Here is a 65,310-nt window from a genome sequence, read left to right as displayed (position 1 = left end):
ATTGCAGGATATTTGAAGGGCTTCTCATGTCACAATAGACTTGCTTAACAACAGAAATGTTGGGCTCAATTGTGATCGTAATCCGAGGACTATCTGGATAAGGCCCCAACCACCAACCGAACCCGTGAAATATTAGCCTCGGCGTGTAGAACGTAAATCCTGTTTTAAGAAATGCATTTGTAGGGATTTACTATTGTTTGGGAAAGGCAGATGTAGACGTCAAAGCCAGCTCTTAAATTGACAATATTTTTTTTTTTTTAATCCACTGGGAAATGGGAGGCGGATTTCAGCCTTCGGAGATATATTGCCCTGTTTTTATAATACACCCGGAAGACAGGAAATTTAGCCTCAGGTGAAGTTGACGTACGCTTTGAGTTTCGTAACTTTTGTGGGAAAACAACATCTGGGTTAAAAAAGTGCTGTTCTCCTTGGCGTGCCTCGAGGGATTAATTTTATTGCCATCTCTCTCTCTCTCTCTCTCTAGAAGTCTTTTGCAATTTTGGCTGCTTTGACATGGGAGGATTTCAACTCACAGGATCACCCAGCTGGGATACTTTAAGACAGTGTTTCTCAACCTTGGCAACTTGAAGATGTCTGGACTTCAACTCCCAGAATTCCCCAGCCAGCATTCGCTGGCTGGGGAATTCTAGGAGTTGAAGTCCGGGCATCTTCAAGTTGCCAAGGTTGAGAAACACTGCTTTAAGAGGAATGTACTTCAATTCCCAGAATGCTGCAGCTAGCCTGCTTTAAGACAGGTGGACTTCAAGTCCCAGAATCCCCCAGCCAGCAAGCTTTAAGATGGGTGTTAGGGTTAGATAGGGGTGGAATAAAGGGGCAGAACAAGCCGCTTCCCAGAACTGTTTATTTACACACTGGAAAATAGTGAGTACAAATTGCCTGAAATGTGTTAAAAGACCATCTTTTAAGGGAGTTGTGTGGCACATTCAGCCACTGACAGCTCTCCAATTTCCTGCTGGGAAATTGGACCAATCACGGTGGCTTTAGATGTTCCCCATTATTTACATATGCAAGAGAGAGAGAGTGTGTGAGAAAGAGAGAGAGAGGAAGAGAGAGAGAGAGAGAGGGGGGGAGAGAAAAAGAGACAGACAGACAGAGAGACAGAGGGAGAGAAAAAGAGAGAGAGAAAGAGAGAAAGAAAGACAGAGAGAGAGGGAGAGAGAAAGAGAGAGAGAAAGAGAGAGAAAGAGAGAGGAGAAAAAGAGAGAGACAGATGGGAGAGAGAGAGGAGAGAAAGAGAGAGAGGAGAAAGAGAGGAAGAGAAAGAGACGGGGGAGAGAGAGAAAGAGAGACAGAGAGACAGAGGGAGAGAAAAAAAGAGAGAGAAAGAGACAGACAGACAGAGGGAGAGAAAAAGAGAGAGAGAAAGAGAGAAAGTAAGACAGAGAGACAGAGGGAGAGAAAAAGAGAGAGAAAGAGAAAGACAGAGAGACAGAGGGAGACAGAAAGAGAGAGAAAGAGAGAGAGGGGGGAGAGAAGGAGAGAGAGAGAAAGAGAGAGAGAGGTGAGACAGAAGAAGGGAAAAAAGAGAGAGAAAGAGACAGACAGAGGGACAGAGAAAGAGAGAGAGAAAAAGGAAGAGAAAGAGAGAGAGAAAAAGAGAGAGAAAAAGAGAGAGAGGAGAAAGAGAGGAAGAGAAAGAGAGAGAAAGAGAGACAGGGGGAGGGAAAAAGAGAGAGAGAGATAGGAAGAGAAAGAGAGAGAGAAAGAGAGAGAGAAAAAGAGAGAGAAAGAGAGAGAGAGAGAGGAGAAAGAGAGGAAGAGAAAGAGAAAGAAAGAGAGAGACAGGGGGAGGGAAAAAGAGAGAGAGAAAGAGAGAGAGAGTTTGGAGTGATTCCCCCAACTCTCCGTGTTCACCACCATCCTATCGGTTGAGCCGGGGGTCTTGGGAAGCTTCCGGTCTCAGGTGCATTTCAACCTTCCCCGAGAGACCTTTGCAGGAACCCCAAAATCCTGTAGTAGTGCGCGTGCATGTGCGTGTGTGTGTGTGCGCGCGCGCCTTTCCCACGCACCGCTTGCTGACTCTGAGCGGGGACTCCGCGGGCCTCGCTCCCCTTCTGCTGGTGAGCCTTTCGCACCTGCGTCCGTCCCGCATCCCCGCGTCTGTCTCGCCGAGAGACCCTCCGCTGCGTCCCGCTCGGCTTCACACGACCTTCTGACCAAGGCAGGGATTCCCATCCTTGACAACCTGAAGCGGCGGCGGAGTTCAACTCCCGGAATCCCCGCAGCCCTGGGAGCTGGAAGCCCCCTCCCCTCCCTTAAAGCTGCTTAAGGTTTAAGCCTCTTCTAAGCCAAGCGGCTGCGTTCCCACGACCTGCAGACCCTCCGGCCCAATCCGGGTTCCAGCTGACCCGAAGGACGCGAACTTCTCCAGGGAATCCGTTTCAGCACCAGCACCGCTTTGGCTGCAGCCCACCCCAGGGGCTTCTGGCTTGCAGAGCCCCCCGAACCCGGGGCGAAGCGAGCGAGGGGCGCCCTGCACGTGCCCAGAGGCGCCCCCCTCGCCCCTCGCCCGGGCTGCAACGTCGCTCCGATCGACCCACCCGAGCCCACGACGGCCGCCGCACTCACCTCTGCCCCCCGCGACGCCCTCCGGATGCCACGGCTCGCCCGGCTTGCCCACTCGCCGCTGCCCAAGCCCCGTTTGCGGGCGCCGCCTCGGAGCGCAGGGCGTGGGGCGAGGCTCCGGCAAGCCTTCCTCCCGCCCGGGGGTAAAGGTGCGTGTGCCAGGGACGGTGGGAGCCCGCGGGCGCCAGGGGCAATGGCCGGGTAACGAGCGGCGGGAGCAGGTTGCAGAGCGTGCAGCCGGCTGGCCGTTCCGCGGTTGGTGGCGAGGCTCCGAGGCTCCCGCGCACGCCAACCCTTCAAGGTAGGTCAGGCAGCTTAAAAGACCTGGCTTTTAAAAAAAAAAAAAAAAAGATCTTAAAGTATTTTTTTTCTTTAATATACCTAAGTGCTTAATGAACAGTGTATTGTGTGAACTCACAGTGTATTGTGTGAGTACAAAATATTAATACGGAGGGGGAGGAGGAGGAAGAGGAAGAAGTAGAGAAGAAGAGGAGGAAAAATAGGAAGTAGAAGAGGAGGAGGAAGAAGAAGAAAGGAGAAGAAAGGAGAAGAGGAGGAGGAAAAAGAGGACGAAGGAGAAGAAGAGGAGGAAAAAGAGGAAGTAGAAGAGGAGGAGGAAGAAGAAAGGAGAAGAAAGGAGAAGAGGAGGAGGAAAAAGAGGACAAAGGAGAAGAAGAGGAGGAAAAATAGGAAGTAGAAGAGGAGGAAGAAGAAGAAAGGAGAAGAAAGGAGAAGGAGGAGGAAAAAGAGGACGAAGGAGAAGGAGGAAAAATAGGAAGAGGAAGAGGAGGCAGGAGGAAGAAGAGGAAGAAAGGAGGAGGAGGAAAAGAAGGAGAAGAGGAGGAAGAGGAGGAGGAGAAACTTGGTTGATTCCTAGGATGCTGGCAGCAATCCATATCAACCATCACCACCAGTCAATTATGTTTGTGATACATTTTTAAATGTTCAGTTGACTTGAGTTTCATGTTTAATTAATAAATAAAATATGTAATAATAATGTTTACTTAAATGGTTAGAGTAATCTTTCACCATTTACCTTCTAATTTCTACCTCTTTTAGCTAACCACTGGTAAAACAAATCCCAGGTTAAAAAAAATATTCCGATCCTCCCTTGTCTTTTATTTTTAATGTCAATCTATCCATCTCTGCAGAGTCTGGTATTTTTCCAATTATATTTCCATCCGTGGGAACCTGGCTCTTTTTAAAGTTTGCGGCTCCAAAGTAAAGTTTTCTCGTTGGGGGCTGTGTGTGTGTGTGGATAAGATTCATATCTGATCCCCCTCCTCATTCTACAGGCAGTCCCCGACTTACAACAGTTCATTTAGTGACCATTCTAACGGCCCTGAAATAAAAGGGACTTGTGACCGTTTTCCACCCATACAACCGTTGACACATTCCTCAGGGCCACAGGATAAAAATCCAGACATCGGGCGACAGACTCACATTTACGACGGTCACAGTGTCACACGGTCACGTGACCCCCCCCCTTTTTGCGACCTTCCGGCAATGGGGAAGCCAGATTCACTTAACAACCGTGTCACTAATTTAACCACTGCAGGGATTCACTTAATAACGGTGGCGAGAGAGAGGTTGTGAAAATGTCCCAAACCTCACCGAACGTACGTCTCACTTAGCAACATAAATTTGGGGCTTGAGTTGTAAGTCGAGGAGTACCTGCACTCCCCCCCTCCCCATCTTATAACTAAGTTGTAATTGTGTTTTGTGTTTTTGTAGTATTTTATCGATATCATTTTTATCTCTTGATATTGCAAGCAGCTTGTGTAAGTTTAATAAATAAAATTGGTCAGCAGGGGGCGCTTTCAAGGCTGAAAGGGGGCTTAAAGCCAGGAATTGCAAGCCCCCCCCCCCCCCCAAGGTTGGATGGGCACATTCACACACCCCAACTCACATCTGCAGCTCTTGGGAGCCCCCCCCCCCAAGACTTGGAGATCTCTTGGAAGCAGCCTTTCCAAAGACGGAGCATTGGATTGCAAAGTCCATCCTCCCCAGCCCACACTGCAGGAGGGGAGCTGAAGACCAGCCAACCCCTTGGCACGGTGGCTGACGATGAAGACAGACAAGAGTTTGGTCCACGGCCCTAGTAGGACTACCATTCCAACGATGCTGATCCTCGGCAACCCTGGGTGGGGAGCATGGCCGTTGTAGTCCACCCTCGCTGGGAATGCGGGCAGAAACAAACATTAAGGCAGCAAGGGGATCATGCATTTTTAAGACCCCCCCCCTCTCTATTCCTCGGCCTGGGAACTCAATAAAGGCTGGACTACAGCTCCCATCAGCCCCAGCTGACTGCCCTCCTGACTTTTTTTGACCCCCACACTGCAGCACATTAACGGAGAGGATCAATAAATGTACTTAAAATAAATAAATACTTCTCTTGAATGTATAAATCTTTAGTGAAACACATTTTATGTTGAATGGATGTTTAATAAAAAAATGTTTTTATGTTGAATTAATTTAAGGTGTTGCAATAAATAAATGTTTGTGTTAAATGGATAAGTATAAATAAATGTTTATGTTAAACGGATAAGTATCAATAAACGTTTATGTTAAACGGATAAGTATAAATAAATGTTTATATTAAATGGATAACTATAAATAAATGTTTATGTTAAATGGATAACTATAAATGAATGTTTATATTAAATGGATAACTATAAATAAATGTTTATGTTAAATGGATAACTATAAATGAATGTTTATATTAAATGGATAACTATAAATAAATGTTTATGTTAAACGGATAACTATAAATAAATGTTTATGTTAAACGGATAACTATAAATGAATGTTTATGTTAAATGGATAAGTATAAAAATGTTTATGTTAAATGGATAAGTATAAATGTTTATGTCAAATGGATAACTATAAATGAATGTTTATATTAAATGGATAACTATAAATAAATGTTTATGTTAAATGGATAAGTATAAATAAATGTTTATGTTAAATGGATAACTATAAATAAATGTTTATGTTAAATGGATAAGTATAAAAATGTTTATGTTAAATGGATAAGTATAAATGTTTATATTAAATGGATAACTATAAATAAATGTTTATGTTAAATGGATAACTATAAATGAATGTTTATATTAAATGGATAACTATAAATGAATGTTTATATTAAATGGATAACTATAAATAAATGTTTATGTTAAACGGATAACTATAAATGAATGTTTATGTTAAATGGATAACTATAAATGAATGTTTATGTTAAATGGATAACTATAAATGAATGTTTATATTAAATGGATAACTATAAATAAATGTTTATGTTAAATGGATAAGTATAAAAATGTTTATGTTAAATGGATAAGTATAAATGTTTATGTCAAATGGATAACTATAAATGAATGTTTATATTAAATGGATAACTATAAATAAATGTTTATGTTAAATGGATAAGTATAAATAAATGTTTATGTTAAATGGATAACTATAAATAAATGTTTATGTTAAATGGATAAGTATAAAAATGTTTATGTTAAATGGATAAGTATAAATGTTTATATTAAATGGATAACTATAAATAAATGTTTATGTTAAATGGATAACTATAAATGAATGTTTATATTAAATGGATAACTATAAATAAATGTTTATGTTAAATGGATAACTATAAATAAATGTTTATGTTAAATGGATAACTATAAATAAATGTTTATGTTAAACGGATAACTATAAATGAATGTTTATGTTAAATGGATAACTATAAATGAATGTTTATGTTAAATGGATAACTATAAATGAATGTTTATATTAAATGGATAACTATAAATAAATGTTTATGTTAAATGGATAACTATAAATGAATGTTTATGTTAAATGGATAAGTATAAAAATGTTTATGTTAAATGGATAAGTATAAATGTTTATATTAAATGGATAAGTATAAATAAATGTTTATGTTAAATGGATAACTATAAATGAATGTTTATGTTAAATGGATAACTATAAATAAATGTTTATGTTAAATGGATAAGTATAAATAAATGTTTATGTTAAATGGATAACTATAAATGAATGTTTATGTTAAATGGATAACTATAAATAAATGTTTATGTTAAATGGATAACTATAAATAAATGTTTATGTTAAATGGATAACTATTTGATAAAGAAATCATTGCGTTATACCTGCCATGTTTAGGATTTTCCGTTGCGGGTTTTAAACATGGTTTTCAGCTACTTGGGGCTGTTCCTTGAGTTGGGGAGCTGTATAAATTTGTTTTCATAAAATAATTTGCGTTTCATACGTTTTTCTCTCCTTTGAACGCTGCTGAATTAAACCATAATTAATCTACCATTCTGAGTAATGCCGCTTGCTTCCCCATAGCTAACAGATCCAGGTTTAGAACTGGCCAACATTGATACTTAGTTGAGGCATAGCAGAAAAGAATTGGGGCAAAAATTTGATTTTAAGTCCAAATGTGGGTCTTGGAATTCCAAAAAAATGGGTTTTAATGAGTTCAGTCATAAAAAAAAATCTCACAACAGCAGGAGAAATGCAACTTTTTGGTTAACAAGGCACTGATTAAATGTGTTTTATTTGCATATCTATTTGGCAGCAAAACTATTTCTCCCCCACAACTGGTGGAAAGAAGCAAAATAGCTATCCCAGGTAGCCCTCGACTTACAAGAGTTCATTTAGTGACCGTCCAAAGCTACAACGGCAATGAAAGTGGATTTATGACCATTTCTCACATTTACCACCGTTGCAACATCCCTATGGCCAAGTGCTCAAAATTTGGACGCTTGGCAACTAACTCGTATTTACGACGGTCGCAATGTGTCCCAGGGGTGTGATCCCCTTCTGCGACCTTCACACAAGCAAAGGCAATGGAGAGCCGGATTCACTTAACGACTGCAGCAATTTGTTTAACAACGGTGGCCAAAAGGTTGCAAAATGAGGCAAAACCCCACTTAACCGTCTTGTTTAGTAGTGGACATTTGGGGACTCAACTGTGGTCGTAGGTCGAGGACTACTGGCCTCCAGATTTCCTTCCACCTCCGATCCTTTTGCTAAGCAGCCACATCCCTGCATCCGTCGTTGAGTGAGGACCGCGTGTGCTTCACCCGTAGACCTCAACTTACAAACCACAATTGAGCCCAAAATCTCTTTCGCTAACTGAGACAGTTACATTCTGTCCCATTTTACAACCATGCTTGCCACTGCCATTAAGTGAATTCAGGCAGTTGTTAAGTTAGTGACATGGTTGTTAAGTGAATCCGGCTTCCTCCATTACCTCTGCTTGTGGGAAGGTCGCAAAAGGGGGATCCCATGACCCCGGGACACCGCGACCGTCATAAGTATGAACCAAGCATTCTGAATTTTGATGACATCATTGTGGGCGTGCTGCAAAGGTCGTAAGTGTGAAAAATGTTCGTAAGTCATTTTTTTCACTGCCATCGTAATTTTGGTCACTAAGTGAAAGTTTGTAAATTGAGGACCAAGGGGCAGCCTCTCCCCCTCAATGGAAATTAGATAAACTGAATGGATGGATAGATAAATGATAGATAGATGATAGATGATAGATGATAGATAGATAGATAGATAGATAGATGATAAGAGATAGATATAGAGAGATAGATATAGATCGAGAGAGATAAAGATGGATAGAAAGAAAGATAGAGAGATAGATAGATAGATAGATAGATAGATATGAGAGATAGATAGATGATAAGAGATAGAGAGATAGATATAGATCAAGAGAGATAAAGATGGATAGAAAGATAGATAGATAGATAGATAGATAGATAGATAGATAGATAGATAGATAGATAAGAGATAGATATAGAAAGATAGATATAGATCGAGAGATAAAGATGGATAGAAAGAAAGATAGATAGATGGTAGATAGATAGATAGATAGATAGATAGATAGATAGATAGATAGATAGATAGATAGATAGATAGATATGAGAGATAGATGATAAGAGATAGAGAGATAGATATAGATCAAGAGAGATAAAGATGGATAGATAGAAAGATAGATAGATAGATAGATAGATGGATAGATAGATAGGAGATAGATATAGAGAGAGATATAGATCGAGAGAGAGAGATAAAGATAGATAGATAGATAGATCAGAGAGAGAAAAATATAAAGATGAAAGAGATAGAATAACTATTGTCAATTTAAATGTACACTAATCAACATATATTAAAATGAAATGATAATGGATGGACAGGCGGATGGATGGAGGGATAAGATAGATTGATAAAGGTGGGGAAGCCAGATTCGCTTAACGACCATGTTACTAACTTAGCGTCTTGTGATAATTCAGTTAACAAAGGTGGCGAAAAAAGTCATAAAATAGGGCAAAACTCACTTAACTAATGTCTCACTTAGCAACAGAAATTTCGGGCTCCATTGTGGTCGTGAGTTGAGGACTACCTGTGTCAGAGGTCCAGGTCCTTGCATTGCGTTGATACGCTCCGTCCACCCAGGAATAAAACCTGCCAGCCGGAAAAACTCCCATCCTTTTAATATTTCCCGAAGAGACAATCCAGGATTTTGCAACCCAATCGGCCTCTTCAGTCCATCATTCCTCCAAAGCGGCTGCCTCCTCCTCGCTTAAACGACAGTTAAAGACTTCTTGGAACACTTCCAGGAAGGGCTGCGTGGCTTCTTCAACCGAGACGGGTCTCTGGAGCTCCTGGCTAAGGGAGGTCACCCCCAGCCCCTCCAGGCCACACGGGACGATGTGGTCGAACCAGGACAGGTCGGTGCAACAGTTCAGGGCCAATCCGTGCGTGGTGATGTGTCTCCCGCAATGGACACCTGGGTGGGGGGAGAGCAGGAGGACAACATCAATGCGATACGGCAGAATGCAAGAATGGTAATGAATGAATGGGGGATACAATACGGTGCAATACAATAATAATGAATGAATAAATGAATGGTTACAATATTGTACAATGGTTCCACCACAAAACCGCAGAGGACAAAATCGCGGTCGACGAAAGCGCGCATTTGACGTCATCACAGCGCGACGAAAACAACGCGCTGTGATCGAAAAATGTAAAAATAAAGCGAAAACCTTACCCTAACCCCCCCAAACCTAACCCTAAACCTAACCCTAACCCTTAACCTAACCCTTACCTTTATGTGAATCGGCTTGCTTTAATTTTATTTTTATTTCAATTTTTAATTTTTTTCGTCGCGCTGTGATGACGTCAAATGCGCGCTTTCGTCGATCGTGCTTTTGTGGACCGCGGTTTTGACGGGTCACGTTGTACAATATCAATACATTCTTCAATGTAATACAACAACAATAACAATAATAATAATTAATTGCAATGTCCCGCTCCTATCACTGATTCTGGAGCCCCAGGCTAGGCAAGATCCATGGGTTCCTTAGTCCACTCTCCATTTGAAGCCTGCCATCTGAGCTGGCTGGGCAGTATGGGCCTGGCAATCCCTCTTCTATCGCAGCACTGGGGAGCCCCAAGACGGGGCCCAGGAACCCAGGTTGGCTGAGGATCATGGGCGGGGTAGTCTCCTCCCCATTAAGAGCCCTGACAAGCTGGGTACCATGAGCCTGGCGGTCCCTCTCCTCTGCATGGACTGGGGACCCCCAAGAGTGGGCCCAGGAATACATGGGTATGTTAATCCCCTCTGCGGCCCTGGCCGGCCGGGCACCATGGGCCTGGCAGTCCCCCCTCCTATTGCTGATTCAGGAGGCCCAGGGTAGGCAAAATGCATGGGTATTGTAGTCCACTCTCCATTTACAGCCCGCAGCCTGAGCTGGCCGGGCACCATGGGCCTGGCAGTCCCCACCACCTATCACTTTATTCTGCAAACCCAGGGTGGGCAAGATGCATGGGTCCGGTAGTCCGGGCACCATGGGCCTGGCAGTCCCCCCACCTATCACTTTATTCTGCAGCCCCAGGGTGAGCAAGACGTACTGCGGCCCTGGCCGGCCGGGCACCATGGGCCTGGCAGTCCCCCCTCCTATTGCTGATTCAGGAGGCTCAGGATAGGCAAAATGCATGGGTATGTTAGTCCACTCTCCATTTACGCTGGCCGGGCACCATGGGCCTGGCAGTCCCCCCCACCCCATCCTCGATCGGGAGGCCCCAGGGCGGGGCAAGGCGCATGGGTGCGGTGGTCCCCCTGCGGGCCTCTCACCGATGGCGCAGAGCTTGCGGTCCCCGAGCCAGACGCCGGTGCGGGGCGGCGGGAGGGCGCGGGCGCGCGGGAGGCCGAGGCGGCGGCAGACGTCCCGGGCCAGGCGCTCCAGGGCGGCCACGTAGGCGCGGAGGGCGAGGCGGCGGCGGCGGAGGTCCAGCACCGGATAGGCCACCAGCTGGCCCGGGCCGTGGAAGGTCAGACGCCCGCCGCGGCCCACGTGCGCCACCTCCGCCCCCAGCGCCCGCAGCCGCCCCGCCAGCTCGCCCGCCTCCAGCCCCGGCTCCCCGCGCAGCCCCGCCGTGTAGACCGGGCCCCGCGGCTCCCACAGCACCAGCCGCTCCGGCTCCTCCGCCGAGCCCCGCTGCAGCGCCGCCGCCGCCGCCGCCTGCGCCCCCAGCGACGCCCCCAGCGAGGCCCGGCCCAGCCGCACCAGCCGCACCGGCCACCCGGGCGCCCCCATGGCTGCTGGCCGCAGGGCGCCCGCGGGCCACACGCCCCGCCCCCTGGACACGCCCCGGACACGCCCTCCCCTCCCACGCACGTGTCTGCGGTCACGGAGAGGGAGGCCGTTCCTTACTTTCGCTTTCCTGTTCTCTTCTCCCTCTGCCTTCCCGTTCTTTCTCCTTCACTTTATCTCCTTCCTTCCTCTCTCCCTCTCTGCTTCCCTTCTTTCCACTTCCGTTTCACTTTCTTCCCCTCCCCCTCCTTCCTTTCCTTCTTTCCACTTTCATCTTCCCTTTCCTTCCTTTCCTCCCTCCCTCCTTCTTCCTCCCTCCCTCCTTTCCTTCTCCTTTCTCATTCCTTTCTCTCTTCCTTCCCATTTTTCTCCTTTCTTTTCTCCTTCTTTCCTTCCATCCATCTCCCTCCCTCTCTGCTTCCCTTCTTTCCACTTCCATTTCACTTTCTTCCCCTCCCCCTCCTTCCTTTCCTTCTTTCCATTTTCATCTTCCCTTTCCTTCCCTTTCCCTTTTCCACTTTCACTTCACTTTCCTTCCTTTCCTCCCTTCCTCCTTTCCATTCTCATTTTCTCCTTTCTTTTCTCCTTCTTTCCTTCCACCCATCTCCCTCCCTCTCTGCTTCCCTTTTTTCCACTTCCATTTCACTTTCTTCCCCTTTCCCTCCTTTCCTCCTTCCCTTCCTTCTTTCCACTTTCATCTTCCCTTTCCCTCCCTCCCTCCTTCCCTTTTCCACTTTCACTTCACTTTCTTTCCTTTCCTCCTTTCCATCCTCATTCCCTTCTCTCTCTATTCTCTCTTCCTTCCCATTTTTCTCCTTTCTTTTATCTCCTTTCCTTCCATCCATCTCCCTCCCTCTCTGCTTCCCTTCTTTCCACTTTCATTTCACTTTCTTTCCCTCCTTTCCTCCTTCCTTTCCTTCTTTCCACTTTTATCTTCCCTTTCCCTTTTCCACTTTCACTTCCCTTTCCTTCCTTTCCTCCCTCCCTCCTTTCCAGTCTCATTCCCTTCTCTCTCTATTCTCTCTTCCTTCCCATTTTTCTCCTTTTATCTCCTTCTTTCCTTCCATCCATCCCCCTCCCTCTCTGCTTCCCTTCTTTCCACTTCCATTTCACTTTCTTCCCCTTTCCCTCCTTCCTTTCCTTCTTTCCACTTTCATCTTCCCTTTCCCTTTTCCACTTTCACTTCACTTTCTTTCCTTTCCTCCTTTCCATTCTCATTCCCTTCTCTCTCTATTCTCTCTTCCTTCCCATTTTTTCTCCTTTCTATTATCTCCTTCTTTCCTTCCACCCATCTCCCTCCCTCTCTGCTTCCCTTCTTTCCGCTTCCCTTTAATTTCCCTTTCTCTCTCCCTCTTCCTTCCTTCTTTCTTTCCTTCCTCCCTTTCCCTCCCTCCCTCCCTCTGCAAAATGCAGCCCAGGTGATCACAATTTTTTCCCTTCTCTTTAAAGAGTCAAGTGATCTTCCCTGATTGTGTGTGAACAATCTCCGGTCAACCCTGTAGAAACAATGCAATGACCTACTTGTGTTTTACAACAATGCGATAAAACAATATAATAGCAATAGCAATATAGCAATAGCAGTAGACTTATATACCGCTTCATAGGCCTTTCAGGCCTCTCTAAGCGGTTTACAGAGAGTCAGCATATTGCCCCCAACAATCTGGGTCCTCATTTTACCCACCTCGGAAGGATGGAAGGCTGAGTCAACCCTGAGCCGGTGAGATTTGAACCGCTGACCTGCTGATCTAGCAGTAGCCTGCAGTGCTGCTTTTAACCACTGCGCCACCTTGGCTCTTATATAAAGGAGGGGAAGAATAAAAGACTTTTTTGCACGAAGGGCAAACCTCTGAGCTGCCTACTCTGGGACCAGAGTCCAAAAGAGGTTGTCCTCAGAGGCTGAGGAGCAGCAAATGTGTTGACTTTCTCACTTGTTAAAACCTTGGAGAAAGGATCATAACAGTGGAGCTTGCAAAGCGAAGAGTGGGGAAGAGTGAGCCAGCTCTTATTTTTCCTTAAACCAGCTTCTCCCCTTGGAGGGCTACCCAGATACATTTACAACTCCCAGAATTCAAGGAAGTGCAACGTCAATGAAATAAAGTAAACAAACTGGTGGATTCTGGGAGTTGAAGTCCACGCCTCTCCAAGTCACCAAGCCTGAGAAACGTGTGATGCATGACGATTTTGATTTGGAGGCCTCGGGGGTCTCTTCCTGGGTGCATCACTTTCTTATTTTGTATGTCTGCTGAGATCTTAAGCAGCGGAGGCAACTTCCTTGTATGTCCACTCACAGTTGGGCAAGAAAGAATTATGTTCTATTATGTTCTATTCTTTCCTTTTTCTCTTCTCCTCTCTTCTCTATTCTATTCCATCCCATTCCATATTACTCTATTCTGTTCTGTTCTTTCCATTTTCTCTTCTGCATCCTTCCTTTTTCTCTTCTCTCCTCTTCCCTTCTCTTCCCTTCTCTATTCTATTCCATCCCATCCCATTGTGGGAAGTTATCACCCAGCCCTCTCCCAGAAAAATGAAATATCCTAGGAAATATTGAAAAGGCAGAATATTTCTCTGGATGTGAAAAGAAACATGTTTCAAAAGAGAGAATAGTTGCCTATAGCTTTCTGCCCATCCCCAGCTTATGGGCCATTAAGATGGCCAGGCTAGCCCACTTTACATAATAAAGACTTCTCCTCACTGCAGCTGTAGGGGGAAGGGATATTACTCAACTGACCACAAGGCAACTGAGAACTCATCACAGCCTAGAGAGTAGCCCCCTGCATGGCACCATGGGAGTCTGACAACCAATCAGAAGACATTTCTTACACAGGAACAGGAAACAGAGAGGTGGGACTAAACAGGGTATTAAAAAGCCTAGCAAGCCCCTCCTTCAGCCCTTCTCTTCTTCTCCACCAACATTGAAGCATGTGATCCCCTTTTCTGGTCAGGGCTCAAGCCATGTGGTCCTGTCCAACAATAAACCATCTTTCCAAGCAGCCTCCATGTCTCCAGTGTCTTCTTCCCTACTTGGAGCTGAACCCAGAAGGACATTTCTTTCAACACCATATTATTCTATTCTATTCTCTTCTGTTCTTTCCATTTTCTCTTCTGCATCCTTCTTTCTTCTCCTCTCCTCTCCCCTTCCCAGCCCAGTCCAGCCCATATTATTCTATTCTGCTTTCCATTTTATCTTCCCCATCATTCTTTCTTCTCTTCTTCCTCTTCTCTTCTGTTCTTTTCTCTTCTCTGCCCTATCCTATCCCATCCCATCCCTGGCTTCAGTCCCAACTGCACTATCAATTCTGATTGTGCACCTGCGTAATACCTTGGCCTGATTCCACCAGGATACGTCCATTCAGCATCCCCGTCTTTCCAGAGGATGCCAATTTATTTTGGGAGAAGGAAAAACATATTTTTCTTTCTTCCTTGGCCTGCCACGGCATAGATCTAGGAAGTCACAGTAACTTAATAAATCCATTTCCTTTTGGAAACACGACAAGGAAGCAGGCTGTGTCTCAGTCGTGCTTCGTTTGTAGCTGGTATCCGGTCTTTATATCTTAAAGACGGGAGCTTCGCACATAATTCCCAGCCATCTGAAGGCATTCCCGTGCGCATTGGCCACGGCGGAGTTGTGAAAAGGGTGCACAGGCAATCCTCGGTTTACGACCACAAATGTTTCAGCCTATAATTTTCCTTGCTAAGCAATGCAGTTGTTAAGTGAGTTTTGCCCCTTTTTAATGACTTTCCTTGCCCACAGTTGTTCAGTCTGGCATGACGCATTTAAAAACCAGTTGGCAACAGAACCACGGAGCAAAAACTAACCATCCTGATTTTGGACATAAGTTGGAACTATCTGGAGTCGACCAACTTTGATGGCATTGCTGCTCTTTCAAGTTAGTCTCGTCTGCTGGGAAGTGCCTGGAAAAATCCTGGCATTTATTTGGAGCAGCATTTTAACAGAGGAAATAGAATCACGGAGTTAGGAGGTCCCTTGGAGGTCTTCTAGTCCAGCCCCTTGCTGAAGCAGGAGACCCTGTACCATTTCAGACAAATGCTTGTCCAATCTCTTCTTGAAAGCCACCAGTGATGGAGCATTTACAACTTCCGGTGGCAAGCAGTTCCACTGGTTAAGTGTCCTCACTATCAGGAAATTCCTCCTTAATTCCAGGTTGGCTTTTCTCCTTGATTAGTTTCCATCCATTGGTTCTTGTCCTGCCTTCAGGGGATAAATGAAATTTCATTGCATGCAGCTCTCAAAGGGTCACCTCCTCCTCCAATATACACTAAACTTGACCAAATAAATTAACTAATAAATACAAAATTATGCCTCTACCCACAACCAAGTCTAGTTCAGATGCCTCCGTGTACATTGTAGACATCGCTGTGTAAATAAATTTATTTATTTATGCTGGAAATAAACGCCTTGGGAAGCTAGGATATAAATCTGAGCCATAAAGAAATAGGTCTATTTGAAGCACGTCACCACCCAGCAATTAAATCAATGCAAAATCTCAATGTTCTTCTCCCGTGCACCTGATCCCTGTTTTATGAGGCTGGCCTGTTCCACAGAACGTCCTGCCAGTGGGGGGGAAAAAGCAGCAACAGGAAGTCAAGGTAGAGAAGGAAAATAGTTGCGGGAATTGGGGATGTCTAGTCCAGTGAAAAGAAGGACCAGGGATGATGACTTGATAGCTGCCTTCTAATATTTGAGGGGCTGCTGCCCCAAAGAAGAGGGAGGGGGGTTGTCAACATTTTATCCAAAGCCCCTGAAGGCAGGACAAGAACCAATGGATGGAAACTAATCAAGGAGAAAAGCCAAGCTGGAATTAAGGAGAATTCTGTTCTGTTCTATTCTATTCCTATTCCTATTCTATACTGTACATTCCATATTCTATTCTATTCTACTCTATTCTATTCTATTCCATTCCATTCTTCATTCCATTATCCTATCCTATCCTATCCTATCCTATCCTATCCTATCCTATCCTATCCTATCCTATCCTACTCTACTCTATTCCAATCCGTTCTGTTCCACTCCACTTCATTCCATTCTATTTCATTCCATTATCCTATCCTATCCTATCCTATCCTATCCTATCCTACTCTACTTTACTCTATTCTATTCCAATCCGTTCTGTTCCACTCCACTCCATTCTTCTATTCTATTCTATTCCATTCTTCATTCCATTATCCTATCCTATCCTACTCTACTCTATTCTATTCCAATCCGTTCTGTTCCACTCCACTTCATTCCATTCTATTCTATTTCATTCCATTCTTCATTCCATTATCCTATCCTATCCTACTCTACTTTATTCTATTCCAATCCGTTCTGTTCCACTCCACTCCACTCCATTCTTCTATTCTATTCTATTCTATTATTCTATTCTATTCTATTCCATTCTTCATTCCATTATCCTATCCTATCCTATCCTACTTTACTCTATTCTACTCCAATCTGTTCCATTCTGTTCCACTCCACTCCATTCCATTCCATTCTATTCTATATATTCATTTATTCTGTCATGTTCATGTAGTGTCTATTGGAGGTGGTGACCCTTTGAGAGCTGCATGCAACGAAATTTCATTTTAATGTATGCCGATTAGCATACCTACGAAGTGACCATAAAGTTATTCTATTTCTATTCTATTCCTGATTCATATTCTTCACAAGTATTTGTGCTCCAGGTTGCATCACTTTCCTCCAGCTGCTGACTGGGGGAATTCCAGAGGTTGGGGTTTTGTTTTTTGTTTTTTTTAATTGCATCCTGGCTCACAAGGAGTGAATTCTGACGCAAATCAGCCTTTCCTGCTTTTTCTCTTTTAATGTCTCTCCAGCTAATAATAATTGGGGGTCAGAAGGAAGCAAGAGAAGTCCATCCGAGCTGGTTTTGTAAATAAGGACACTCTGAATGTAACAGAATAACAGAGTTGGAGGGGACCTTGGAGGCCTTCTAGTCCAACCCCCTGCTCAAGCAGGAGACCCTATACAAGTAGTCCTTGACTTATGACCACAACCCAGCCCAAAATTTCGGTTGATAAGCAAGATATTTGGTCGGCGAGTTTTGCCCCATTTTTCGACCTTCCTTGCCACAGTTGTTAAGTGAATCACTGCAGTTGTTAAGTTAGTCACACGGTTGTTAAGTGAATCCCCTTGACTTCGGCTGTCAGACGGCAGGAAAAAGGGGACCACGTGATCTGTCAGACGGCAGGAAAAAGGGGACCACGTGATCCCACGACACTGCAACCGTCATAAATATGAGTCAGTTGCCAAGAGTCTGAATTTTGATCACGCAACCACGGGGATGCCACAAAGGTTGTAACTGTGAAAAAACGTGTAGAACAGAAAAACAAGTCCCTTTTCCCCCTGTCCAGTTGTAACTTTGAATCAGGGGTGAAATCCAGCAGGTTCTGGAGAAGCGGTAGAGGAAATTTTGAGTAGTTTGGAGAACCGGCAAATGCCACCTCTGGCTGGGCTGGCCCCAGAGTGGGGAGGGAAGGGGGATTTTGCAGTATCCTTCCCGTGCCACACCCACCAAACCACGCCACGCCCACCAGGCCACGCCCACAGAACCGGTAGCAAAAAATTTGAATTTCACCACTGCTTTGAATAATCAACTGTTGTAAGTCGAGGACTGCCTGTCATAATTTTGTCTGGCTGGAGAGCTTTCCCCAGGAGAGGAATATAAACACACCTGGCTACAGCACGGAAACCGCTTTGGTCGCACTGACCAATGATCTCTGGAGAGCCAGGGCTGGGGGGTGAAAACCTATGCCCCTCAGACAGGGCCCACAACTTGGGGGTCCTCCTGGATCCACAGCTGACTTTAGAACACCATTTGTCAGCTGTGACCAGGGGGGCATTTGCCCAGGTTCGCCTGGTGCACCAGTTGCGTCCCTACCTGGACCGAGAGGTACTTGCAACAGTCACTCACGCCCTCGTGACCTCAAGACTGGACTACTGCAATGCGCTCTACATGGGGCTGCCCTTGAAGAGTATTCGGAGACTTCAACTCGTCCAGAACGCAGCCGCGCGAGCGATTGTGGGTGCACCTCGGTACACCCACGTTACACCTATCCTCCGCGAGCTGCACTGGTTACCGATCAGTCTCCGGATACGCTTCAAGGTGCTAGTCGTAACTTATAAAGCCCTTCATGGTATTGGACCTGGGTACTTGAGAGACCACCTGCTGCCAATTACCTCCCACAGACCCATTAGATCTCACAGGGTTGGCCTCCTCCGGGTGCCATCTACCAGCCAATGCCACCTGGCTATTACCCGGGGGAGGGCCTTCTCTGTGGCAGCTCCGGCCCTCTGGAATGAACTCCCCGCAGGGATTTGGACCCTCACCTCTCTCCAGGCCTTCCGAAAAGGGGTCAAAACCTGGCTATGTCGGCAGGCCTGGGGTCGATGAGTTCCCCTCCCCTCTCGACATGTATGGTTGTGCGACTGTTGTCTACTTTTATTATTTGTATTTTGTCTTTTATGTTCCCCTTTTTTTTCCCCCTTGAATTGTTCGCCGCCCTGAGTCCTCCCGGAGAAGGGCGGCATACAAACAATAAAATACCAAATACCAAATACCTCTCAAAATAGCCGTTTCTGGGACGGAAGGCAATTTCCGCCCCCAGGAGGCATCTTCCAGCTGTGCCAGCAGAAAAAAAAAAACCACGTCACAGCCACAACTGCACGCAAGGGAGGTCCAAACAACGTAGGACAAGCAGGAAATTGACCCCAAAATTTGCAAAAACAGGAAACATCCGGAGGAAACGCAGAAATGCACAGGGGGCTGCAGAGAAGGAAGGAGAAAAGATTCAGCTTTTCCCGGATTTTTGCACCGGTGTGTGTGTGTTTGTGTGTTGTGAAGCCCTTTGGAATGCATGGAAACAAAGAAAGAAGATGGGAGATGGAGGATGGGCTGCAGATGGAAGGGAGGAATCAATTTAAAAAAAATAATGCAATTTTGCAAAACAAAGCAGAGAAAAAAACCCCATTTTTCTATAATAAATAAAATTATAGGGGGACCCTGGAGGTCATCCATCTGGCCCCTGCAGGCAATCCTCGACTTACGACCCCAGCGGAGCCCAAAACAAAGGTCTCGCTCATCAAATGACATTTTGGGGCTCCATTGGGGTCGTAAGTCGAGGACGCTGCCTTCTCAGCGCCTCCAAATCCCATCATCCTCTGCGCCGGGGTGACGACGTTAGCGCTCAAGCACCTTTTCCCCGCCCACCGACCGCAAGATGTAGAGGAGAGGTGGCGGGGGTGGTGGAAGGAAAGGTGGCTCGGAGCCAGGGCGCATGCGCTCTAACTGCGGGCGTTTGTTGCGGTCTACTGTCCGCTCGCGGCCGCCGTCGCTTCGCCGGGACTGGCTACGCTCGGCCGCCGTAGCGAGCGCGCGCCAAAGGAGGAATCGCGGCCTGACGTTGCCATGGCGGCGGTGGACGGTCGCGGAGGGGAAGGGGCGCTGTGGGGCTCTCGGGGCCCCGGTCGCCCCGCCATGGAGGACGAGCTTTACCTGGAGAACATCGACGAGTTCGTCACGGACCAGAACCGAGTCGTGAGTGGAGTGGGTGGGTGGGAAATCTGTGTGGGGTGGGGGTCCCACGGTCACTAAAAAGCTTCATTATTATTATTATTAACAAATAAATAAAATAAATAAATAAAGTTTAATTGTTGAAATGCGTTTAGTTGCTTTCCTGCGGCCCTTTGAGGCCCCCAACTCGAATCCTGCCTCCTTCCCACAACGTGCTCTACTCCAACTCCCATCATCCGCAGCGGGGATTGATAGGGATTGTGGTAGGCCGGGGGCCTCTTGAGGGGAGGGACGTGGGCGGCAAGCAAGAAGGGGCGACTCCCGAGACCCCGCGGGAGCCTTGTTGCTGCTGCTGCTCTGCAAGGGACTCCAAAGCATCCCATAATACCCTTGGCCTTCGGTCCTTCGTCTCCCCCTCCGAGGGTCAAAAGGGGAAGGGGGGGCTCCTCTTTGGGATTTTAGGGAGGGCAGGTCTGGTTGTGCATCTCTTCATCTGGGGATGGGGCTTATGTTCTCCCCCCTCCCCAAATCCACAGCAGCCCTGAACTCTGGATTCCCCTCTGGCATTAAGGAAAATAATGATAAGTGATCATAATAGCAATAGCAGTTCGACTTATATACCGCTTCATAGGGCTTTCAGCCCTCTCTAAGCGGTTTACAGAGTCAGCATATCGCCCCCCACAGTCTGGGTCCTCATTTCACCCACCTCGGAAGGATGGAAGGCTGAGTCAACCTTGAGCCGGTGAGATTAGAACCGCTGAACTGCAGATAGCAGTCAGCTGAAGTGGCCTGCAGTACTGCACCCTAACCACTGCGCCACCTCGGGGTGTGTGTGTGTGTAGTAAATGACAAAAAGAATGGGATGACTTCTCCAGAAAAGAAATATATAAACTATGCAATTGTACGTGTGTGTATAAACAAATACTATATGCATAGCATAGCTTTTGCTTTTGCTTTGTAATAGTGATGGTTTGGTAAGGGTAAGGGTATGGTACAGTGTGGTATGGTCTTTATTGTCATTGTACAAAAGAAATATAATGAAATTGGCTTTAGCCTCACTGGTGCAATCCTGGACACTAAATACAAACGACATAAATAGAATCCTACTCTACTCCACTCCACTCCACTCGATTCCATTCTATTCTATCCTATCCTATCCTATCCTATCCTATCCTATCCATCCACTATTCTATTCTATTCTATTCTATTCTATTCTATTCCTATCCTACTCTACTCTACTCTACTCTACTCTACTCTACTCTACTCTACTCTACTCCACTCCACTCCACTCCACTCCACTCCACTCCACTCCACTCCACTCCACTCCACTCCACTTTATTCTATTTTATTCTATATATTCATTTATTCTGTCATGTTCATGTAGTGTCTATTGGACGTGGTGACCCTTTGAGAGCTGCATGCAACAAAATTTCATTTTAATGTATGCCGATTAGCGTACCTACGAAGTGACCATAAAGTTATTCTGTGGTATGGTCTTTATTGTCATTGTACAAAAGAAATATCATGAAATTGGCTTTAGCCTCACTGGCGCAATCCAGGACACCAAATACAAACGACATGAATAGAATCCTATCCTATCCTACTCCAATCCGTTCCATTCCATTCCACTTCACTCCATTCCATTTTATTCTATTTTATTCTATATATTCATTTATTCTGTCATGTTCATGTAATGTCTATTGGAGGTGGTGACCCTTTGAGAGCTGCATGCAACGAAATTTCACTTTAATGTATGCCGATTAGCATACCTACGAAGTGACCATAAAGTTATTCTATGGTATGGTCTTTATTGTCATTGTACAAAAGAAATATAATGAAATTGGCTTTAGCCAACACTAGCCTCAATCCAGGACAACAAATACAAACAACATAAATAGAATTCCAAAGCAGGTAATCAGGGGAAAAAGGGGGGGAAAAACTAGCCATACGTTTCAACATGTGCGTGGAGTGATTGTGGTTGTGTTTAAGAGTCTGACAGCCCAAGGATTGAAACTACTCCTGTTTATATAGTAATTGTATTTATGCCTGCATAATTGCAGGCAAATCTCAAATGGCTTTCTCCAGCCATGGTTCAGGCTTCCCCCAAAAGTCAGCTGTGAGGTATAATGAACCATATTCTGAAGAATAACACATACAGCGACAGTCACCTGTAGCGGTGTCAGTCCTGTCTTCAAGCTGAGAGGTCAGGACTCCAGGACTCTTCCCAACGCAAGGATGATTGTAGTAGTGTTGGTTCAATACGTGGTGGCATTTTTTAAAAAAAATAATGACATGCATTCCTTTGCAGGTAACATATAAATGGCTGAGCTTCACCTTAGGAGTTCATGTGAATCAAGCAAAGCAGTAAGTTATTAATCTCTCTTGCCTGTACTTAGTAGCCCAGCCTGAAAAACAGAAGGACGTCATCTCTAATCCTCATGTAGTCCCCATGACCACAGTTGAGCTCAAAATTGAGACTGTTGCTAAGTGAGTTTTGCCCCCTTGTACAGCCTTTTTGCAACAGTTGTTAAGTGAATCACTGCAGTTGTTAAGTTAGTCACACAATTGTTAAGTGAATCTGGCTTCCCGGTTGACTTTTGCTTGTAAGAACCACAAACTGAACTGGCATCACCGAACAGCACAGTGATGTGATGTTCGGCTTAAAGACCACTTCATTAAGCAATGGAAATTCCAGGACTACATGTAAATAAGCTTTGTTACATGTCCATTTTAATTTGGGGCTATCTATCTTTGGAATGTGTTACCCTTTAGGGCAGGAGTCTTACCCTCAAAGAGAGGGACTGGCCCAAAGTCACCCAGCTGGCTTTCATGGCTAAGGCAGGACTAGAACTCACCGTCACCTTGGCCCAAAGTCATCCAGCTGGTTTTCTTGCCTAAGGCAGGACTAGAACTCACCGTGGAGGGTAGAAGAGAGAGGAAGAGAAGGAGAGATAGTAGGAGAGGAAGAAGAAGTGTGGAGGAGAGGTAAGGGAAGACGAAAGAGGCAAGGGAAGGTGGGTGGAAGGGAGAGAAAAAGAAGAAGAGGAGGGAGGAAGAGAAAGAAAGAGTAGGAGAGAAGGTAGGAAGGAGAAGAAAAAGGGTAGGAGTAGGGAAGAGGTAAGGGAAAGAAGAAGGGGATGGAGAGGAGGAAGGAAGGAAGTAGAGAAGGAAGGGAGGGAGAAAAGTAAGAGAAAACAAGGTGGTGTCTTGGCAGGTGTGAAGGATGATAAATAAAGCATTTTAAACTATACCTTATAACCTTTCAAATGGAATAATAATAATATAAGAATGGCAAAGAAAAAGAATAATTATATGAATGCATATCTATAACTGTATGTAAGAGAATAAATGACAGTAAAAAATATAAAGCATAATATAGGTAAATAATATTTGGTCATAAGTAGCTAAGTTTAAATAAAGAAAGTAATGTACATAAAAATGGATAACGAATAAGGAGATTTATGAATGAAAGATAGAAATGTATAGTAGGGAAAACACTAACTGCAAAGAAACCGATTCGGAACTGCGGTACGATATACGATGGAACTTCTTGTTCCTATGTTGTTTTTAAGTTATGTGTTTGTTTTTGTTGATGTGCTTATGTGTTTAAAATAAAAATTTATTAAGAAAAAAAACTCACCGTCCCCTTGGCCCAGAGCCACCCAGCTGGCTTTCATGGCTAAGGCAGGACTAGAACTCACCGTCTCCTGCTTTCTAGCTTGGTGCTGTTACCACTAGGCCAAACCGCTTTTCATTTTAGCTGTTTCATCTTGAGCTTCAGAGCTTACTTTGGATAACGTATATGCCAGTGTTTCTCAACCTTGGCGACTTGAAGTCCTGTGGACTTCAACTCCCAGAATCCCCCAGCCAGCACAGCTGTGCTGGCTGGGGGATTCTGGGAGTTGAAGTCCACAGGACTTAAAAGTCACCAAGGTTGAGAAACACTGGCATATGCTCTTGTTTAGTTTTTCAGCGGTCAGTTGTTGAAAATTTCCCAAAAAATTAATTGTCTGTTTTAATCTCGGCCTTTGCCCTCCTTTTTACAGGATGTTATATGACTACGTAGAAAGGAAACGGAAGGAGAATGTGGGAGCCCAGTTGCACGTCACCTATTTGCTGGCAGGGAACCTGGTTCAGAGCGGGCACACCGTAAGTCACAAAGGGGATTTCTCTTGCGATGGACATTTGATTTTAAATTTGGTAGCCGGAGTGGAAGCCGAAACCCAGCATTTCAGGCTTAAATCGCTTCCCTCAAAATGAGTTCTACCGATGCCCAGAAAACATGGGTGCCAGTTATATACCGTATTTTTCGGAGTATAAGACACACGGAGTAAAAACAAGTTTTTGCCTCCGCAGGTCTCCCAAACCCTCTGCGTCTCTCATTTTTTGGTGAAAAACGGGGCATGCAGAGAGTTTGAGAGACCTGCAAAGTGATCCTTTAGAGCCAAGGTGGCGCAGTGGTTAAATGCAGCACTGCAGGCTACTGCTAGATCAGCAGTTCAGCGGTTCAAATCTCACCGGCTCAGGGTTGACTCAGCCTTCCATCCTTCCGAGGTGGGTAAAATGAGGACCCAGATTGTTGGGGGCGATATGCTGACTCTCTGTAAACCGCTTAGAGAGGGCTGAAAGCCCTATGAAGCGGTATATAAGTCTACTGCTATCCTGGGAGCTTGTGAAAGGCAAAAACGGCCCATTTTTTGCTAAAGCGGGCCTGTTTTGGGCAAAAACAGGGCATGCGTAGCCTTTGGGTAGCTTGTAGAGTGCTCCTGGGAGCTGGATGGGGCAAAAACGAGCAAAAACTCGCCCATATTTTCACTCGTTTTTGCCTTCCCCGGCCTCCAGGAGCACTTTGCAGGCCTCCCAAAACCTTTGCATGTCCATTTTTGTGAAGGCGGGGTTTTGGGAGACCAAAAATGTTGTGTTCGGTGTATAAGACGCACCCATATTTTCACCCTCTTTTTTTGGGGGGAAAAGGTGCGTCTTTTATTCCGAAAAATACATTATGTTAGTAATCAGTCTTTGGGTGATAAGAAATATTTGCTGAAGTAATAAGCTGCCTTTTCTTTTTTTTAGTACCATAAGGTTGCAGTAGTGAGAGAAGATAAATTAGAAGGTAAGTTTGTGCAAAACTTCAAAAGTCACCTCTGAAAAATACAATGAATTCTTTTTCCATTGTTTTTTTTTAAATTTTCCCCACAACAACAACCATGTGAGGTGGGCTGGGCTGAGAGGGAGAGACTGGCCCAAAGGCACCCAGTTTATTTGCCCCACTTGTTTTGAGAAAACCTCCCTCCTTCCCTCCCTTCTTCTGCCTCCTTTCCAGCCTTGAAGTCCAAATTCTCCACAGTGGCCAGCGTGCACGTCTACAGCATCCAGAAAGCCCAGCTCAGGGACAGCAGCCCCCTCTTCAACACTGACTACGACATCCTCAAGGCGAATCTCGAGAACTGCGGCAAGTGAGTGAGTTTCTGGAAAGCCGTCGGCGTCACGGCGGCCGTTCTGAGCTACACATTGCAAGCTGACAGCCTGACATCAGTAACGGTGGTGGTGGTGGGGAGAAGCAGTGGGGCTGGGGGACGCAGGGAGGGAACTTACAGGAATCAAACCAGGGGTGAAATGCTACCGGTTGGGGCGTTAAAAACATAAAAAAAAGTTCCAGCGATCGTCGCACAGCTGATCTTCGGAACTTAAAAAAAAAAACTTTTTTAGCATTTTTTTACAGGTTCTCTGGAAACACGGGGGTGATGATGGTCCGTTTTTGCTCTCAGCAAGCCGAAAATGGAGGGTGGGAGAGTATCTGGTTTTGCTCCCAGCAGGCTTCCCTGAAGCCCGCTAGGCCAAAAACGGGACCCGGGGTGGGGGTGTTTGCTGAGAAAGAGAGAGAGAGAGAAGGAAGGAAGGAAGGAAGGAAGGAAGGAAGAAAGAAAGAAAGAAAGAAAGAAAGAAAGAAAGAAAGAAAGAAAGAAAGAAAGAAAGAAAGAAAGAAAGAAAGAAAGGCGGGAGGGACGCAAAAAGGAGAGGAAGGACGGACTACAAACCTGGTGTCAGCGTTCCAAGTATCATGTAGAATTAAATCATAAAATGAGCTGTTGTAAATCGAGGACAGCCTGTGCACTTTTGGCTAATCATGGGTCAGGAGCCTTTCTTTCTTAATGGACCAAGTTGGGACAGTCGACAAATGGATCTGGACGCGACTTTGCTGAAAACTGAAATTGTTTCCAGATCTTTGACAATTGAAACTGAACAATTTTCTCACTCAACAACATAAATTTTGGGCTCCATTGCGGTCATAAGTTGAGGACTTGCCTGTATTTAGTTCCATTGCTAACCGAAGGTGTTCATTCCGCTCCTAGATTTAGCGCCATTTGCTGTCCTGCCGCCGTCATCAGGTCTGTCGCTGAAGGCCCCCAGGCTGAGAACCCCGCCCAACTGCCCCCCCAGCCTCCACCTGCCACAAGTGCACTCCTCGCTCCCGCGCTCAACGGCCATGCTCCAGGCGCGTCTTCCAAGCAGCCCGCCCAGCCGATGAAAGGCATTATGGGAATGTTTGCGGCCAAAGCAACCTCCAAAACGAAGAACACCAACAAGGAAGCTAAACCGGAGACCAAAGAGACGCCCAGTGTAAGTTTTCAAACTTGAAATACCATACTTTTCAAAGTATAAGACGCACCGGAGTATAAGACGCACCAAGATTTTGAAGAGACAGATTTTTTTAAAAAAGGTTTCGCACTCTGCAGACCTCCCCAAAACAGCCTGTTTTTTGCAAAAACCGGCCCGTTTTTTGTCCAAAAAAGGACATGGATAGCCTTTAGGAGTCTTCCAGAGTGCTCCTGGGGGCTGGGGAGGGGCAAAAAGGAGTAAAAAAGGGCCTGTTTTTCGTTCATTTTTGCCCTCCCCATCCCCCAGGAGCACTCTGGAAGACTCCTAAAGGCTATGCACGTCCATTTTTGCAAATGGGGTGGAGTTTCGGGAGACCAAAAATGCTGTATTCAGTGTATAAGACGCACCCAGATTTTCACCCTCTTTTTTAAGAGAAAAGGTGCGTCTTATACTCTGAAAAATACAGTACTTGGCGGAAGAACCAGGGCTGGCTGGGGAATTCTGGGAGTTGAAGTCCACATACCTTCAAGGCGCCCGCAATTGAAAAAACCCTCATCTAGAGAAAATGCAGGTAGTCCTCGATTTACACGGGTTCATTTAGTGACCGAAATTACAACAGCGCTGGAAAAAACGACATGGCCATTTTTTCACACTTACGTTTACGACCGTGGCAGCATCCTCCGTGGTCAAAATTCCCACTCTTGGCCACTGACTCATTTATGACGGTTCCAGCATCCCGTGTGTGTGTGTGTGTGTGTCGCACGATCCCCTTTTGCGACCTTCTGACCAGCAAGGTCAATGGGGGAAGCTGGATTCGCTTAACAACCGTGCTACTCACTTAACAACTGCAGCGATTCACTTAACGACGGAAGGAAAAAGGTTGTAAAATGGGACAAAGCTCACTTAACAAACGTCTCACTGAATAGGAATTTCGGCCTGAGTTACGTCTGTGCAGGCTTGGCCATCTCTGCAGTGGTTTTAATGATTTTTATATTGTGTTTCTGGAATATCTTCTTTTTTTTTTCTTTTTTTCTTATTTTTATTACATAGACAACAATGGGAAAAGGAGAAGGAAAAAAAAAGGGGGGGAACCCCATCATTACATACAATATGTCATTTGATCACAGGTGCATCCCTACTAAGTTTATACATCCCATATCTTTTTGTTGTATATTTAATAAACACCACAATAAGCTAGGGTTGTTGTTTTTTTAAAGGAGGGTGGGAGGAGGGGGAAGCCAAAAAGGACAAAAAAGACAAAAAAGTCCCAAAAAGAAGGGGGGGAAAAAAAACCATCATCACATGCAGCATGTCGTTTGGTTACAGTTGTTTTAACCTCTGCATCTTCAAATAATATTTACCGTCTCAGATATTTCATCTAATGTAACTAAAGGCCTCATTTTCATTCTACAATATATATTCAGTTAACATTAGCATTATTTCCCCCCAGAAAGTATACTTCTATTCATTGTTAACCTTGCATTTCATACCTTCAAACAGAGATCTTATTCCTTCATTTTTCAACAAGGCGTCGCTGCCAAATATCTTCTTTTCTAACTGCCTTTTTTAAAAATTTCTTCTAGGCTTCGGTGACCAACAGCAAAGCCGCAGCGAAAGGAAACATGCTGAACAACTTCTTTGGCAAGGCAGCTGTTAGCAAAGAAGGTGAGCCCCTCTTTGTATTTCCCCCTCCATTGTAAGCACATGAAGTCCTCGACTTACAACGACTACCATTGAGCCTAAATGGTGTATTCCTAAGCAGGACAGTTGTTAAGTGAGTTTTATCCCATTTGGCGGCCTTTCCCGCCACACATGAAGTGAATCACTGCATGGTTCAGCTAGCAAGACGGTTGTTAAGTGAATCCGCCCCCCCCCCCCCAATTGACTTTGCTTGTCAGACGGTCACAAAAAGGGACCACGTGGCCCTGCACTGCAACTGTCAGAAATGTGAGTCAGTTCTTAAGCTCCCAGATGTAAATTGTGTGACCGTGGGGTGTGGCAATGGTCATAAGTGTGAAAAAAGGACATAGGTCATTTGGGTGCTGTTGTAATTTTGAACGGTCACTAAATGAACTGTTGTAAGTCGAGCCAGAAAAGAGCCAGTTGCCAAGTGTGCGGATTTTGCCCACGTGACCACACAGGGAGGCTTCAAAAGTCGTAAGAGTGAAAATCCTTCATAAGCTGTTTTCAGTGCCAGTGTGACTTCGCACAGTCACTAAATGGATGGTTGTAAGTCGAGGACTGCCTGTTCTAAAAAAAGATTGAACATTGGTTTTAATTGGAGGCAGCTTCCAAATAGCATCCAAGAGTGAATCAGAGTCCAAGGCAAAAAGTTCCTCAAAGTTCCACTTTATGAAGAGAGCCACGTTGGCACATCTGGGAAAACCTGAATCTGAAAGTTTCCTAGTTTTCCCCACCCAGCTGAAAGTTCAAGAACTTTCCCCCACGCCCACAAGCCCACCCCATAGTCCAATCTCCCACTGCCACGCTGGCAGCTTCCACCCACCCAGTTCCGCTCAGGCGCAGAGGTGCAGAGACAAAGGATGACCTTGGCTTTCTAGAAAGAATGTTGTTATGGCTACATAGCATCTAACCCCCTTCCATTTTCCCACCATAGAAGATGCATAGCAGAATAATAGAAAGTGTGGCAGGCCAAAGACCCAAAAGGAAAGATGGCTTGCAGGCCTGACAGAGGTTGCTGCCATGGGTAGTTTACAGGAATGAACTCACATGGGTTCATCCTCCATGAAGGTATTTATCCCACCTTGATCATCACATGCTGACTTTCCTATTTTCCTTGCTTCTGTGCAGACAAAGCCAGCGCTGAACCCGAGCAACAGAAGGAAGAGCGATCCGCTGCCAAGCCCCCCGTTTCTTCCACAGACCCAAAGCCTCCTCTTAGTCCTGCTGGCCATGAGAAGGCCAGCAAGGAGGCCGAGCCGGCCAGAGGGCAGCAGAGGGATAAGAAAAGGTAGTGGGTTTGTGTTTCCCTCGCTGACTCAGGCTGCGAAGAGTTGGCCTGCTTCAGTCAATTGTGTGGTTCATTGCTACATATATACCGGCATTTCCCAACCTTGACAACTTTAAGATGTGTGGACTTCGATTCCCAGAATTCCCCAGCCATCATTTTTTAACTCCAGCCTCCAGAATTCCCCAGCCACAATGTATGGACTTAGCAATAGAAATAGCAGTTCGACTTATATACCGCTTCATAGGGCTTTCAGCCCTCTCTAAGCGGTTTACAGAGTCAGCCTATTGCCCCCAACAACAATCCGGGTCCTCATTTCACCCACCTCGGAAGGATGGAAGGCTGAGTCAACCCTGAGCCGGTGAGATTTGAACCGCCGAACTGCAGATATCAGTCAGCTGAAGTGGCCTGCAGTCCTGCATTTAACCACTGCGCCACCTCGGCTCTTCTGGGACTTCAGCTCCCAGAATTCCCAGCCATCATTTTTGAACTCCAGCTCCCAGAATTCCCCAGCCACAATGTATGGACTTCAACTCCCAAAATTCCCAGCCATCATTTTTGAACTCCAGCTCCCAGAATTCCGTAGCCACAATGTGTGGACTTCAACTCCCAAAATTCCCAGCCATCATTTTTGAACTCCAGCTCCCAGAATTCCACAGCCACAATGTGTGGACTTCAACTCCCAAAATTCCCAGCCATCATTTTTGAACTCCAGCTCCCAGAATTCCACAGCCACAATGTATGGACTTCAGCTTCTAGAATTCCCCAGCTACGATGTGTAGACTTTACCTCTTAGAGTCCCCACGTTGGACTTCAGCTCCTGAAATTTCTGTGGCCTAAAGTCCATAATCAAAGCATTGATTTTGAACTCCCAGATCCCCCCCTCCCCCCCTACAGGATGCATGGATTTTGACTGCCAAAATTCCTCAGCCAGCAGATGAGAATAGCAATAGCAATAGCAGTTAGACTTATATACCGCTTCACAGGGCTTTCAGCCCTCTCTAAGCGGTTTACAGAGTCAGCATATCGCCCCCAACAACAATCCGGGTCCTCATTTCACCCACCTCGGAAGGATGGAAGGCTGAGTCAACCCTGAGCCGGTGAGATTTGAACAGCCGAACTGCAGAACTAGCAGTCAGCTAAAATAGCCTGCAGTGCTGCATTTAACCACTGCGCCACCTCGGCTCTATATGCGGTTGGGAGGGAGAGGAAATAATTGGAAGAATAGCGTGCCTTTAAAAAAAAAAAAAAGCAATTCAGCTTAAGGTTCGCTTTCCTCCAATTTTTAATGGCGGCTGAAAGTTGTAAAATCTATTTTTAAAGGAAAACCTAACTTCTACAAAGAGTACTTAGTTCGGGAAGACTTTAGGTGATTCTCCACTGAGCTATTTTATTTCATTTTAAAAGCTCAAATAAGAGTTTGTTCTCTAGCTCAGTGTTTCTCAACCTTGGCCACTTGAAGATGTCCGGACTTCAACTCCCAGAATTCCCCAGCCAGCGAATGCTGGCTGGGGAATTCTGGGAGTTGAAGTCCGGACATCTTCAAGTGGCCAAGGTTGAGAAACACTGCTCTAGCTTGTCACAGGGGGGCTGTTAAGTGAGTTTTGACCCATTTCACGAGTTTCCTTGCCGCGGTTGTTAAGTGAATCGTTGCAGCTGTTTAAGTTAGCGGGGTTGTTAAGTGAATCCGGCTTCCCCCTTTTGCGACAGGCAAAAGGGGGAAATCACACGACCCCAGGACACTGCAACCGTCACAGATATGAAAACTGCCAAGCGCCAAGTTCTGATCATGTCATCACAGGGATGCTGCAACAGTGTGGAAAGCAGTCATAAGTCACTTTTTTTCATTGCTGTTGTAACTTTGGATGGTCACTGAGCAAACGGTCGTAAGTCGAGGAATACCTGCTTTGGCAAAGCTTTTCGTTTTTCTTCCTTTTCCACCAGAGCAAAGCGGGCGGACGCATCTGATGAGGAGGAGAAAGGAAGCAGGCGCTTAAAGAAGAAAAGGCGTCGGATCAAACCGCTTCATTCGGACAGCAGCGGTGGTGAGGAAGGTGAGAAAGAGGTGGGACACTTTAAATCGGGGGTCTCCAACCTTGGCCACCTTGAGACTTGTGGGCTTCAACACCCAGAGTTCCTCAGCCAGCCTCCAACCTTGGCCCCTTTAAGACTTGTGGACTTCAACTCCCAGAATTCCTCAGCCAGCTTTGCTGGCTGAGGAATTCTGGGAGTTGAAATCCACAAGTCTTAAAGGGGCCAAGGTTGGAGACCCCCCCCTGATTTAAACCAATCCTTGAAGCCAATTTGAACCCTCGTAAATCTCTCGCTGGGCTTCCCGACCTGCGGAAATGTAGAGGCCTCCTGAGCAGCCTTTGAAAATGGAGAACAAAAGGCTAAGCCATAGAAACGATACAGAAAACGGACAAATAATTTTTTCTCTTCTTGCTACGGTAGAACTTCCGAGCCTTCATCCATCAAAAAGTCATTGTGGGAGATTTTCCGAGCCAAATAACAGGAAGTTCTCCATAATTTCCCAGAAATATTCTGCCAACCGGTATAGAGGTGGATAATTTAGATGGAGGATCCATTAATCTTATCAGTGGTTTCCTAAGGGATCATGTCAAGCCTTTGGTATCGGAGGCAAATGGTCTATGGACTACCAGTTATTAGAAAAACTCTTTCAAGTAAGTTTGCAAGTTTAATTTTATTTATAGGCCGCCCAAGGAGTCCGGGCGGCTTACAGAAAGGGGAAAGAAAGGAAATAAAAGAAAATAAAACTAAAATAAGACAAGTTAAAAAGTAAGCAGGGCTAGTAGTAATTATTATTAGTTTTTACGCTTCTTTTCAAGGTAGGGCAAAATTTGACTAGTCGCCACGACGTAAAAACGATGTTGGGATTCTAGAAAGAGTGCAGAGAAGAGCAACAAAGATAATTAGGGGACTGGAGGCTAAAACATACGATGAACGGTTGCAGGAACTGGGTATGTCTAGTTTAATGAAAAGAAGGACTAGTGGAGACATGATAGCAGTCTTCCAATATCTCAGGGGTTGCCACAAAGAAGAGGGAGTCAAACTATTCTCCAAAGCACCTGAGGGCAGAACAAGAAGCAATGGGTGGAAACTAACCAAGGAGAGAAGCAACTTAGAACTAAGGAGAAATTAACCAGTGGAACAACTTGCCTCCAGAAGTTGTGAATGGTCCAACACTGGAAGTTTAAAAGAAGTGATTGTATTGCCATTTGTCTGAAGTGGTGTAGGGTTTCCTGCATAAAAGCAGGGGGTTGGGCTAGAAGACCTCCAAGGTCCCTTCCAACTTTTTTTTATTCTGCCCTGTGCTGAATGCCACTCAGTGTTGCTGACTTAACGCAACGAGCCAGTTTCAGATCCAGAGATTACTTTGTGGCTACTTCCTGACCAAAACAGAATTGCCCAGTAAAAGTGGGCTGGATAATCTTTACCCCAATGTTTCTTTGGCATACATTAAGGGCATCGCTCAGTGTGAGGAAGCAGGGAAGGGATCAATACACCCAAAAGCCATATCCTGCTCCTCAGCCGGAGACGCTCACAGAGTCCTTTGTTGACACGCAGAAGGAAAGGAGACAGCTGAAGTCCCACATGTGGCAGCAAGTCAAATGTAGAAACTTGTTCCTTCTTGCAGACTCTTCCTCACTGGCAACTTCGGAAGACACCCCTCCTGTGCCAGCTCAGAAGCCTCGGACTCAGCCGGCACCTAAACCCCTGGAGGTAAATATGCCTAAGTGTAACGTTCCCGTGGTTCGCCCATGAGGCCAATGTTGAGAAAAGACAGGACACGATCTTTCTCGGGATGGAGCGACCCAGATTGGGGGTCTGAGAGCCCCTTTTATTGAGATAGGACAAAGGCAGGAGGAGCAATAGCATGTGGTTATAAACAGCCTGTAAAAGTACAATTTCTAATCTACTGCTCAGGGAAGTTCTGTCTATATATGGTCAAATCCTGGGCGTCATTGGTAGGGCACATCTCAGGATGTTATGTTATGAACTGTCAGGATGTTATGGGGTTTTAGGAGTTTGTTTTCTCCTGTGTGGTTCAGCGTGGCTCTGCATGCCCCGTTATCCAGGGAAAGGCTGATGACTTCAGATATGGGAGACATGGAAAAAATAACAGCGAGAGGAGACAAGACCTTGTAAAGTGAGAAACAGAGACAAAAGTTGTGAATCAATAGAAGGAGAGAGATAAGACTCATACAAAGAGGTTCTCAGGATGTTATGTTATGAACTATCAGGATGTTATGGGGTTTTAGGAGTTTGTTTTCTCCTGTGTGGTTCAGCGTGGCTCTGCATGCCCTAGTATGAACTAGGCCATGGAGGACACACACCTACACAAGGAACTATAATACAACACCTAAGCACCGGTGTGTGGGTGTGAGAGAGGAAGGAAAGAGGAAGAAAAGGGGAAAGGAAGAAAAATGTGGGTGAGACAGAAAGGAAGCAGAGCGAGAGGAGAGGATGCTGTTCTACATTTGCCATCCGCCCACAGTGACCGACGATTGTGCTTGGCGTCTTTTTTTTTTTTAATAAAAACTTTTTTATTCGATAAACATTAAAAACATTCGACAGACTATTGAATGGATTGACTATATACAAAATAAATACGGGACCAAGAAATTCCAGTTAGCCTATGCTTAAGATCAGGAATGATTTAAATTGTTCAAAGTTAGCTTAGCAAGAAGAAGCTAAGATCAATGTAGAGATGTTATTAATTTCTTTATTTCTTTTTTCTCAATAGATTTTAGACTGTGTGTGTTAAAAATCTATACCGTGTACGGGTTCTGGGAAGCAGGGGGGGGGAGGACGAGGGGGGTCAGGGTGGAGGGAGGGAGGGATATACATTAGGCTAGACACGATGTGTTAGATCTCAATGCAATGTGACTTCACATGTATACTGTTTTTCTCTAATTTTTCTTTAAAAATAGGATAAGCCAAATATATTAACACATAGTGGAAAGACACCGAGGGGAGGAGGAATAGGAAAGAAGAAAGATGGGTAGAGAGGGATGGGGGAGAGGGTGGGGGGGAAGGTGAAAGGGAAGGGGGGGAGTGGATCCGGAGAGAGGAGTGGTAGAGGGCGAGGGGAAGTAGGGTAGAGGGGGATGATGGAGGGAAGATAGAAAGTTGGAGGGTGGTGGAAGAAAGAGGTGTATGGAGAACGGAAGAGATATATTGGGCTTTTATTTTCTGGGGCATTGTCGACAAGAGGAATTGATGCAATTACTGTTTAATACTGTATGGGGTATACATGTGAGTACCGTATATACTCAAGTATAAGCCGAGTTTTTCAGCCCACTTTTTGGGATGAAAAAAGCCGCCTCGGCTTATACTCGAGTCAGTGAAAAATTTGCCCGAAATGGAGGAGAAAAAGGGGCGGGGCCATGCCGCTGGGTGACGCTCGTGAATGGCCCGGCGCCCCTATGAGTTTCCCCTCCCTCTGTGTCAGTTTGCCGCGCAGCGCGCACCGCACCATCCCCCCTCCTCACGTTCTAATGTAATGCAGGGCTGTCTTACGATTCCCCTTCCTCCCCCTCCTGCCGCTCTGCAACGATGTCCCACCTCCTCCTTGTTATGGCAAGCAGCCACATAGCGATGTCCCATCTCCTCTGGTACAGTGATCCAATGATAGGAATCACTGTGCCGTGTGTCATAGGAGGCGGGACATCGCTCCCGCGGCTGCACGGGACATCATCATCACAGCGGGACATCAGCATCATGAGGTGAGTGAAGTATTTCATTGAATACACCGGTATTGTGTGATAATAATTTGTTATCCAGAGCAAATTTTTACAATGGCTACTCTATATTTAATGGGCACAGGCAGGCTGTATATGTTATTCAATGGGCAATGGCATTATTGGTATCTATTTTTATTTTTGAAATTTACCGGTAGCTGCTGCATTTCCCACCCTAGGCTTATATTTGAGTCAATAACTTTTCCAGTTTTTTGTGGTAAAATTAGGTGCCTCGGCTTATATTCGGGTCGGCCTATACTCGAGTATATACGGTATATACAAATGAAAATGAAAATAAAATATACTAAAGAACCAAAAAAAAAAATTCGACAAGAGTGCGACATTTCTGGCATAAACCTTTCCGTATATAGTGATTAGATCTTACAACAATTACATTTGATATCCATTACGGAGGTCAGAGATGGCGAACCTTTTTTTGGCTCGCGTGCCATAAGCGGGGGGGGGAGCGCAGGGGTGGTGGTGGTGCGCGGGCGTGCCACACCCATAATGCAATGTGTGACCCTCCCCAGTGCGCATGCGCGAACTACAGGCGCTCCCCCCCCATTTTTTGCATGCTCTTTTCGCCCTCCCCAGGCTCCAGAGGCTTTATAAGAGCCTGGAGAGGGCGAAAAGAGCCCCCGCCCTCCCCCCTGCCCTCCCCCCTGCCCTCCCTCCTGCCCTCCCCCCTGCCCTCCCCCCCCCGGCACCTGGAGGCCCTCTGGAGGCTTCATGAGCTTCCCTGAAGCCTCCGGAGCAGTCAAAACAATCCTCTGAGCAAACTGGAAGTGCGTTCCTGACCTTCCGGTTTGCCCATAGGGGTGGGTTTTTGCGCTCCGGAGGCTTCAGGAAAGCTCATGAAGCCTCCGGGGGGTGGGGGTGGGGGGGAGGCTCTTTTAGCTCCAGAGGCTTTATAGGAGCCTGGGGAGGGTGAAAAATGGCTTCAAGAAATGGCGAATTCAGCTGGCCAGCCTCACATGCCCTGATAAATGGCTCTGCGTGCCACCTATTTGCCATCCTTCTGGAACGAGCTCCCCGTGGAGATCCGGACCCTTACTACTCTCCCGGCCTTCTGCAAAGCCACTAAGATCTGGCTGCTCCGAAGGGGAAGTAGGGTAGAGGGGGATGTTGGAGGGAGGATGGAAAGTTGGAGGGGGGCGAAAGAAAGGGTGTATGGAGGGTCGAAGAGGTACATTGGGTTTCTATTTTGGGGGGTATTGTTGACAAGAGGAATGGCTGTGTTTATTGTTTAATGTTATATGGCCCCGGTTATGCACAGTATATATGTGACTGTACGAAAATGAAAAAGGAAAATAAAAACACATTTACAAAAAGATCTGGCTGCTCCCGCAGGCTGGGGGGCTGTTGGAATAGCCAGCCCCACGGTAACTATGTATTTTAAATTGTTGTTTTGTCTATTTGTCTATTCATCCCCTCCCCTTGTTTATTGTAAGCCGCCCGGACTCCTTCGGGAGTGGGCGGTATACAAGACCAATAAAATACAAATACAATCCCGGACATAGGTGTATGTAGTCAGTTGATCCTTTATTTTATATAATTACTAATCATGCACTCTTTTTTTTTATATGTTCAAAAGTTTTATTTTTTTTAAAAGAAACATTTCATCATTCCTCAATCAGTAAGACATCGGAGTACAATTTTTTATGTGTCAAAATAGTTCTAGTTTACCACCAAATTCTTGTCTAGCCTAATGCATACCCCTCCCCCCTCCCCCCCAACCCCCCTCCTCCTCCCCCCCCCCCGACTTCCCAGAACCCGTACACGGTATGGATTTCTAACAAACACAGTCTAAAATCTATTGAAAAAAAGAAATAAAGAAATTAATGACATTCTGCATTGACCTTAGCTTCTTCTTGCTGAACTAACTTTAAACAATTTAAATCATTTCTGATCTTAAGCATAGGCTAACTGGAATTTCTTGGTCCCGTATTTATTTTGTATATAGTCAATCCATTTTTTCCAGTCTCGTTTATATCTCTCGTTTGAATAGTCCTTAAGATATGCCGATATTTTAGCCATCTCGGCTAAGTTTGTGACTTTCAATGTCCATTCTTGGATTGTAGGCAAGTCTTCCTTCTTCCAGTATTGCGCCACCAACAGTCTTGCTGCCGTTATTAGGTGCAGAATCAAGTTACTCTCTACCACTGTAAAGTCAGTACATATACCTAGTAAAAATAACTGAGGAGTAAACTTTATCCTTCTTTTAAAGATATTTTGCATAACCCACAATATTTTTATCCAAAATGCCTTAACCTTTTGGCAGGTCCACCATATATGATAATATATAGCATCGAGAGAACCACACCTCCAACATTTAGGCTGTACATTCGGATACATAGAAGCCAACTTTTTAGGATCTAAGTGCCATCTATAGAACATCTTCTAAAAATTTTCTCTGCTTGTTGAGTATGGTCAAATAGGGCAGCAGGGTCTCCTCACTCTCTTTCTTTCTGCTGCCCCCTTTCAGGCTTCTGTGGGAGTGAAGAGACGCAAGCGGAAACGGGTCTTGAAATCCAGAACTTTTGTGGACGACGAAGGCTGCATTGGTAGGTAGCTCATGGGGGTCCGGGCACAATAAATCTCAGTGCCGTTGTAACTACAAACAGTCACTAAACAAACTTTTTTACCTGCACAGCATTGTTTGCTACGGTGCTACAAACGACCCCTAGTCCTCCTTTTCCTTAAACTAAACATCCCCAATTCCTGCAAGAGCCTCAAAAGAGCCGAGGTGGCGCAGAGGTTAGGGTGCAGTACTGAAGGCCACTTCAGCTGACTGCTATCTGCAGTTCAGCAGTTCAAATCTCACCGGCTCAAGGTTGACTCAGCCTTCCATCCTTCCGAGGTGGGTGAAATGAGGACCCAGACTGTGGGGGCGATATGCTGACTCTGTAAAGCGCTTAGAGAGGGCTGAAAGCCCTATGAAGCGGTATATAAGTCTCAACTGCTATTGCTAAGTGATGTTCTCTTGAGAGCGAGAAAGAAAGGGAAACTCTCCGGGTCTTCTCCCTGTAAACCTGTGTCTCCTCTTGTTCCCAGTGACGGAAAAAGCCTACGAGAGTCAATCTTGCACGGAGAGCGAAGAGGACGTCCGCACGAAGCCCGCCGCAGCTCACAAGGCCCCTGTTGGCCCCCCGAAAAAAGACCCCAAAGAGGAGAAGAGAGGCACCAAGAAAGGGGGGCTGGCCCCCGGCAAGGCCAATAAGCAGGCCTCCATCATGGGCTTCTTCCAAAAGAAATGACTCTCCGAGGATTTGCAGGATTTGAGCGAACCTCTCACATCGGAGGCGTGGGATTTGCTCCGTAGCCGAGGTCTCGGGATCCAGGCGGTGGGACTTGGGAAGCTTCTGATCCTGAAATTAGGTGGGACGCTGGGCGCTGGACGACTTGCACGGGGCAGCCAGGCGCTTAGGAGTTTTTGACCGAAGACCGTACGCCTTCCTCGATTTTTTTTAAAGCTTTTAGAGGCTGGTCCTCCACAAATGGAGGTACTCCACATCTTGTGCTCAGAAATTGAACAGCTGTCCCTCCTTCTCAGGGGCGGATTTGCAATCCCTTCCTGGAAGGGATTGGGAGGGGGGGTCCTCTTTGGGGCCATGTTGCCCCCTCGTGGCAAGAGGTCCGTGGGGTCTCCAGCCTGAAGAAGCCAGCAGAGATGCCTCCAAGAAGATCCAGGCGATCTCCCTTTCATGAAGCCCCATAGAAGGCCTCATGATCCCGCAGGACTTGTTTCCAAGAAGACCCCCACCCACCCCCAACGAAATCTCATCCGCTAGGACTTGCAGCTGGAAACATCTGGGCCCGCCCTCTTCAAGGCTCTCCACTGCCTAGCCCAGCAAGACCCCTCTGTTCTCCAGGAACAATGGCCAAGTGGAGATGGTTGAGGGACACTTTGGTCTTCTAAGAAGGCCGCCTACTGACTACTGATTCCTTCAACGGAACCCTCCGGATTCCTCAGATCTTGCTTTGGATCCAGGAAAGATTTGACCCCAGCCTCAGAAAGATCCTCCAGCATGGGAATCAGCCACGGCTGCCTCCCTTTAAGCCCCCTACTCGGATTGGTCATTGCAGATTCTTCATAATGAGAAACCTTTCAGGATTGGTGCCGTTGGGGTAGAAGATGCTAACTACTTGTTTCCCAACATGGTTACACAAACCAGTGGCCATGGTTCCCCCCCTCTCCAAATAATGTGCCTTTGGCTTGGACCCTCTTTGGGGCGTGGGGGGGGGATGTACAGCAGCCCCTCCCACAAACTGGGATGAAGAGATGCGTGAAAAATTGGCGGTCTTTTTGCTATTTTGGGGCAGGGTCTGCTTAAGAAATTGGCCGTTGTTATCGAAGGAGAACACTTCTGGATTGAAAGGCCCGACTCCAAAGAAATGAAAGATCTACAGAGGCCTCACTTGTAGGTACAACAGCCAGCCCTACTCTGGACATTGTCAGCTGCTTGGGACAAAAATCACAACTGCCTCTCGGATTACCATTTTCCGGCCCTCTGGCGTGTCTCTTCCTTTCCAACTTCTCCGGGAGTTTTCCCATAAGTGGGTAGTGTTATTTCCCCAGGTTTTGTCCATGGGAAAATTATCTCAATAGGGGAGAGGAAAAGGAGCGGGAATTCGGGTCGGATGTTCCCGGGCTCCTACACCAGGCAAGTGTCGTACAAACACACACACACACATACCCCAGATGGGCACAGTTCTAGCGGTGGCTGGGGTGATTTTTGCAGCTAAATAACGGTAGTTGGGTTACAGGCCCATGATGGCGAATCTGACCCATGTGCCAGAGGAGGCATGGAGAGCCCTCTCTGTGGGCACATGCCCCGTCGCCAGCTGCTCTTTTGGTTTCCAGCACGCACATGCTTTGTCTTCGTGGGTTAGGGTTCGGGCTGTTTTCAGGACATTTTTGGCCCAAAGAAACAGCCCGAAAAATGCCCCAAAAACGGGCCATTTTCAGGCTGTTTTTCACATCAAAAATGGCCCCAAAACAGCCAGAAACAGGCTGTTTTGGGGACCCTTTTCGGGGTACGAAAATACCCTGAAAATGGGCCAGAAACCAGCCTCTAAATGGCGCCCCAAACAGGCTATTTGGGGGGGGGGGGCATTTTCAGGCTGTTTTTCATGCAGCTTTCTGTCCATTTTTTGGGGCCAAATGCGGCTGAAAAATGGCCCAAAAACAGGCATGAGCCAGCAGGTCAGCTGGCCTTCAGGTTTCCAGTGCTCTGGTGCATTCTCATGTGCATCCGTTCCAGTTTGGGCACTGGGGGGGGGGGCGAAAAGGTTGGCTGCCACTGTTACCGGCTACCCTGCAACAGGTGCTTTCCGGGAAGAGATTCCCCCAAATAAACTTTCCTCTTAAACTTCCTGATGGCTTTCTTAGAATGAATTGTCTTATTTGGTCGACTGGAAGGCCGAAGGAGAAAACTTTCGACCTTTCAACTAAAATGTATTTTTATTTTGCACAGCAGTTTCGGCCTGAAAAAGCTCCATTCCAGCTTTGCTTCTAACAAGTTTCATCCCTTGCTGGAAAAAAAAATCAAAAATTATCCCAAAACTATTCAGATGGGCAAGGAATGTCTCCTGTCCTGGTTCGATCAGCTTCCGGGTCAGTGTTTCCCAACCTTGGCAGGTTTTAAGAGGGGTGGCCTTCAACTCCCAGAATTCCCCATTTCAAGCAGAGCCGGCTGGGGGGATTCTGGGAGTTGAAGGCCACCCCTCTTAAAACCTGCCAAGGTTGGGAAAAAACTGCAAAGCTGGTGGCTCGCTTTACAATGAATGCACCAGGGCAATAACAACACAGCTATTTTTGGGGTGCGCAATTGTCAATTTCCTATCAAGAACCAGTCTGTAGTGTTAACTCCAGTTTTATGTGTCAAAATACCAGGGCAGGAAGTGAGTCTGGGGGAGAATTATGGGCCTCTGTTGTCTGAGGTTAACAGACCTTGGGGTTTCCCAAGTTTCCCCTCTTTATGTTTCTTAAAATGTCCCCCCCCCCAAAGAAATTTACACTGGAAAAGCCAAGTTGAATAAAGAGATGCTCTTGTATGCTACTTCCCCCCCCCTCTTAATTTGCGTTTTGTTTAGGATTTATGCAGTGCTGGTTGATCAACCTTCCATTCAATTTTGAAAGTTTCCCTCCCAAGTGAATACTTCAAAAGCGAGTCCACCCATAGCCGCTTTCATTATGTTCATTTAAAAAAAAAATCCCATTTTAAACAGAATAACCAAGTTGGAGGGGACCTTAGAGGTCTTCCAGTCCAACCCCCAGCTTAAGGCAAAAGTCTTTATGCCATTCCAGACAAGTGCCTGTCCAGTCTCTCTTCTTAATAACCTCCAGTGATGGTGGACCTACAACTTCTGGTGGCAAGCTGTTCCACTGCTTCATTGTTCTCACCATTAGGAAATTCCACCTTAGTTTGCTTCTCTGTTTGGTTAGTTTCCATCTGTTGTTTCTTGTCCTGCCCTCTGGTGCTTTGGGGAATAGCTTGACCCCTTTCTCCTCTGGGGCAGCCCCTCAAATATTGGAAGATGCTCTCTTGTCTCCCCTGGTCCTTCTCTTCCCTAGACTAGCCAGGCCCAGTTCCTGCAACCGTTCTTCGTATGTTTTACCCTCCAGTCCCCTCATCATCCTGGTTGCTCTTCTCTGCACTCTTAAGTACAGCTGGAATTTTTTATTTATTAAAGAATAATAAGTATTATTCTTATTTCTTGATAAGAAATGTCAGATCTTGTCAGAGAGAAATGTCAGAGATACAATCAAGAACTTTGAGTTTAACCCTTACTAACTGCATGGCCACATCCCTAACCAGGTGGTCCTGAATTTTGACCACAGTTGGTCAGGAAATTCATTTTTAAGTGGCGGGTCATTAAGGGAGACATCGCACAGCTACGTTAAAAGCACAGCCATTTTTTTTCAGTGGTCATTAAGCGGACCACTGGTCATTAAGCACGATCTCATGATGGCACCTAGCTTCATATATTACCCTATCCAAGGGCAGCCACTTGAAAAACATCTGGGCGAAATGGCTGCCCATGCATTGAATGTAAGTGTGTGTTTGTGTGTGTTATGTGTGTGTACATAACAGGTGTGTATCGTACACTACTGTTGACCTCACCCCCCCTTCCTAAGAGGTCTGTAAGGGGGTGTGCATAAGTGCACCAGTGCCTTCCGTCCCTGTCCTAATGTTCCCTTGTTTTCGCATTCATTTCATGTATTCCTAATCATGTCTACCCTTATATCTGTTATTTAATTCATGCTTGAAGAAATAAATAAATAAAATACCTATATCCATCCATCCACCTACCTACCATCTTTCTCTTTCATATCTATCTCTATCCATCCATTCCTGTCCTAATGTTCCCTTGTATTCGCATTCATTTCATGTATTCATAATCGCGTCTATCCTTATATCTGTTATTTAATTCATGCTTGAAGAAATAAATAAAATATCTATATCCATCCATCCATCCACCTACCATCTCTCTTTCATATCTATCACTATCCATCTATGCATTCCTGTCCTAATATTCCCTTGTATTCGCATTCATTTCCCATATTCATAATCATGTCTATCCTTATATCTGTTATTTAATTCATATTTGATGAAAATAAATAAAATATATCCATCTCCATTCATCCATCTATCTACCATCTCTTTCATATCTATCTATTCTGTCTGTCTGTTTATATCCATCCATCTCTGTCCTAATGTTCCCTTGTATTCGCATTCATTTAATGTATTCATAATCGTGTCTATCCTTATGTTATTTAATTCATGCTTGAAGAAATAAATAAATAAAATATCTATATCCATCCATCTACCTACCTACCTCTTTCTCTTTCATATCTATCTCTATCCATCCCTGTCCTAATGTTCCCTTGTATTCACATTCATTTCATGTATTCATAATCGTGTCTATATCTGTTATTTAATTCATTCTTGAATAAATAAATAAAATATCTATATCCATCCACCTACCTACCATCTTTCTCTTTCATATCTATCTCTATCCATCTATCCATTCCTGTCCTAATATTCCCTTGTATTTGCATTCATTTCCCATATTCGTAATCATGTCTATCCTTATATCTGTTATCTAATTCATATTTGATGAAAATAAATAAAATATATCCATCTCCATCCATCCATCTATCTACCATCTCTTTCATATCTATCTATTCTGTCTGTCTGTTTATATCCATCCATCCCTGTTCTAATGTTCCCTTGTATTCGCATTCATTTCACGCATTCATAATCATGTTTATACTTAACATCTGTTAACTAATTCATGCTTGATAAAATACATAAAATACATAAAAATAAATATGCACATCACATTTCAATGAAAATGCATGGGATAAAAAATATAAAACCCCAAATATAAAGGTGTTTATAAGTATAACCTATTGTCATTGTACTTAAATACAACGAAATTGGTTTTAAACTCACTGGTGCAAAATTATAACAGAAACGAAAAAAGAAAGGGGGGAAAAAAAACTAGCGTGTGCATGGAGTGATTTATCGATTTGGGTTCCAGATGTACTTTTATTTCATTTCTCACAACCAGGAAAATCTTCATTGTGGGTTCTGCTTTTGACAGTTTATGTTGGATGCTTTGAGTGAGTGAGTGTGTGTGAGAGAGAGAGAGTGGGAGGGGGGTAATTATAGATTTGCAACAGATATGTCACAAAAGCGTAACGTTATGCACACGTGAAACAGACTCGCGTCAGGCTCCATCTTCGGCGGGGGGGGGAGGCAAAGGACACGTCGCGCGCGAGGAGCCCGGCGCTCATGAATATTTACGAGGAGGCGTGGCCACCCGCCCGACGCAGGGGCGCGCTCCGCCATGGCCGCTCATGAATATGGAGCAGGGGGCGTGGGCGGTTCCGCCCCCCACTCCCGCCCTCCTCCCGCCGGGAGAAGATGGCGGCGGCGGTGGGGCCGGTCGGGCGGGCCGCGGGCTCGTCGGTTCCGCAGCTACGGCGAGGCCGAGGTCGTCGGCGGCGGGACGAGGCCGTCCCCGCAGATGACGACGGAGACCCCCGGAGAGCCCTGCGCGGCGCTCGGGCCAGCGGGAGGGCCCCGCCGGAGACCCGGGCCCTCCGCGAGGTGCGTGGCCGACGTAACGTGCGAGCGGACGCGCGTCGACGTGGCGGCGGGGGGGGAGGGAGGGAGAGGGAGGAAAAGAGCGGGAAGCGCGCCCATTGGCTGCTTTGGAAACGGGGCGTGGCGGCCGGGCTGGCGTGAAGGCGGGCCTCGAGGCCTCGGGCCTTTCCCGTCACTCGCGCCCGTCCTGCGGTCCCAAGCGGGCGGAAGGCGAATCCGCCGGCATCCGCGCGTCCCTCGAATGGTCGTGGGGATGCCACGGCGGTATTCAGCGGATTTGTTTGCCGCCGAGCCCGCGTTCGCTTGGGAAGGCAGCGGTGGTCGTGTAAATGCGCGCTGGCTGCCCCTGAACCACGTACACGTGAAGAGAGGCGGAGATCTGCCGAATGTTGGCTGGCTTTCATAGCTGACCGAGATTCGGGGTTGGGTTTTCTGTGTCCCAAACCGTCTTTCTCAACCTTGGCAACTTGATGATGAGTGGACTACAACTCCCAGACTCCCCAGCCATCAGAGATGGGATAAAGAACCCCCTCCCCCACTACAGCTGGCTGTGGAATTCTGGGAGTTGAAGTCCACCCGCCTTCAAGTGGCCGAGGTTGAGAAATGCAAGAAGTCCTCGACATCTGACCACATTGCTGATGCTAAGTGAGACAGTTCAGTGAGTTTCGCCCAGTTCTATGACCTTTCGCGCCACAGTGATGAAGCGAGTTCCAGCAGTTGTAAAGTCAGCAACACGGTCGTTAAGCGAATCTGGTTCCCCCGTTGACTTGCACAAGGTCGCAAAACGGAATTGCACGATCCTGGGATACTGCGACCGTCGTAAATACACGAAACCAGTTGCCAAGCGTCTGAATTTGGACCATAGGGCTGGAGATTTACCCAGTGGTCGTAAGTGTGAAAAGCAGTCCTAAGTCACTTTTTCCAGCGCTGTCGTACGTTTGAATGGTCACTAAATGGACTTGTTAGTCAAGGACTACCTATGCTGATAGGGAGCCAGTATTTGAGTAAGGCTGGCTAAGGGGATTCTGGGAGTTGAAGTCCACCCATATTAAAGCATCCTGGCTGAGGAATTCTGGGAGCTGAAGTCCAGAAGTGGCCTTATTTGAAAAACATGATTGGCCCAAAGTCACCCAGCTGGCTTTCATGCCTAAAGTGAGACTAGAACTCACTGTCTCCTAGTGATTGGCCCAAAGTCACCCAGCCAGCCTCCATGCCTAAGGGAGGACTAGAACTCACCGTCTCCTAGTGATTGGCCCAAAGTCACCCAGCCAGCTTCCATGCCTAAGGGAGGACTAGAACTCACCGTCTCCTAGTGATTGGCCCAAAGTCACCCAGCCAGCTTCCATGCCTAAGGCAGGACTAGAACTCACCGTCTCCTGGTGATCGGCCCCAAGTCACCCAGCCAGCTTCCATGCCTAAGGCAGGACTAGAACTCACCGTCTCCTAGTGATTGGCCCAAAGTCACCCAGCCGGCTTCCATGCCTAAGGCGGGACTAGAACTCACCGTCTCCTGGTGATCGGCCCCAAGTCACGCAGCTGCCTTTCCCGGCAAAGGTGGGACTAGAACTCCCAGCCTCCCGTTTTCTGCCCTGGTGCCTATCCTAGAGCCGAGGTGGCTCAGTGGTTAAATGCAGCACTGCAGGCTACTTCAGCTGACTGCAGTTCTGCAGTTCAGCTGTTCAAATCTCACTGGCTCAGGGTTGACTCAGCCTTCCATCCTTCCGAGGTGGGTAAAATGAGGACCCGGATTGTTGTTGGGGGCGATATGCTGACTCTGTAAACCGCTTAGAGAGGGCTGAAAGCCCTATGAAGCGGTATATAAGTCTAACTGCTATTGCTATTGCTAATTCCCCTACCAGAGTAGTTCTGACTATTAATATTCCCCGTGAATATCCCATTCCCAAGCGAAGACGGCCGCATCGTTTCTACCAACCTTGTGTTCTGATCTGGGGTGCTGCTCACTACCTTTGCGTTATTTTGAGGGTTTAGTAGCTGGTTTGATTCTTATCTCGGGCTGCTGCTCCGTGCTACCCAGGATCCTCCGGGCCGTAGTAACTAAATAAAATAATAAAAATCTTGCTTTTCCCAGAAAACAAGCAGGGGAGCCAGGATGACTCACAGGGGGGGGAGAAGAGTTTGCAAAGCGGCAAATTAATTTGGCGTGGAGGTTTTTAGTCTAATCTTGGCTTGGAAAAAAAGGCACACACACACACACACACAAGAGAAAGAGAGGGAGGGAGATGGGGAGGGCAGGCGGGCCCTCCGAGGGAGTGTCAGCGAGAACACTTGTGGGTTTCGTGGCACCCTCTACCTGGGTCAAGATTTCCGATGGAACGGGCACGCAGGGATGGCGAAATCCTCTCTTTCTCTCTCTGCGTCTTGTTAAAAATAACTGGTAAGCATGAGTCACCTTGCCGTGGGAGCCGGCTGGGCAACTTACGCAATCGAAACAGGGCTGCAGAAGGGAAAAAAAAATGGGCTTTCCAGAAATGAGGTCCCTGCACTAAGTAACCACACAAGAATTGCCCCCACGCTAACACGGCAACAGATTCAACAACCCCTCCCAAGAGATCTAAAAGATGCCAAGGGAAACCCGAAAAACCAACCAGCCACGATAGGCATTCTGGGTTCATCCTTCAGCATGTTAAAAGGAGGAGGGGGATATGGTCTTGGAGGTTGGCGAGGGAGGGGCTCGGCGGGCTACCCCCACAGGGAGGTAGAGAGCAACCCCCCCTCCCTCTCTGAAATAACCACGGATAAATCCCACTACCAGTAGAAGAGAATCTGGGTAGATCAGGGTGGAAAACCGGATCCTTGGTGCTCTCTGAGCTTGGTAGTTTTCTTGCAGACGTTTCATGGCCCAACTAGGGAACATCATCAGTGGTAGAAGGGAAGGGAGATTACAGAGAGGAGGAGGAGGAGGAGAAAGAGGAGGAGGGAGGGAGGAGGAGGAAAAAGGAGGAGGGGGAGGACTGTGGGGTCCTTGGTGCTCTCTGAGCTGGGTGGTTTTCTTGCAGACGTTTCATGGCCCAACTAGGGAACATCATCAGTGCTAGAAGGGAGTGGGTGTGTGGGGAGGAGCAGGAGGACTATGGGGGTCCTTGGAGCTCCCTGAGCTCGGTGGTTTTCTTGCGGACGTTTCAGGGCCCAGCTAGCGAATGTCATCAGGGCTAGAGGAAGGGAAGGAGAAAGGGAAGAGGAGGAGGAGGAGGAGGAGAAAAAGGAGGATTGTGGGGTCCCTGGTGTTCTCTCAGCTTGTTTTATGGCAGACATTTCAGGAACCAACTAGGGAATGTCATCAGTGCTGCAGGAGGAGGAGAAAGTAAAAAAAAGGAGGAAGGGAAAAGGAGGAGGAGAAGGAGAAGGAGAAAGAGAAGGATTGTAGGGTCCTTAGTGTTCTCTCAGCTTGTTTCCTGCGGACGTTTCATGGCCCAACTAGGGAACGTCATCAGTGCTAGAAGGGAGTGGGGTTTGCAGAGAGGAAGAGGAGGAGGACTGTGGGGTCCTTTTTTTTTTTTTTTTTTTTTTTAATTAAATGTTTTTTAAGTTTTAGTTTAAAACTGGTACAACATCTTTCTTAATATATCAATCAATTACAGATAATACAGAAAAAAAAACAAAGACAACAATCAGAAAAACAAAACGAAACACAGGTATCTATTATGAAAAAGTAAGAAGTATATCAACTGGTTACAACATGTTTTGGTGCTTCTCTTCGATTGACTCCTATTAATTCAAGTATCTTAACTCAAATATTTGCCATATCAAGATCATTATACCTCCGGTTTTAATTATTATAATTATTTAAACATCCTTCATCCTTAGTTATGCTAAGGAATTAGTCCATGACACATGCTGGCAGTTCATTTACTTATTTGTAAAATCCTCTATTATCATCAAATCCTCATGTTCTATTTTAACTAAACATCCATAATATTCAGTTATATCATATATCCTAACATTTTCCCAATATTGATTAACATTTAATTATATGGATTTTATTTAATTTTTTAATAGTGCTAATTATTATAGTTAATACTCTTTATGTATACCCTAAAGGTGTTTTCTCATATCCAATTGTTAGTTATCATATCGACTCCACATTATATACATTACTATTAATATCAATTATTATTCAACTATATCTGTTACACAAAAAAGCAATTAGATTTAGCTAATTTTCAGTTATATTCATCAATCTATCAACCAATTCCAAATTATATATATTGCTATCTATATCAATCATTGTTCAGCTATATCTATTACAAATTGAAGTAATCCGATCTAGATATTTTAGCTAAACATCCATAATATTCAATTATATCATATATCATAACATTTTCCCAATATTAATTAACTTTTGATTGTATGGATTCTATTTAGTTTTTTTTAATAGTGCTAATTATTATAGTTAATACTCTTTATGTGTAATCTAAAAGTATTTTCTCATATCCAATTGTTAATTATCATGTCAACTCCACATTATATACATTGCTATCAATATCAATTATTATTCAACAATATTTGTTACACAGAAAAGCAATTAGATTTAACTAGTTTTCAATTGTATTCAACAATCTATCAGCCAATTCCAGATCATATATATTGCTATCCATATCAGTCATTATTCAGCTATATCTATTACATATTAAAGTAATCCGATCTAGCTAATTTTAAATTTTTTGTCAGCCTGTGTCCCTCCAGCCACAAGGTTTCCTCCGTCCAGTAGCCATTCGTTGAATAGATTTACCAAATGTTTCCATAAGCAAGTCCAAACAAAAATATTTCGGCACCTTTGGATTCTGAATGTCAGTGATGAAGTAATAAAGTTGTTCTTGGTTTATAAATCTTCCCAATTTAACTTTAATTCTCAAGGGTGGATTCTTCATTCCTTCTGCACACTGTCTCTTTAAATGAGACGTCTTTATGGCTTCCCCCTTCTTCTCTTCCTCTGAGATAGACCAGACACCATTTCTCACATTTTCCGTTTGTGTTTCAGGGACATTTAAGCATTCAACGTTCTCAGTTTTAGCTTCATATTTTAGAATAAATTGATCCAGTTTTCGTTCAATCTTTGATAAGAATGAAAAAGTTCTCTACACGCAGAGAAAAGAGTCTGAAATGAAGTCTTGGGGGTATCTTGGGACGCCATGATGTGTCGTAGTTAAAATAAAAAATTCTCTTTTTTCCCCAGAGGCTTCGAAGCACTCTTTTTTTTTTATATAGTCTCTTACCGGCTGTCAATCTTATCTGATTGTAAACAGAGCTGGATAGTAAAGTAATAAAAATGTCGAATCGTGACGGGCTAGTTAGTAGGAATTAAGTTTTACGATCCACTTAAGGAGATTCAGAGGGGGGAGGATATCGCGGAGTTTCTTGAAGCATTTAAGAGGTAAAGTTAACCACCAGTCATAAAACCATTAGAAAAGCTAATTCGCCGCTGATCTTCTTATTGTTTGGTTTCCAATTAGCTTAATTTTTAACAGGAACAATCTCTCTTGGATAATAAAATCAGCTTACCAGATGGTATCACTTCTTCCATTCTTAGGGGCACCTGCAGTTTCAGTTAGCACACAGCTAATCCAAAAGGAATTGGCACGGGGAGTTAATACCCTCCCCCAGAGATTTGCGATTACCTCTGGGTCCCTGGGTCCCTCCCCACCTCCACTGTCGTCTTCGGGACAGCTGGGGTTCAAGGAACCCGTCCAAAAAGTCCTTTGGTATAGAGGAATTTCAGGAGTAGCCTAAAACTCCATCTTCTCACTGCTAAGCCCCGCCTTCTTCCCGAGGACTGTGGGGTCCTTGATGCTTTCTGAGCTTGGTGGTTTTCTCGCGGATGTTCCATAACCTTCCTAGGTAACATCATCAGTGTGCATCAGTGTCATTATGTCAATGTGAATTGAGTGGCTTTCCAGATGTTTTGGCTCAGGCCTTCTCTGCTGCAACCCCCCCCCCCCCACGATTTTACGTGAACATTGGTTTACCGTAAACCCAGTTTTCTAAAGTCAGGCTGATGACTCAAAGCAGACCCATCAGCCGAGATCTCCCTCCACATTCCTGACTTAGGGCTGCCTGCTTCCCCCCCCCCCCACCCCACCCCGCGGGCATCAGGGCCATGTGCTCCTCCTTGAAAACAAACACACCCATGTCCTCGTTTGAAACACACCCATTTCGTAACAAAATCCGCACATGGAACATTTCTCTTCCCGGGTGGCTCCAGAGAGCGTGCAGACAGCTGATCCAGGAGGTGGGGAGGGCTATCTCCTTTGTAAGCTTCTTCTTGAGCGAGGAGACACCGAGAAATCTTTTTTTGGGGGGGGGGGTGACTTTGTCCTCTGTCTCATTGCAAGAAACCCCCTTCCCCCCTGAAGTTTGACCTGACCTTGGTCCATAGCAGCGAGTGCAAATTCTTATGCCTCAGTATTTCAATATGAATGAGTCAAATTATTTTCCAAAGCACCTTGAGGGCAGAACAAGAAGCAATGGGTGGAAACTAATCAAGGAGAGAAGCAACTTAGAACTGAGGAGGAATTTCCTGACAGTGGGAACAATTAAACAGTGGAACAGAAGTTGCCTCCAGAAGTTGTGAATGCCCCAACACTGGAAGTCTTTAAGAAGATGTTGGATAGCAATTTGTCTGAAGTGGTGTAGGGTTTCCTGCCTAGGCAGGGGTTGGACTAGAAGACCTCCAAGGTCCCTTCCAACTCTGCTACTGTAGTGATTTAAATCAGCTCTATTTAAATCACAATTTTTAAAGAGCCGTTGTCATCTCCGTCCCACAGCGACTCACCGACAGTCCCAATATTGCAGAACCTACAACCTCTCTCTACGTAACTAAACTCCACTTCATGCTGAACAAATTATGAATGTATCTTAAATAGAAAACTATGGTTAGATAAGGTTTTTACTCCAAAAGCAACTTGTTAAAATAAGTGTGAATTTTTTATTATTTATAGATCTTTTTTATTATTTTTTTTAAAAAAACATTGATTTTTATCCACCCTGATTTGTCCTCTTTTTTTCCCCCTTTTTTTCTTTTTTTATAGATTTTATCTTTAGAACGCCCATCACTTTGGCCAAACACGGAGAAACTCACGAGGAACATAAGAGCCACCTGCGAAAGGTACGTTGGACAAGGAACCGTTTATTTAATCAACATATTGTACCTGGAATCCTTGACTTAACAACCGTCCGCTTCGTCACCACTCACAGCTAGAACATCTCTAAAAAAAAAGGACAATTTTCACACTTACGACCGTTGCAGCATCCCCAGGGTCACGGTTGAAATTGATGCTCGGCAACCAACCCATACTTATGACGGTCGCGGTGTCCCCGAAGGTTTGTGTGTGTGTGTATCTCTGATGACCTCCTAACGAGCAAACTCAAAAGGGGAAAACCAAATTTACTTAACAAGCGTGTGACTCACTTAACGGCAGCAACGATTCGCTTAACAAGTGTGGGAAGTAGAAAATGGATAGATCGGCATTGGGAAATTAAACAGAAAGAAGAGGTAGAACGTTATCAAACGTGGAATCTAGTTTACCAACGGTTGGGAAAAAAGCAGGGGAGATTGAGGATGTAAATTTATATTGTTAAGCAAATCAAATACTTTGGGAACAAATGAAAACTGGTATATATAGGCAGCGATGCCTTGTTGAATAATGAAGGAATAAGATCTCTGTTTGAAGGTATGAAATGCAAGGTTAACAATGAATAGAAGTATATTCTCTGGGGGAAAATAATGCTAATGTTAACTGAATATATATGGTAGAAGGAAAATGAGACCTTTAGTTACATTAGAGGAAATATCTGAGATGGTAAACATTATTTGAAGATGTAGATGTTAAAACAACCGTAATCAAACGACATGTTGCATGTGATGATGGTTTTTTTTTTCTTTTTTCTTTCTTTCTTTTTTTTTTCCTCTTTTCTTTTCCATTCCTTTTTGGACTTTTTTTTGCCCTTTTTGGCCTCCCCCTCATCCCCCTACCCCTTTTTTCCTTTTTTTTTTCTTCTCTCTCTCCCTTGTTTTATTTTGTTGTTTTTTGTTTCTTAAACCCTAGCTTATTGTGGTGCTTATCAAATATACAATAGAGAGATACGGGATGTATAAACTTAGTAGGGATGCACCTGTGATTAAACGACATATTATATGTGAAGATGGGTTTTCCCTCCCCCCCCCTTTTTTCTTTTCTTTTTCTTTTTTCCATCCTCTCCCTTTCCCATTGTTGTCTGTGTAATAAAAAATAAAAATAATTTAAAAAAAAGGCAAATCAAATACCCAGAACAGCAGGAGGTTCGTTAAGCACTAAGAAATGTAATTAAGAGAAAATCAGTAATAATAATTTAAAAAAAATAAGCGTGGGAAGTCAGGTCGTAGAACGGGGTCAAACCCATTTAACAACTTAGCCAGAATTGTTGGTCAAGGGGAAATTCCTAAAACTTTGCCTCCATTTTTGCCACCGACTCCTGATTAAGTTTCGATTAAAAGCATCGGAGAGGATAGGGAGAGTAAACTCGCCCAGTGAGTAAAAGGCCGAGATGTGAAAAGGGGTTTCCCCGTTTTACACAATCGACACAAATCCCTCATCCCAAGGAACTTGGTGCTGCTGTTGTTCCTTTTTAATCACAAAACCCAAATTTTGCTTCCTAGCTGAGACATGAAAAATGGCAAGAAGAGAAAACGCCGGAGGATTTTATTCACAAGCTGATGGCGGATGACCCTGAAGTGGACAGGAGGAGGACGGACGACCAAAAGAAAGAGGAAGCCCTTTTGGCCAGAGTGAGCCACGAACGTGTAAGTGTTGTGACCTGTCGGCCACCGGCCCCTCCAGGAGCCAAATCAGAGGAGGGGGAAGTATGGGAGTTAGGGTCAGCCTTAGGGCAACCTGAGAGCTCGGGGGGGGGGGGGGAGAGGGAGGGGAGCTGGCAGAGAGGGGGGGGGGCGGAGGCTGGGCCAGCCGTCAGCCTTCAGTTGGACTTTGGAGATGAAATGCATAGTAGAATAATAGAAAGTGTAGCAGCCAAAGATCCAAAAGGAAAGATGGCTGCAGGCCTGACACATAGCTTGTGAGGGCCATGCCTCGGGCTGGTCCTTCCCTATTTCCATCACTATTTTTCTCTCCTTCCTTCCTTCCTTCCTTCCTTCCTTTCTCTTTCTTTCTTTCTCTCTCTCCCTTCCCTCTCTTTTTTCTCCCATCCCTCTTTCTTTCTTCCTTTCTTTCTCTCTCTCCCTTCTCTCCCTTTTATTCTCCCCTTTCTTTCTTTCCTTCCTTCCTTCCTTGCTTTTTCTTTCTTTCTTTCTTTTTCTGTCTTTCTTTCTCTTCTTTCTCTCTCTCCCTTCCCTCTCTTTTTTCTCCCATCCCTCTTTCTTTCTTCCTCTTTCTTTCTCTCTCTCCCTTCCCTCTCTTTTATTCTCCCATCCCTCTTTCTTTCTTTCCTTCCTTCCTTCCTTCCTTCCTTTTTCTTTCTTTCTTCTTTCTTTCTCTCTCTCCCTTCCCACTCTTTTTTCTCCCATCCCTCTTTCTTTCTTCCTCTTTCTTTCTCTCTCTCCCTTCCCTCTCTTTTATTCTCCCATCCCTTTCTTTCTTTCCTTCCTTCCTTCCTTTTTCTTTCTTTCTTTCTTTCTTTCTTTCTTTCTTTCTTTCTTCTTTCTTTCTCTCTCTCCCTTCCCTTTTTTCTCCCATCCCTCTTTCTTTCTTCCTTTCTTTCTCTCTCTCCCTTCCCTCCCTTTTATTCTCCCCTTTCTTTCTTTCTTTCTTTCCTTCCTTCCTTTCTTGCTTTTTCTTTCTTTCTTTTTCTGTCTTTCTTTCTCTTCTTTCTCTCTCTCCCTTCCCTCTCTTTTTTCTCCCATCCCTCTTTCTTTCTTCCTCTTTCTTTCTCTCTCTCCCTTCCCTCCCTTTTATTCTCCCATCCCTCTTTCTTTCTTTCCTTCCTTCCTTTTTCTTTCTTTCTTTCTCTTCTTTCTTTCCCTCTCTCCTTTCCCTCTCTTTTTTCTCCCATCCCTCTTTCTTTCTTCCTCTTTCTTTCTCTCTCTCCCTTCCCTCCCTTTTATTCTCCCATCCTTCTTTCTTTCCTTCCTTCCTTCCTTCCTTCCTTCCTTCCTCTCTCTCTCTCTCTTTCTTTCTTTTGCAGCAAACCCCCCACCCACCCACTGCTTTTTAAAGCAATTTTTCCCTGCCTATTTGCCCAAACTGGCAGGGGAAAAAAATGCTTTAAAAAGCAGGAAGAAAGCTTTCCAAAAACCAGGCAGCTCACAGCTGAGTCGGGTGATCCTTGGAAGCTTTTTCTTCCCCCCCCCCCCCCCCACTACTGGTTTGCAGAACCAAGGACAATCGTCCCAACCGGTTCAGTGAACCGGGCCGAACCGCGAGGATTTCACCCCCGGGTGCTGTCCTTGCCACCCTTTACATCCTGATTTTTCTTCGCTTCCCGCCAGTTTCCGGAGTGCCTGTCGGATTCTGAAAACGAAGAACCTTCCCAGGGCCGGCCGGTCTATCGGTCAGCTTTCGTCTCCAAGGGCAGCGGCTACTCCGTCGCTTTGCTGGCTGGGTGAGTTTCTCCGGCGTTTAGCCGTGACGGATCGGGTGAAAAACTCCCTTCCACATTAGGGAGGGTGGCCTCTAAATGTAATAAATAAAGGAATTTATTTAATTTTAATTTAATTTAATTTAAAAGCAGGTTGGTTTTCAGAAAAATGACTGATTAAACGGCAGACAGTCCTCGGCTTACGACCACAGCCGAGCCCCCAATTTCCGTTGCTAAGTGAGACACTTGTTAAGTAAGCCTTGCCCCGTTTTGTGACCTTTCTTGCCACTGTTGTTAAGTGAATCACTGCTGTTGTTAGGTGAATCACACGGTTCTTAAGTGAATCCGGCTTCCCCCATGGTCGCAAAAGGGGATCACATGACTCCGGGACACTGCGACGGTCATAAATACGAACCACTTGCCCAGCCTCTGAATTTTGATCACGTGATAATGGGGGATGCTGCGATGGTCGTATGTGTGAAAAACGGTCATAAGTCCCTTTTTTTCATTGCCGTTCTAACTTTGAGTGGTCACTAAATGAACTATTGTAAGTCGAGGGCTGCCTGTATCTCAAAGGACGGGCTGGTGGTTAAATAATAGCAATAACGAATGATTTTTGCAGGCTTAAATAAAGTGGATAACATTAATTTTTCCCCCACCTTTTTTTTATTTCTTCCTCCAAAATCTCCATAGAAATTTCAGCTCGAAAGTGGAAAGGAGTCAGAGTTGCAACGACACTCTGAGAAATCGGTCGAAGAGCAGGCAGAGATCGGTTCCTGTTAGAACAAAGGTACCGGATCTTTGTGGTACACCTGGGGAAAAAATCACGGCTGTCTAAACAAAAAATTCTCAAATCTGTATAAAAATGGCTGTCGGCGTGCGTCTGCGTCTGTGTGTCCCAGCATAACTCTGGAGCGCCTCAAGCAATTTCAACCAAACACGGTTCACAGATGACTTCTTCTCTGGAAAAACAATACCGTAGGAGTAAGACATCTCCTAACACCCCTCGGGGTGGTGTGTTCGGTTAAGGTACAGCCTGTTGTGCTGTAAAATGGCTTCTACTGTACAGCGCAGTAAAGTTGCCATGATAATGGCATCGCAGTCCTCCACAAGGGGGAAAATCCAACATTAGAAATTACATTTGGTCCGGACATTTTTCTCCCTATAAATAAATACTCGGACAACTGGGTTATCAGCTAGTTTTCCTCTTTAAAATGAAGGATAATAAACCAGTGTTTCTCAACCTTGGCGACTTTAAGTCCTGCGGACTTCAACTCCCAGAATCCCCCAGCCAGCATAGCTGGCTGGGGGATTCTGGGAGTTGAAGTCCGCAGGACTTAAAGTCGCCAAGGTTGAGAAACACTGATATAAACTCTTGTCTATGAAAGCCCTCGACGTGAGGCTGGGATGGAGCCCCCCCCCCCATCACTATTGTGTGTCGTAAAAGTTGTACAGTGCGTCAACCGTGCAACTGGTCGGATTTTAGGAGCCTTTCCGCAGTGGTTGGGAAGTCATTAAGCGAACCAACCATTCACTCACTATAGGTTGGATTTTACTGAGAACTGGAAGCAAAGTAAGTTTTGGCCAAAAACCGGAACTATGTAAAATGCAGTCACATGACTATGGGATACCTGTCTTTAATAATTAATCTTCAATTTTGTGGGAAGGATGATACGAATCAACGCTCTGGTCCTCCCCTCCTCTTTCGCTTCCTTGTTCTGAATTTATCTTCCCTTTTTGTGTCTCAAAGGGGATTTTTCTCAAGAGGCAACTGGACTTTCTGGTTTTTTCGTTTGAAGACGTTTCGCTTCTCCTCCAAGAAGCTTCTTCAGCTCTGACTGGAGGGTGGAGGATGGAAGGATTGATGCTCCTTGCAGACAGCTGGGCCTTTGCATCCTTTGAGAGGGTCCTTGAGGCCACTTGGAGGTTTTATCTGTGTCCTTAAGGGTCACCTGAGTGGTGCAAAAGATTCCTGTAGTCTGCAATTTCTCTCTCTGGAAATCCATTCCTGCTCCCACCCCATTCCAAGGGTCTTCACCCCAAATTGTGTAGCTCAAAGTCTGTAGAGATTCTCCGTCATCCAGGTTGTCCCAAAGGTGCTTTTTTTCAAGAGTCAACTGGACTTTCTCTTTTTCCTTGAAGAAGTTTCTCTTCTCCTCCAAGAAGCTTCTTCAGCTCTGACTGGAGGGTGGATGATGGAAGGATTGATGCTCCTTGCAGACAGCTGGTCCTTTGCATCCTCTGAGAGGGTCCTTGAGGCCACTCGGAGGTTTCTCTGGGTTTGCAGCCTTCTTGGCTGTAGGGTGTTTTCTGCCCTGTGTCCCTTCACTGTTGGCTCCACACCCATTTGCATCACTCAGGGGACCCACAGAGAAACCTCCAAGTGGCCTCAAGGACCCTCTCAAAGGATGCAAATGAACAGCTGTCTGCAAGGAGCATCAATCCTTCTCTTCCCCACCATCCAGTCAGAGCTGAAGAAGCTTCTTGGAGGAGAAGAGAAACGTCTTCAAAGGAAAAGAGAAAGTCCAGTTAACTCTTGAAAAAAGGCACCTTTGGGACAACCTGGATGACTGAGAATCTCTACAGACTTTTAAGTACACAATTTGGGGTGAAGACCCTTGGAATGGGGTGGGAGAAGGAATGGAATTCCAGAGAAAGAAAAATTGCAGACTACAGGAACCATTTGCACCACTCAGGGGACCCTGAGGACACAGATAAAACCTCCAAGGGGCCTCAAGGACCCTCTAAGAGGATGCAAATGACCAGCTGTCTTCAAGGACTATCAATCCTTCCCTTCCCCACCATCCAGTCAGAGCTGAAGAAGCTTCTGGGATGAGAAGCAAAATGTCTCCAAAAGAAAAACAAGAAAGTCCAGTTGCCTCTTGGGAAAAAATTACCTTTGGGACAGGAGGACGTGGATGACGGAGAACCTCCAGAAACTTCCATTTTGTGCTGCCGTCCCTAACCGAAACGTCTTCTCTTGCAGGCCATCCCTTCCGCTGGTGCCTCCGTTTCCCTCGTGGGCGTCCTTTCCTCCACCCAGAACAACCGCTGCCTCTCTGCTCCGGACCTGACGGCCGAGAAGCGCCTGGTCTCCCACCAGGCGCCCTCTTCGTTCCCCGCCCTGCCCGGGCAGGAGCGGTCCATCAGCCCCGAGAGCAACGACAGCATCTCCGAGGAGCTGAACCATTTCAAGCCCATCGTCTGCTCGCCCTGCACGCCTCCCAAGCAGCTGCCGGACGGGCGCGTGCTCAGCCCCCTCATCATCAAGTCCACCCCCAGGAACCTGACCAGGAGCCTGCAGAAGCCCACCACGTACGAAGCCAGCCCTCGCATACTGAAGAAGTGGGAACAGATCCTCGAGGAGCGTCAGGTCAAAAAGACCCTCTCCAAGGCGACCTTGACCTGCTCGGTTCCCGAGCCGGGCGAAGATTTCCCGCCTCCGAACCTCAACGTCCCTCTCAAGTGTCCTCGGCAGATGCCCAGCGATGTCACCTTGCTGGACCCTCTCCCTTCCCCCTCTTTAGCAAAGCTGGGCAGTTCCGCAAACGCTCGTAGAGACTCGGAGGCTACGGAGCTGACCCCCAGGGTCCTCCCGCCAAGACTCGCCGAGAAACCCCCCAATTCCAGGATTCCCGAGCTCCCGGAAGCAAAATCGGCGCCGCGTCTGGCTGGGCCGTGCCTTCACTTCGATGCCAAAACGATTCCCCGGAAAGTCGTCCGAGTGAAGCCGGCCTCAGAGAACGGCGCTCTCGGGAATCCGGCCGAGCGGAAGCCGCGCAGATACTGGGACGAGAGCGAACTGCGCCGCCTCTCTAACGGCCTCCGTCTCGAGAGGGGGCTCGGCGAGGAGACCCCCTCTCTGCGGCGCGGACAAAAGCGGCCGTGCAAAACCAAGCACCTGGACCCTTCAGTCAAGCGGCTGAGGCCGTCGGCGGGCTGTCGCAAGGGCCCTCCGGCGTCCGACCCGCTGAGACGGCAGAGACGACGGCAGCGTGGCAGGTCTGAGCAGCGACTACAACAGGAGGAGGCCGACCGACGGCTGGCCGTGCAACTCCAGCGGCAGTTTGAGAGGGAGATCCGGACAGTGGAGAGGCCGAAGGGGCGAGCCGATCAGTATTTCTTGCGGTCTAAGAACGCTGCTAGGGCAAAGTAACCGATGTTCGCAAATGAAGCGGATTTTTTCGAGATTTCCCCTGGAGACGTCGCTCGTCAGCCTGGCAGAGTTCTTCCGGGGAGCAGGAATTCTCTCTGGTCAGTGTGGGAGCCGGAAGGAGGCTAAAGTCCAGAGCTTTCTGCCCCCCTCCCTCCTCCCCAAGCTGACTCTGAGATTATCAATCTCTCTCGCAGCGAAGGCCTCTTCGTCTGTTCGTGTCCGGAGTTCGGACTCGGGATCCGAGTCGTTACGATAACGGGGGTCGAAACGATGCTGCGAGGGGCGTTTCTAATTTGAGGAGCAGCCCTGCGTGGCTAGGAAGGCCCGATGGGAGAATGGCAGCTCTGCAATAAAATATATATTTGAATCTATAAATACAGGTAGTCCTCGACTTACGACAGGTTGTTTAGTGACCGTTCAAAGTTACAACATGTCCGGAGAAAAGCGACTCGGGAATGTTTATCACACTTAACGACCGTTGCAGCATCCCCGTGGTCACATGATCAAAATTGAGATGCTGTCGCGACCGACTCTTGTTTATGACAGTCGCGGTGTCCCTGGGGGGGGTGTCACATGATCCACGATCAAAATTGAGACGCTGTCGCGACCGACTCTTATTTATGATGGTTGCGGTGTCCCTGGGGGAGTCGCATGATCCACTTTTGTGACCTGACAAACCAAAGTCAATGGGGAAGCCAGATTCACTTAACAACCGTGTAACTAACTTAACGGTAATGATTCACTTAACAACAGTGACCAGAAAGGTCGCAACATGGAGCATAATTAACTGAACAACTGTCTGGGTAACAACAACTATTGTGGATCGTAAGGCGAGAACCACCTGTATTTAAATCGATTTAATATATGGTTAAATCTACAGAAGAACGAAAGGGGGACTTGCTTGCTTTGAGTCCGAACTGACCACCGTGGGCCAGCGAGACCCTTTGGCTGCCCGGTGGGTATTTATCGCCCCCACTCTCCCCCCACCTCCTTGGCCCTCCAGCCCCATCAGTCCTTGGTCTGCGATTGTGTTGCATCCGTATCAAAACGCACACCCTGCTTTGGGGAAGGGGAGGCGCGAAACAAACAGCGCACTTAGCTGTTTCTAACCCTTGTGCACGAGTCCTCCGCAACCAGGTTTAACGTCCCGAATAGAAGCCGCCAAGCCAGGATCCCATCTCGGTTTATTTTTTCGCCCAGCCCAGATTGATGCACAAAATCTCTTTTGCAAGATGGGACGGTTGCAGAGTCCTCGCCATGACTTTCAGTATTCATCCCCCACCCACCCACCCAAACGGGGCTGTGTGTGTCCCACTCCCGAAACGGGCTTGTGGGATCTGGGAAAATCCTTGTTTTCGGGCGTCGGAGGAAAACCTGGCGCCGTTTTGTGGCTCGAACCAAATCCATGGATTCTTTTTTTTTTTAAAGAAAAAATAAAGTTTGGAGGAGGTTATTTTTTGGGGGGGGGTTCCCCAAAAGAGGGTGAAGGAGGGAGCAGTTTTTTTTTCCAAGCACTTCCAAAGCGGCAATTTGGGCTGACCCACAAGTGGTGGTTAGAAGCTGTTGGGGGCTCAACTTGAGAAGATCCTGGGGCAATAGGATTCAGAATCCTGTGATCTCTGGAACCTGGTTGCGTTTCAAAACCACCTTTGGGCCTGCCTGAGTCTGGGCGGTTCCCCCTTTGGCTCCCAGAATTCCCCAACACCAGCATGGATTCCGGGAGTTGAAGTCCGCATCTTAAATTGTTCAAGCTTTTAAACTTTGGGTGGACTTCAACTCCCAGAATTCCCCAGCCAGCATGGATTCTGGGAGTTGAAGTTCACCCAAGCTGGCTGAGGTGTTTGGGAATTGGAAGTCCTTCCTCCAAGCCTGTTGGGGAATTCTGGGAGTTGAAGTCCATTCATGCTGGTGTTGAGGAACTCAGGGAGTCAAAGGCCACCCATGCTGGCTGGGGGCATTCTGGGAGTTGGAGTCCACATCTTAAACTGACCAAGATTCTCAACTCTGTGTGGAGTTCAACTCCCAGAATGCCCCAGCCAGCATGAATGGACCAGTTCCCAGAATTCCCCAGCCAGCATGAATGGACCAATTCCCAGAATGCCCCAGCCAGCATAGGTGGCCTTTGACTCCCTGAGTTCCCCAACACCAGCATGGATTCTGGGAGTTGAAGTCCACCCAAGCTGGCTGAGGTATTCAGAGATTGGAAGTCCTTCCTTCCATGCTGGGAGTTGAAGTCCACATCTTAAACTGGCCGAAGGTTCTCAACTTTCTGTGGACTTCAACTCCCAGAATTCCCCAGCCAGCATGGGTAAACTTTTGACTTCCCGAATTCCCCAACACCAGCATGAATTCTGGGAGTTGAAGTCCGCATCTTAAATTGGTCAAGGTTTTCAACTTTGTCTGGAACTTCAACCCCCAGAATTCCCCAGCCAGCATGAATTCTGGGAGTCGAAGCCCACTCAAGCTGATTGAGGTATTCGGGGAGTTGGTCCATCCGTGCTGACTGGGGCATTCTGGGAGTTGAAGTCCACACTTAAACTGGCCAAGGTTTTCAATTTTGGGTGGGCTTCGACTCCCGTAATGCAACTTTAGAGACTGGCTTTTGGTCTTAATTCCTAACCTCCCCAACTCAAAGAGTATGTTCTTAACCAGTATTAAAACTCCCTTTTGACTCATCCGTTCTTCGCTTGATTTGGATTTAAAGCCTTAGTTTTTGGGGGTTCCCCCCCCTCCTTTGCTGGTTCCATGACTTCTTCCAGAGGGGTAGCTATGCATTCTGCCCTCTGCCAGGAGGGGTGAAAACCGGGGGGGGGGGGGGGTTTGCAGGGAGAAGGATTTGGGCAGAACAGGAGGGACCACCAAGAACTGAAAATTGAATGCAAAGCATCTGTTTAGCTTTCGGGGGATTTTTCCCCGTGGGAAACGACGCCTCCAAATGTTTTCTCGGAACTTGTCGGTCAGGAAAGGCGCCCCAAAAAATGAGATTTTTTTTTGTATTGCATCGATCATCAGTGTTCTTCCTTTTAATTTGCTGCGTGGAGATGCCGTCCGTGGAAGCGGAGGAAGGAGGAAGGATAAGCCTTAAAAGACTCATAAAATGAATGGATTATTTCTTTTTATTTTGGGAAGACGGATCTCCCCCTCGGAGCCCTGAGAGCCGAAGCTGCCCCAAGAACGCGCTGAATGTTTTCAAATTTTCACACCTCCGGCAAGACGCCGTCCCGGGACTTGAGCACAGGTAGTCCTCCACTTACGACGATTCGTTTAGCGACCTTTTTTAGAGCCACGAGACTCCTAAAAATGACTTGTGACCGGTTTTCACTCTTACGACTGTCACAGCATCCCCATGATCAAAATTTGGACGCTTGGCACCTGACTCGTACTTACGACGGTCACAGCATCCCAGAGTGACGCGATCCTCTTTTGCGACTTTCTGACGAGCAAAGTTTTGTCAGAATTCACTCAACAAAAGTGTTACCGACTGCAGGGATTCACTTAACGACTGTAGCCAGGCGGGCCGTACAATGGGGCAAAACTCCCTTAAGAAATGTCTCGCTTAGCAACGGAAATTTTGGGCTCAATTGTGGTCGTAAGGTGAGGACTACCTGTGAGGTCCCTTTCAGGGATGCTCCCCAGCCCAAATCCGAGGGTTGTTGGTGTGTCGACATCTACGGAAGCCAATTATTGTGCTCGGTTGCGTATTCACAACAATTGCGGTCTTTCACTGAAACCCTGCCTTGCCTTTTTAAATACAGAAGGTCCTCGACTTACAACTGTTCACTTAGTGACCATCCAAAGTTACAAAGACACTGGAGGAATAAAAAAGTGACTCATAGCCATTTCTCACACCAGTGTTTCTCAACCTTGGCAACTTGAAGTCCTGGGGACTTCAACTCCCAGAATTCCCCCAGCCAGCTATGCTGGCTGGGGGATTCTGGGAGTTGAAGTCCTCAGGACTTCAAGTTGTCAAGGTTGAGAAACACTGTCTCACACAACCGTTACCGTCATGTGATCAAAATTCAGAGGCTCGGCAACTGGCGTGTACTTAATGCCTGTTGCAGTCTTCCTGTGTTTCCTCCTTGGCGACCTGACACGCCAAGTCAATTTGGGGGGGGGGGAGCCAGATTCATTTAACAACCATGCGAGCAACTTATCAACTACAGTGATTCACTTAGCAACGGTGGCCAGATCGGTCGTAAAACAGGGCGCTTAAAACTCCCTTAACCGATATTTCATTTGGCCACGTAAATTTTGGACCGAGTTGTTAAGTCGAGGGCTGACGGTATTGGATGTTTCCTTCCCCCCCCCTCTACCAGCTGTTTAAAAACGGGCGCAGGTGTGCCGTTAAGGTCCGCTATGCAAATGAGGAAACGCCTTTTGAGGGCGGGGTTTCCCCCTACACCTGGTTGGTTTCTACCTGGGATCGGCCGGGAGGCTTTCAAAGAAATGGCGAAACTGCATTGCGCTCGGCTTCCTTAATCCCATCGCGATCCGTCTCCCGTCTGCTTCGAAATCACGCGTCGCGCTTCGGTGTCTCTCTCGGCTTGGTCCCCGGAAATCCGTGCAGCCCCCAGACTCAAAAAGTATCGCTTTCTGCGTCCCACCCGAATCACTGTGGCTTCGTCCGATGTTTTGATAAAAAAGAAATCTGTTTACTGACGAAGGAGTTTGCGTCTTTTTCTTCGTTAAGGGTCACGAGTCTCCAAGTGAATTGGGGAGGGGGGGGAGATTTGGAAAAGATGGGGTTACATTTCTCTTTTGGCCAATATTCCCATTATCACCTTTTTTTAACCACCCCATAATCCCTTGCAGGGGGGAGTCTGGGCTCTTCATTTTATGAATGAAGCCAGCAGAATATTTACTGGCCGGATGCTCTGCATGTTGCCAATGCGGAGGTATGAAAGCCAGTTGGGTGGCAGGAACAATGACCAGGAGACTGTGAGTTGTAGTCCCACCTTAGCCATGAAAGCCAGCCTGGTGGACTTTGGAACAATCGCCAGGAGGCGGGGAGTTCTAGTTCTGCCTTAGCCATAGCTGACGCTCCTTCCTCATCTCCCCCTCAACATCCACCTTGTGAGGTGGGCCGGGCGGAGAGGGACTGGCCCAAACGCCCTCAGCCATGGGATAACCGTGGTTTCTTTCTATAAAGTGGATTGATGTCCTTGTAAAAGTCCCCAGGATGACAGTTTAGGTATTTCTCAGCTAACCAAAATTTAATCCATCTTTCTTTTCAAGGAAGAAACCATGGTTATCCCGCCAGATCAGAGCCGAGAATAGATCACAGTTAAGTTCACATACTTCGTGATAAACCTTTTGTGAATTAACTCTGGTCCGAAATTCCCCGCAGCAAATATCCCCTGAAGATCCAAAGGAGAGAGAGAGCCAAACCAGAGTATTTTAAGGGTGAAATCCTTCGGGAGAATAATTTTATTGCGTAAGAACTGAAGAACGTGCCCACAAGAAGCGCCAGGAAAATGAAATGACCGCCGTTGAGACAGAAGGAGGACCTTCGATCTGTGGAAACGTCTGATGTTCTTCCACAGGGAGGAGGAACGGTGAAATAAGAGAGAAAAAAAAACGTTTGGTGGTCTTACAGGAGGAGACTGAAACTTGGTGGTCTACCAGGGACACCTTCCCCAAGAGACCTTCTGGAAGGCCCCAGTGGCCACTGATTGGTTCTCAACATGGAATCTTCATCAATTATTTCTTCTCAACACGGGTCAAAGAGTGTCTGTCTTAACAAACCGGAGGCCCATCATTTGTACAGCTGTTTATCTGACTCTTCCAAGTACTCCAGTTCCATTTTGAACGTTCCCTTCAAGATGGACCTCAAGCTTTCAAGATGGACCTCAAGCTTTCAAGGTGCACCTCAAGCTTTCAAGATGGACCTCAAGCTTTCAAGATGGACCTCAAGCTTTCAAGGTGCACCTCAAGCTTTCAAGATGGACCTCAAGCTTTCAAGATGGACCTCAAGCTTTCAAGATGGACCTCAAGATTTCAAGATGGACCTCAAGCTTTCAAGGTGCACCTCAAGCTTTCAAGATGGACCTCAAGCTTTCAAGGTGCACCTCAAGATTTCAAGGTGCACCTCAAGATTTCAAGATGGACCTCAAGCTTTCAAGATGGACTTCAAGCTTTCAAGATGGACCTCAAGCTTTCAAGGTGCACCTCAAGATTTCAAGGTGCACCTCAAGATTTCAAGATGGACCTCAAGCTTTCAAGATGGACCTCAAGCTTTCAAGATGGATCTCAAGCTTTCAAGATGGATCTCAAGCTTTCAAGATGGACCTCAAGCTTTCAAGGTGCACCTCAAGCTTTCAAGATGGACCTCAAGCTTTCAAGGTGCACCTCAAGCTTTCAAGATGGACCTCAAGCTTTCAAGATGGACCTCAAGCTTTCAAGGTGCACCTCAAGATTTCAAGGTGCACCTCAAGCTTTCAAGA

At 46.2% G+C, this 65,310-nt stretch overlaps 5 protein-coding genes across 5 annotated transcripts in view; 2 read left to right on the top strand and 3 right to left on the bottom strand.

The window, feature by feature from the left end:
- Positions 1-2,706, bottom strand: part of KCNE3 (potassium voltage-gated channel subfamily E regulatory subunit 3) — a 13,829-nt gene extending 11,123 nt beyond the window's left edge. The window contains exon 1 of the mRNA XM_087720945.1: positions 2,590-2,706. The gene's annotated coding sequence lies outside the window, so the exon portion shown is untranslated. The remainder of the gene's footprint in view (positions 1-2,589) is intronic.
- A 6,375-nt stretch (positions 2,707-9,081) lies between these two features.
- On the bottom strand, positions 9,082-11,243 carry LIPT2 (lipoyl(octanoyl) transferase 2). Its single transcript, XM_087720941.1, has 2 exons — positions 10,745-11,243; positions 9,082-9,394 (listed from the first exon to the last, which is right to left on the bottom strand). The coding sequence occupies exons 1-2, from the start codon at positions 11,205-11,207 to the stop codon at positions 9,156-9,158; spliced, it is 702 nt and encodes a 233-aa protein (XP_087577067.1). The 5' UTR covers positions 11,208-11,243; the 3' UTR covers positions 9,082-9,155.
- An 8,335-nt stretch (positions 11,244-19,578) lies between these two features.
- POLD3 (DNA polymerase delta 3, accessory subunit) lies at positions 19,579-38,639 on the top strand. Its single transcript, XM_087720940.1, has 12 exons — positions 19,579-19,756; positions 22,041-22,096; positions 23,779-23,881; positions 24,806-24,845; positions 25,056-25,188; positions 26,086-26,353; positions 27,916-27,997; positions 29,144-29,303; positions 31,245-31,354; positions 32,959-33,044; positions 37,551-37,629; positions 38,120-38,639. Exons 1-12 carry the CDS (start codon positions 19,628-19,630, stop codon positions 38,320-38,322), a joined length of 1,449 nt encoding a protein of 482 aa, XP_087577066.1. The 5' UTR covers positions 19,579-19,627; the 3' UTR covers positions 38,323-38,639.
- A 5,344-nt stretch (positions 38,640-43,983) lies between these two features.
- On the top strand, positions 43,984-59,819 carry RNF169 (ring finger protein 169). The gene is given in 7 exon segments (XM_087720937.1): positions 43,984-44,112; positions 44,115-44,187; positions 51,231-51,307; positions 52,838-52,981; positions 54,623-54,735; positions 55,405-55,501; positions 57,698-59,819. Coding segments are annotated over 7 exon segments (1,785 nt in total). The 5' UTR covers positions 43,984-44,001; the 3' UTR covers positions 58,868-59,819.
- Positions 59,820-65,168: 5,349 nt separating this feature from the next.
- The window catches only part of XRRA1 (X-ray radiation resistance associated 1), a 38,633-nt gene continuing 38,491 nt past the window's right edge, over positions 65,169-65,310 (bottom strand). Inside the window, 1 exon segment of the mRNA XM_087720939.1 lies at positions 65,169-65,310. This exon segment is cut by the window's right edge and continues 867 nt beyond it. The gene's annotated coding sequence lies outside the window, so the exon portion shown is untranslated.

This window comes from Thamnophis sirtalis, unplaced genomic scaffold (genome assembly GCF_051295495.1).
Source record: "Thamnophis sirtalis isolate CommonGarterSnake01/CBP01778 unplaced genomic scaffold, rThaSir2_p1.2 scaffold_8, whole genome shotgun sequence".
In the NCBI taxonomy this organism is placed as follows: Eukaryota; Metazoa; Chordata; class Lepidosauria; order Squamata; family Natricidae; genus Thamnophis; species Thamnophis sirtalis.
The sequence above is the reverse complement of the archived record's forward strand: the minus strand, read 5'-3'. Positions and strand labels throughout refer to the sequence as shown.

Excerpts from the sequence above, each read along its gene's own strand:
- POLD3 (XM_087720940.1), top strand. The coding sequence starts at position 19,628 with ATGGCGGCGGTGGACGGTCGCGGAGGGGAAGGGGCGCTGTGGGGCTCT. Across the intron at positions 25,189-26,085 it reads AATCTCGAGAACTGCGGCAA|ATTTAGCGCCATTTGCTGTC; the intron begins GTGAGTGAGTTT and ends TTCCGCTCCTAG. Across the intron at positions 27,998-29,143 it reads GGCAGCTGTTAGCAAAGAAG|ACAAAGCCAGCGCTGAACCC; the intron begins GTGAGCCCCTCT and ends GCTTCTGTGCAG.
- LIPT2 (XM_087720941.1), bottom strand. The coding sequence starts at position 11,207 with ATGGGGGCGCCCGGGTGGCCGGTGCGGCTGGTGCGGCTGGGCCGGGCC. Across the intron at positions 9,395-10,744 it reads CCGCAAGCTCTGCGCCATCG|GTGTCCATTGCGGGAGACAC; the intron begins GTGAGAGGCCCG and ends CCCCCCACCCAG.